The sequence below is a fragment of the Muntiacus reevesi genome, chromosome 17 (genome assembly GCF_963930625.1).
Source record: "Muntiacus reevesi chromosome 17, mMunRee1.1, whole genome shotgun sequence".
Classification (NCBI taxonomy): Eukaryota; Metazoa; Chordata; class Mammalia; order Artiodactyla; family Cervidae; genus Muntiacus; species Muntiacus reevesi.
The window spans coordinates 12,875,994-12,948,082 of NC_089265.1; the positions used below are offsets into that span (position 1 = coordinate 12,875,994).

A 72,089-nucleotide genomic window follows, 5' to 3' on the forward strand; every position below is an offset into this window, starting at 1 on the left:
AACAATTGCTCAGTATGCAATCTCTGCTTCTAATTTGACTTTAGACATATAGGAGTTAGGTCCTCTTTGTGAGGATGAATGATTTCAAAGGGGAATGAACAAATGAGAGGAAGATAACTTCATGAAGCAGTTTCACCCCTTGCTCCCTTTGACTCCATGATGTGTTTCTAAGATTCATATTCAGTTGACATGTCACATCCTCTTTCTTCTGTTGTCTCTCCTCATAGAATAGAGTTTCTGCAAATTAGAATCCTAATCTACCAAGGGACCACATTGGTTTTCTAGGGAGACCATGAAATATTCTTTTCTAGTAGTGTATAAAATTAAGGGTACTATATTTAATGACTTACCTCACAGGATGTCAGTTGACTAAGCAGAAATGTTTTCCTAGTCTCAGCCACAGTAACCAAACTGAAGTATAAGAAGGTGCTTTGAAACTGAACAAATAGCTCATCAACTCAATTATATGCAATCTTTTAAATAAAATATCATTTTTGCCACACTATTATATTAACCTTTGCATTTCTGGAGAAACAACAGTATTAGTGTGGTCTCATTAAATATCTGGAGCTATTTGTCATATTATCTTTTGGGAAATTTGAAGATTTACTCTATCCTTGGCATTTTGGCAACATTACAAATATGTTCTCTTTTATACATCTCAAGCCATATTTCACTTTTATTGATCAACTGGAATATGATTTTAGGTTAATACAAACATTCAAATAATAATAGTTGAATACAAATTTTAAGGATTAAAAATGTATCACACTTCTTATTTTTCCCTTAATAATCTATATTAAATCACCATACAGCAGAATATTGAGTGGTCAGTATTAATTCTATTATATAATTTAATTATATAATTATATAATTATATATAATTATAATTATATATAATTATATAATTATAAAATAATTATAATTATATAATTAATTCTATTATATATTATATAATTTATCCCCACTTGGAGAAGGAAGTAGCAAACCATTCCAGTATCCTTGCCTGGAAAATCCAATGGACAGAGGAGCCTGGTGGGCTGCTGTCCATGAGGTTGCAAAGAGTGGGGCACAGCTGAACACTAACACACAGCCCCACTCAGCATTCTTTTCTCTTTATAGTTATTTTATAGTTTTATTTCCTTGAATGTGTGTATTTTGGCAACAGACTTAACATCTGGCATAAAATCTACCTGAGTATTTTTGTAGGTAAGGAAAGCCTAAAGTGTTTGCTATTAAACTATGTTTTGGTATGATTGTGATTCCCAGCATAGCATTCATAGTTGTTCAATGTTTGAAAGAGAGCAGTATATGTTATTAGTAAATCAATTAATTTAAGAAGATTATTTGCAAATTCACTTATGTTCTTGCTATAGAGAATCAAAAATACATCAGGGACTGGAGATTCCTTTTGTATCTATGCAGAGCTTGCATTTTTCATCTAATGTGCACTTGTGAGAATTTTCAACAGGTACAAATACTGGGGCTTGGAAATTAGTACAGTTGGCTCAATTATTCAATTAACTATGCTTCTGAAGCTTTCTAATGCACTGTTCTGGAGATTTGAGACCTTCGGTCTGAAAAAGTAACCACCTGTTTTAACTAGAATTCAGCAGAGGAGACAGAAAAGAATGCATACTAAAACAGATTTAAAAAATAGTCATAGAGAGAATGGAATATAGTTTCAGTTGTAAATGACACAAAGCTTAAGAATTATAGAAAATGAAACACAAATATGTGTAGTCCTAATTTGACCTGCTGTCACAGAAAAGACATTGAACATGTTTAAAGTAGTTACCATTTATGAAAAATGACTTTAGCGAAGTATTCTTACCCTACAAAGATAAAAATATCTATTAACGTAGTAAGTAAAAAGAAATACAAGGCAAAAAATCATTTGGAATGAAAGATTAATGAAAATTGAGGTGTATACTGTGTATTAAATAAATCAACAGTTGAAAGGTTTATATTCCAAATTTAATACTAGAGCCTGAATTGGAAATGTTGGTGAATGAATATGTAAATCATTAAATATGATAGGAAGTTTTAATTTCAGTTTTAATTGCACAAGCAATTGAAAAGCCTAAGTAGTATGCAGAAATTCAAGGTGATATGGTGAAGTCCAATAGTAGCATATTGTATTACAGTAACTAAATGCAAACAAATTAATAAAAGCCTAACAAATCTTAAACAACAGAAAGCAAGAAAGAGGCATAATCTTAAACAACAGTTTCCTAAAATTAGCAGAGAAGGAAAGCAGTTCAATATGAAAATAATAAAGATACAAAGAGTAGATTTATCTAACAATTATCATAGAATTGATTCTTCAAGTTAATGCTATTTAGATCAATAGTAAGTACAAGAGAAACTTGCAGACTATCCCCAACAATAAAGAAACCTAAGCAACATGAACCATTGGAAGAACAAAAAAGAAAATTGGAGACTGTCTTAGAAGGAAGTAGAAATTTAGGGTCATTCAAATTCCCTTTCCCCCAGGTGCCTCTCCTCTAATGGTAAACAAAGTCAAAGACCCACTTATTACTTTCATGTTCTTGTTTTGAGTTTGAGTGAAGAATAAACGCTGATGTAAAAAAGGCACTTAAAATTCAGGGAAAAGTAGCCAAAAATGACTTGTTCCCAGGCTTTAAAGTCTAATGGGCTTCCCTAAAATTAGAATAAAAAGTAATTTTATTAGGTCTAATATATCCTAAATGGCCCATTTAATAAAATCAGAGCCTAAAGAATACATAGCAGGTCTACCAACCAAAACTGATCATTGCTTTAGCTGATCTTTCCTTTCCCTCAGACTACATTACAATAAACACAGTATGCAGTCTTCAACCTTTTAACTATAATTCTATGGAGAAGCTAACACAGTTCTCACAAAATAGTGGGACAGTTAACCAAAATGAGGTAATTTTTGACATACTTCCCTTCCTTAACAAAATGGAGGGAAAAAAGAAAAAGGGAATACAACAACGTTGAAAGATAAATTCTTCTTGAAAAGGAAATGAGGCAAGAAAAGAGAGGAAGTCATCAGTACAAATAGTGAGAATCAAATGTTGAATTAAATCATCACAGAAAGTAGAAAATTTATATTTGGCTGTCCCCATGCTAAAGTTGAAAATAATGAGAACATGAATTCATTCAGTTTGTGTATATAATCAGCATATCAATCAGTGTTTCCTACCAGTCATACACACAGACATATGCAGTGGCAAGAAATGGTAATCATGTATATATCAGCTGTCTTCAGATCACTTGCAGTGGCTTTGCTGATATAAATTGACATTGGCTAGGTAATTCAGGGTTTGGTACTGGTTGGCTCCCAGTGTCTCCTCTACCCTCTCTGAACTAACAAGCTGGCTAGAGTGAACTCATTTCATGGCAAAGCCTGACACAAAAGAGAGCAAACCCAAATGTGCATGCAAATCTCTAGCCCATTCTTGGCATTGCCTACTAATATGCTGTTTGAAGAATCAAGTCACATGACCAAATATATATATATCAAGTGGTTCAGAGTATACTGTATGTCTATGAAACATACTGCAAGTTATAAAAGGCAAAGGGCTTGGAAAGGAGTAAAGAAACAGGGATAATGTTTCAACCTACATATAATATCAAAAATAAAATGTTAAATCTAGATTATGAGAGTTTAAGTACTTGGCATAAGAAAAAAGAACATTGCTATACAACTAAAAAGTCCTTCTGGAGTTACAAATCAAGTGGAAGACTTTAAATTGTAGATATAAGAGTAACTTAAGATACAGTGAAATGTAAGTAAAAGGACAAATAGGTTAGACTATATGGAAGACAAAGGTTATCCAATATAGCAATAAGTGATGTTCATAAAGAAGTAAAGTTACCATGTGGTATTTAAAATGTAAACAAAGTTTATATTAGAAGGAAAAATCCATTTAATAAGTTAGCAACAACGTTTGTTTCTGACTAGGATCAAATAGTTAGTATCAGATTAACCCCTGTGATGAAAACAAAAATATAATGTGAATAAGGCTTCCATTTCTGGGTCAGTTGTAGAAAGATATAAGGGACAATCATTCCTCAACTAACAGTGCCAAGTGGATAATCCACTAAAAAATAATTTTAAAAAGTGTGCCCAGCAGAGAACTGAAGATACAAAGAAACTTAAGTCAATAAATTTCTGGAATGGGGAAGCCAAGATGACAGGGAACTAGTCACAAAGAAACGGAGCTAGATCAGGTCATTGAAGCTCTGTGACATGTACTATTTTCCTCTGTTAACTGAAAGACTGGGCTTTATTAGGTCTCCAAAATTTCTGAAATATATTATCAAGTCATCCTATATGTATGCGCTCATGTATTTTTTTCTTTATAGCTAAAATACAAAAATACTTATGATAAAAATACACAACCTCAAGTTCTGCCAGATGTTTGTTTTGTTGCTTGCATTTTAAAAATATAATTTTTCAGAACAGGAAATGATAGAACGAGGGCTTTGCAGAAACAACCAAGCAAGATGGAAAATTTCCACTTCAGTACATTAGACAGAAACTTAAGAAAGTAAAGGAAGCTTAACAAAATTTCAATAAAGTCTAATTCTTGTTGAAGCATTGACTCTCTTGTTGAGTGAAATAGTATTAATTCAGTGAATTGTGTCTTTCAGTAACTGATACTAAATTAATATATTAAGGTTGTTTAAGGTAGTAATTTGCTGTCTTTTATCTCATAAGAGAAAATAACATATTATCCTACTATATTCCATAAAATTAGGAAAACATTAAGTACTTAATGAAATAGCTACTACCTTTGTCAAGTTTGAAGATCATTAACTTTTGGGTGAAGTAACAATTTTAATGACATAGAATTAGCTCATCTATCTTACCCTTCACATTTCAACATGTTCATTACACACAAATATCATTATCTGTAAAATAGCAGTTTTTTGAAGGCTTAGTCACTATGTTCCAGTAAAAATTCTATTTTTAATTTTAAATAGCTTTGATATACATAAAATTTGCTTATTTCTAGTTGGCCTTCCCATCCAATTGTTGTTTTCCAATTATCTTCACTATAAATATATATTTTTCTTTACATTTAGTAATTTAAAGAGATTTATTGATGCATGTTTATCAATTAATTCCTTCATTCATACTGTTGAAAACAAATATAGAATGATCTCAGAAACCTTGTTTATAAAAGAATATGAATTAACAAATGTTAATTTAATTATTCTACCTCATATGTTTTAATTACAACATTATAAAGGCAAGCATGAATAGTTTAATTTTCTGACTGATAAATATATTTTACACTTTATTTTTACTATTTGTGACCTTAAGCTATATGAAATAGCCATCTTTATCACTCAAAAGTGCTGAATATCAACATTTTCTTATGGTTCAGCTTGATGTCTTTTACTATGCCAATTCCAATATTATAAAACATAAACAGTATATACAATGTGAATAAAAATAGGTAGGTAATAGAAAAGAATATTAGCAATGGCTGTATCATACTGTGAAATGAAGGAGAATTTTTTAAATTACTTTGTGTAATACTTTTATAATCAGAGTATCATCACTTTTTATTTATAAAACATACTTTTGAATATGAAGTAAATAATACAAAATGTCATGTATGGATTCTCTCTTCAGCTACTGTGACTCAACTCATAATTATTCTAGAACTTAATATAAGTTTGAATATGCATAGTTTAGAATTTTGTGTGGCTGGGAAGTCCCACATTGTGTTTTCAAGCTTTGCTTAGCAGTCTGTGAGCTGCTCATCTTCACCATTGTGGCAGGGACTACTTTTCATCAAGAAACAATATCTCTTCTCCTTCCTGAGCTTGGACATAGGCTTCAGTTCCCACACTTGAGAAAACCATAATAGATACTAAAATATGTAAATTATCAGGCTAAATAGATGCAGCACATACTTTTAAAGTCGAATCATCTACAAGAAGAAAGAAAGAGGGAAAAACTATTTAAATGAAATATAAACCTAGTAGGATAAAGCTGAATATGAGAGGAATCCTATTAGTGTAAATGAAGTAAAAATTCAAAGACAAAGATTTGCAGACATCTTTAAAAAAGCTTAACTATAAATTCATTACTAGAGGCACATGTTAAATATAAGAACACAGAAATAAGCCAAAGGAAATGAGTAGCTGTGTTAAAATCAGACACCTAGACATTTCCTAATGAGAATTACCTATGCATATTCACTAGTAAGCTTCCCTAGTGGCTCAGCAGTAAAGAATTTGCCTGCAATGCAAGAGCCACAGGAGACATAGATTCTGTCCCCGGGTCAGCCATATCCCCTGGAGGAGAACATGGTAACCCATGCCAGGATTCTTGCCTGGAGAATCTCATGGACAGAGGAGTCTGACAGGCTAAGTCCACGGGGTCCAAAGAGTCGGACACGACTAAAGCAACTTAGCGCAGCACAGCAGATTCACTAATAATGTTCACAGTAGCACTATTCATTATGGCCAAAAATTGGAAACCCGGAAACAGTCATATGAATAGCATTGTATTTAAATGATAGAATATTATAAATTATTAATAATGAACAAACTATTTCTAAATCAGCAATCAAGATGAATCCCACAAATGTACAGCTGGACCAAAGAAGCTTGACACCATAAGGAACATCCTGTATGATTCCATTTATGTGGAATTATATTCATCTTTGAAAATAGGTGAAAGGCAAGAGAGTAATTACCTTCCACAGAGGTGTAGTGAAAGACAAAAGTTATCAAGGGGATTTCAGGGTACTGGTAAAATCTATGTCATTACCTTATTGCTGGTTACATAAGTATGTTTACTTTGTGAAAATTATTTGAGTTTTATATTTATGAATTATGCTCTCATCTATGTGTAAAGGATATACTATTATTATTGGTATATTAATAAAGATCCATTTTAGAGAAGTTTATTAATAATAACACATATGTTTATACTTATATTGCATGAATATTATAAAAGCAGAGTTCAAAGTATGCACATACCTTTTCCATGTAGGTTAAATTTATTTTAATTGTTATCTAATTCTTTCCATTTCTTCTCTTCTCACCTTTATAATGAACTAGTTGTAAAATATTTATAATAAATCATTTCTGTTGCTTAAATCTACTCTATTTATCTGACCTCTAATGGGTTAATGTGGGGAAAGCATGAGTAGGATTTTCTTAAATACTGTGTCCATTCACACAAGTGCACACACCCACACACAAGTATTCTGGGCTACTTATGTTAGCTACATTTAACAGAACTGCTGTCAGATAATTCTTCAACAAAGTAAAATTATAAAAATTATTCCCAGATTAAAATTAATATATATATATATATAAAACTTTCTTCTTAGGCCTTTTTTAGATTCTCATTTTGTGACTTTTCATAGTGTTACCATGATGATTGGAAGCTTCATGTTGTATATTTTATATCTATAGGTGAGAATCACTGCCCAATCTAATTTATATTTCTTTTTAGCACTTTAGAGGAATAGTGGTTCCTGTACTTTTGTACAAAGACTATAGAATGGCCAAATGAGAATGACTTACTAAAATGATTAAAGGATCCTATTTTCTTCAATAAAGAAAAATAAGAATTGGAGTCCTCACATGAACCTCAAATTGAACTGTCACAGGGCATTGAGAATAAGAAAATAATGCTGAAATGATTTTGGCTGTCAATTTTATCCTGGAAACCAATGTGGAAATGTGCCGTATTGCCATATATCCCTGCATATTCTGAAAGAGAAGATAACCTATTAAAATTAAAGCCACTTTAAGATATAAGAACTACTTATATGCCATATATTATCTGTTATCACAAACAATAATATTTCAAGCTTATAATGTAGAATTTATTGGCCCCTCCTTTTGTTAAAAAAAGAAACTGAGGCACCATGTTGTCAAAGTTCAAAAAAAATGACACAGTGCTCAAGTTGTCATGGATCTCAGACTTACCAAATTTAAGTCGGTCAAACTCCAGGCTCATGTCCTTTCTAAGATGCTAAATATCCAAGAAGATGATGTATTATCTCCCTCACATCAAAAGGCCAGTGAAGCTCTGACCTAATGTGATTCTTTGGTGAAAACACAAAGAAATACAAAGATGTTTGTCGCAAGTATATATTAGCTTCCTCGGATTGCCATAACAAATTCCCACAACTTAGTTTTTAAAAATACAGAAATGCATTCTCCCACAGTTCTGGGAGTCAGAAGTTCAAAACGGAGGTGTCAGCAAGGCCATGCTTCCGCTACATTTTCTTAGAAAGATACCACTTTCCTCCTTCCTGGCTTGTGGTAGTTGTTGGCATTCTTCCCCTTGTAAGTGCAGCTCTCCAGTTTCTGTCTGCCTTCAAATAGCTGTCATCCTGCATGTGTGTCTCTGTATCTCCTATAAGGACACCAGTCCTTGCATTTGGAGCCCACTATAATCCAGTATGACATCTTAGCTAGATTGCATCAGTGAAGACCCCATTTCTACATATGATCTCATCTTTCTCACAGGCCTTAGAAGTTATGACTTCAACATATCCCTTGGGGAGACACAATTAAGTGTCTATAGTAAGTGACACTTACTATAAGTGTCACTTATAGTGACACTATAGTAAGTCATCTTTGATCTTTGGTATTTCTAAGGAAAAAAGATAATAGCCAATAGACATATTTTATGGAGGTCTCTTAATATTAGCCTTGTGTTGAACTGTGGAATCTATGACACAGAAAAGATGATTTCCAGGACACTCCTAGCTTTGGAATGGGTTTCCAAACCTCCTATTAATGTTATTAGTGTCACAGCCTCAGTTTTTTTGTAGAGCCAAGCTGATATGTGTATGAGGATAAAGTGGTACAATAGATGACTAAGTGCTAATACCAAAATATAAACATTTACCGGAAGGAAAAAAAAAATAGACTGAGTCACTAGCAAGTACTGTATTACCTAGTAAGATGGGTTAATTACATTAAAAAATACTTTTTAACTAAAGTTGAACATCAGAGTTTGGTCATCAGAACAATACTTTGGCCACCTGATGTGAAGAACTGACTCATTGGAAAAGACCCTGATGCTGAGAAAGATTGAAGGCAGGTGGAGAACAGGACTACAGAGGATAAGGTAGTTAGATGGCATCAGCACTCAATGGAAATGATTTTGAGTAAGCTCCGGGAGTTGATGATGGATAGGGAGGTCTGGCGTGCTGCAGTCCATGGGGTCGCAAAGAGTCAAACACGACTGAGCGACTGAACTGAACATTAGAATTACATGTTCTATCAGTTCAGTTCATACGCTCAGTCATGTCCGACTCTGCGACCCCATGAACTGCAGCACGCCAGGCCTCCCTGTCCATCACCAACTCCCTGAGTCCACCCAAACCCATGTCCATTGAGTCAGTGATGCCATCCAACCATCTCATCCTCTGTCGTCCCCTTCTCCTCCTGCACTCAATCTTTCCCAGCATCAGGGTCTTTTCAAATAAGTCAGCTCTTTGCATCAAGTGGTCAAAGTATTGGAGTTTCAGCTTCCACATCAGTCCTTCCAGTGAATATTTAGGACTGATTTCTTTTAGGATGGACTGGTTGGATCTCCTTGCAGTCCAAGGGACTCTCAAGAGTCTTCTCCAAAGCCACAGTTCAAAAGCATCAATTATTCGGTACTCAGCTGTGTTTATAGTCCAACTCTCACATCCATACATGACCCATGGAAAAACCATACCCTTGACTAGACAGACTTTTGTTGACAAAGTAATGTCTATAGTTCTAATTATTTTAAAGGTTTGCATTGTAAACCCTATAAACCCTGAGAATCCATTTGGTACTTTATCCTTTGATATCTTTAGATATTTAGACAAGTATCCTTTATTTGAATTATTGTTAGTCAATTATTGTTTTCTTTCCCACCCCATACATTAATCCTAAAAAGATCTATATTGGATACATTTGATGTATTTAGTCAGCAAACATTTCTTTAAAACAAAGTTCACTTGTAAACAATAACTTTCTTTTTAGATTTGTGTTTCCCCTATTTTTAGGAATCCTGAATTCTATGTTTCCATATACCTTTTCCTGTTATAACTTCCATTAATCATACTTTTTTTTCAAAATTTTAATTAGCAATTTGATATATCCAGAAGGATTCATGCTTTTATATTTCAAAATTATCCATAATGCATGTAGTTTCCAAGTTACATTATTCATTTGTATTGGTGCTTAAATTTCAGTATAAGAAAAATTTCCAGTTTTTTATATATGCATAATTAAAACTGAATTTTTTTTTAAACTGAATTTAAAAAATGTTTAGAATCAGTGCTTAATATATTTTTTCTATTTATTTTGTTATGTATATAATTAAACCTTAAACTTTAAATTGTTTAGTATTATTGCTTAATATTATTCTCTTTTGGAACTTTCAAAAGTAAGTGTGTGTTTGTGCAAGCATGTTTACTTCCCACTTTAGCAGTTTAAAATCTTTACCATTAATCTCTCTTTGGCGTACTCTTTCCCTGTAGCTGAATGTTACTTGTAATTATGCATTACATTGACTCTCTTAATCAATTTTATTCCTAGAAGTAGAAAAAAGTATTATAAGTTAGTATATTTCCATTTCATACCCCTTTTCCCATTATGGATAGCCTTGGATGTCAATAAATTATTTTCTCTAAATTTATGGTTTTAGTAGTAGTCACATCCTCATGTTTATGCACTAAAAAGTATAGTATTAACAATTTAAATATCTAGGGTATGTTATTCTATGTAACTGCTATGTGAGATATTCCAAGAATGAAATTGGCATATATCTGTTTTGAGCGCCCTGGCAGCTTATACATGGTAAGAGGCATTGATGGTGAGCAGACAAATATTTAGGGAAGGCCATTTTCCTAGCTTGGCTGTTCCACAGCAATAGGAAAGGGGAAGGCAAGGATTAAATACAAATAAGCAATTAAGTTTGCATTAGGAAATCCAAACTGATTGGACAGAAAGAGACTGCAGTTAGCCCTAGGACATACTAAGTGAAAACACATATAAACAAATTATAGTCACAATATGAAGACTCAAAGCAGTGAAGGGGGTTTAGGACACAAAGAGTGAGAATGATAGAATGAAGTGTGCTATTACAGAGCAGTCCCTACCAATCCAAAAAAAAAAAAAAAAATGATTATGCCTATAATCATAATATTCAAGGGACCTGCTTCTGTATTACTCTTACACCCTTCCTGTTAGGACAGTCTTAAATTGTACTTGGAGGAAAGATTTAGCATGCAGTTTAGTAGATGATGAGAAATATTACTATGCAGAGCAGTAGAGCTGATTTCAGGGCTTACCAAAGCCTCACCGTGACTTACATGGAAACTGAAGACTCTTCCAAGCCTGAGGAATTCTGTTCCACTTGGTTCATATATTTTAGATTTGTCATTCAAGCAGTATTAATCATTGTTTTCTGAGATTCTTTTAATCTATTCCAAGGTACCGTTCTCCTGCAAACCAGGTGTCCCTCAAATTTAAAATGAGGTTAGCATTCTTTTACCATTGGGTCTCGCGTGCTTCAAGCTCATGAAGCATGCTTCAATGTAAAAAGCCCCATTTTTCACACTTTATCTCCTTTCTCACATTCATTTTGTTTTTCCTATTTCTTTCCAAGTAACTACCCCACTGTGAGAAATTTAGGTCAGCCTCCTGCTCCTCTGATGCCCTTACTTGCTAGGACTTTGACCCTCTCATCACTACAGCAATTTACTCTGATGGCTCACCAAGTCTTCCTCCTTAGGAATTAGGTCCCATTTGAAGTATTAAGACAAAATGTAATTCATGAAGGGAGGTAGGCTAAGCCTTTGACTCTGCAACCAGAATGCTTCAGTTTAACTCTTTGTATTCTGTTTATTTCAGAATTTTAATCTGGAAAATGGAAATATTATGTATCTTGAAAGATTAAGGAGTGACAATGTTAATACATCCAAAGTTCCTGGTCGGACGTGTGCTTCATGGTGTGTGTGTACTAAGTCGCTTCAGTTGTATCTGACTCTTTGTGACTCCCCTGAACCGTAGCCTGCCTGGCTCCTCTGACCATGGGATTCTCTAGGCAAGAATACTGGATAGGGTTGCCATGCCCTCTGCCAGTGCTTCACAGTAAATACCCAGTAATTCACTACTTTTTCTTTCCACTTCATTCTCACATTTTTCCTTCCACTGTCTCAGTCCATCATAGCATTTTTCTGTGTGCTTTAGATTTTAATGTTTTTGTGAGTCACAATTGCTCTCCTATTATCTGCAAGCTTTCATTACAAGCATTCTACACATTTGCCCTTAATCTGTAACAAATATGCTCATGTTTTCTCAGCTTAATCTGTTCTTTGTGGATCTTGATTCCTCTTCTGTTGGTCATCATAAGCACCTTTCTTTCTTTCTTTCCCAGAGGTTATCTGGGTTATGCCTCATCCCATTTCTGAAACTGCCAGTGTCTTCTCCTTTCACTGTATATATTATTTTCTCACCCCGACATCTTTTGCTGGGCTTTCACTTCCAATTGAGGGCACCAGCATACCTTTAATAAGGGTTTGTCCTCCTGGGCTATTGGAACCCTCTTTGCCTTCAAACACAAAAGGCCGGAGTTGTTGAAGATTTGCATATCTGGGTAGCTCTTGACCAAAGGCTGATGGATATAATTACTCCAGCTCCATAACCCCTTGGTTGTTATGTAAATGTCAACCTGGTCCATTTATTTGAGTTATGGAAATCTTGTATATTCTTACTAACTTTTTGGGTGATCTTACGATCAATTTTGAGAGTTTTAAAATCTCCTGTAATTGCGCATATGCTTACATATACTTCCTGTGTTGAGTTTTCATTTATTTTTGAAGCTCTGTTATTGGATATATGCATTTTTAGCATTGTTATATCTTGTTGATGACTTACAAACTCTTTCATTAAAGAATTTGCCAATTTCTCTTTGATCATTCTGATAGTAATATAGCCATTGCAGCTGTCTCATGTTTGGTTTGCATGGTATATAATTTTCATATTTTGCTTTTTGCGCTTATTTTTATAATTTAATTGTTTATTTTTATAAGCAGTTTACTATTAATTTGCTACGTTTTAAAAAATAGTTTACTACTTTAATGAATAAAATAAATAAAAATAGTTTACTGTTTTAATTAACTTCAAATTTTTAAAATAATTTTTAAGCATATTTTGTAGCAGACATTTGAAATTGAAAATTTCAGACACTGAAAATGAAAACAATATGTTGATGTGTGTCTGGAGTTTTTTCTCTTCCTTTTACAGTACTTGACTTTATTCTGGAGGACAGTTTAGTCATTGCATCATTTATAAGGTTTTATTTTTTCTAATAGGTGGATTTATAGTAGTCTTACTGTAGAGCTTGTTTGTCCCTACTGCCAACGCATGACTTTCCTTGGGTTTCTGCTCTATGCCCCAAATATGCAACAAGGTCTCTCCATTGTGGTGGTTTGTACTCAACATTTGTGGCTTGCATGAATTTCATAAATTGTTTAGATTTACAGGCATCCAGAAACTTTTTCTGCTTTATTATTATTATTATTTTTTTTTGGCACAGTTTAGTGGAATTAAATCCTACATGTCTGCTGCCTGAGATTCCTCCAAACATTCAAGGGATCCTTTGCATATTTCTAAAGTATTATTTATGTAACTTTTTCTTTTAGTACGTTACTCCTAAATTCCACCTACTTTGACCTCCTCAGACTTCAACATCTGTCTCCTCAATTCAACAAGACTGGAGTGCTTTGGTTTCTCCTGCCTGTGACATGATCTGAAAAGGCAGATCTTGTCTGTCTAGGCAGAAAGCTAGGGCAATTGTATTTTCATTTTTATTATTTCTTCTCTCCAGGATTATAGTACTATGATGTCTGTTGTGAAATATCTGAAAAACAGTTATTTTATATGTTTTATCAAGTTTCTAGTTGTAAAAGGCCAAGTTAAATACCAGATACTGTCATGTGTGAAGTTTTCTACAATCATTTTTTTTTTTTTCAACTGAAAATCCATTAGCCTTAGGATGCATTTCTGAATTAGCATGAAATAGAGTATACATAGATCATTACATTTTTTCTGGGAGATAGTCTGCAGTTTTCAAAATTCTCAGGGATCCCAGTATATAGGAGTATGCCTATTTGTTTTGTGATCCCTAATCTATTCTATTATGGTGAACATACAAAATGTTCAAAAGGGAGTTAATTGACTGAGACTATCATTCAAATGAGTTCATAATCTGAGCCACAGTCAGCTCCTGGTCTTGTTTTCTCTGACTGTATAGAGCTTCTCCATCTTTGGCTGCAAATAATATATTCAATCTGATTTATTGACTATGCCAAAGCCTTTGACTGTGTGGATCACAACAAACTGTGGAAAATTCTTCATGAGATGGGAATACCAGACCACTTGACCTGCCTTCTGAGAAATCTGTATGCAGGTCAAGAAGCAACAGCTAGAACTGGACATGGAGCAACAGACTGGTTCCAATTAGGCAAAGGAACACATCAAGGCTGTATATTGTCACCCTGCTTATTTAGCTTATATACAGAGTACATCATGAGAAATGCCTGTCTGGATGAAGCACAAGCCAGAATCAAAATTTCTGGGAGAAATATCAATAACCTCATTTATGCAGATGATACCACCCTTATGGCAGAAAGTGACAAACAACTAAAAAACCTCTTGATGAAAGTGAAAGAGGAGAGTGAAAAAGTTGGCTTAAACTCAACATTCAGAAAACTAAGATGATGGAATCTGATCCCATCACTTCATGGCAAATAGATGGAGAAATAGCGGAAACAGTGACAGACTTTACTTTTTGGAGTTCCAAAATCACTCCAGATGGTGACTGCAGCCATGAAATTGAAAGATGCTTACTCCTTGGGCTTCCCTGGTGGCTCAGAGGTTAAAGCGTCTGCCTGCAATGCGGAAGACATGGGTTCCATCCCTGGGTCAGGAAGATCCCCTAGAGAAGGAAATGGCAACCCACTCTAGTATTCTTGCCTGGAGAATTCTACGAACAGAGGAGCCTGGTGGTCTACAGTCTACGGGGTCACAAAGAGTTGGACAAGACTTCACTTTCACTTTCACTTTACTCCTTGGAAGAAAAGTTATGACCAACCTAGACAGCATATTAAAAAGCAGAGGCATTACTTTGTCAACAAAGGTCTGTGTAGTCAAGGCTATGGTTTTTCCAGTAGTCATGTATGTATGTGAGAGTTGTTCTATAAAGAAAGCTGAGTGCCAAAGAATTGATGCTTTTGAACTGTGGTGTTGAAGAAGACTCTTGAGAGTCCCTTGGACTGCAAGGAGATCCAACCAATCCACCCTAAAGGAAATCAGTCCTGAATATTCATTGGAAGAGCTGATGTTGAAACTCCAATACTTTGACCACCTGATGTGCAGAACTGACTCATTTGAAAAAACCCTGTTGCTGAGAAAGATTGAAGGGGGGAGGAGAAGGGGATGACACAGAATGAGATGGTTAGATGGCATCACTGACTGTATGGATATGAGTTTGAGTAAACTCCAGGACTTGATGATGGACAGGGAAGCCTGGAGTGCGACAGTTCATGGCGTTGCAAAGAGTCAGACACAACTGAGCGACTGAACTGAATGAACTGTTCAAATGATGGTGAATATATGCTCCAGTGGCACTTACAAAATTAATTTTAAAACTTTATAGTGTTAGGATGTAAATTAATAGAGTGTAGTGCTGCATATAAGAAATAATAGACTAACTTGTTCATAGTTCTAGAAAGATAGAAAATCTTCAGTAAATAATAAATGTATATTAAACTTTCACTATATGGAAGATACTTGGAGAGGTAGTGGGAAAAAATACAGATGAAGATAATTGGTGCCAAATCCTCTCCAGTGATCATTACATTTGAATGACTGATGTTGCTTGCTCTGTTTTAATCATCTGTGGATATATGTGTAAATATCATTTTGACATATAATGTACTCTTCTACATGTTCTACTTTAATTGCTATATATTTGTTCTAGAAATATTTATCTTAAATATAATTGTTAGTGTTATAATGAAAATAATATTAGTTGAGTCATAATAGGGACACCTCTCTCATAAGACAAGGTTAAAATTATGACTTAAGATTTTACTATTTATATATTTACTGATAAATGAAAAAAGAATAGAGGATATATTTTAGTATTAGGAAATTAAAACCAAATTTTATAAGTATTTAGTAATAAAAATTCTTATTATAAGTTCTGAGTTTGAAAAAGTAGATTTGTGTGTCAACTTTACTACAAATAACAGAAATATTTAGAGATTAAATATAGTTTATGCTTGTTTGATTTAAATATTTAATAGTTTGAGCATTGATAAATCTATGAATATATCCACTGTGACACTGTTACTTTTCAACATCACAAATCTTGAAGCTATGTTCATTAGGAATGTAATTTAACAATATTTGCAGGTCAATAGTCAAAAATGAATTTCTACCACTCGAACCTGTCAGTTGCTGAGAATTTGAAACATTGTGCACATTCCTTGTAGGTTACTCAAGAGCAAAATGTAAAGGAGTCTATATATTTTATTTCTTGGTTTATTCTAAGCTGAAGATAAAAGTTTCCCTTGGAAATGCAAGGAAACAAACCTACTTACTGCAAAATTTTACTATGTTCAGAATGAAGAAATTTAAGAGAAAGTTTCAGACTCCCTAATTTTTAAATGTAAAAGGTTATAGTTTCAACTTTCAGTTCAGTTCAGTTGCTCAATTGTGTCCGACTCTTTGCGACCTCATGAACCTCAGCACGCCAGGCCTCCCTGTCCATCACCAACTCCTGGAGTCCACCCAAACCCATGTCCATTGAGTCAGTGATGCCATCCAACCATCTCATCCTCTGTTGTCCCCTTATCCTTCTGCACTCAATCTTTCCCAGCATCAGGGTCTTTTCGAATGAGTCAGCTCTTCACATCAGGTGGCCAAAGTATTGGAGTTTCAGCTTGAACATCAGTCCTTCCAATGAACACCCAGGACTGATCTCCTTTAGGATGGACTGGTTGTATCTCCTTGCAGTCCAAGGGACTCTCAAGAATCTTCTCTAACACCACAGTTCAAAAGCATCAATTTTTTGGCGCTCAACTTTCTTTATAGTCCAACTCTCACATCCATACATGACCACTGGAAAAACCATAGCCTTGACTAGATGGACCTTTGTTGACAAAGTAATGTCTCTGCTTTTTAATATGCTGTCTAGGTTGGTCATAACTTTTCTCTCAAGGAGTAGTGTCTTTTATTTTCATGGCTGCAATCAACCATCTGTAGTGATTTTGGAGCCCCCAGAAATAAAGTCAGCCACTGTTTCCACTATTTCCCCATCTATCTGCCATGAAGTGATGGGACCAGATGCCATGATCTTAGTTTTCTGAATGTTGAGCTTTAAGCAAACTTTTTCACTCTCCTCTTTCACCTTCATCAAGAGGCTATTTATTCTTCTTCACTTTCTGCCATATGGATAGTTTCATCTGCATATCTAAGGTTATTGATATTTCTCCCAGCAATCTTGATTCCAGCTTGTGCTTCCTCCAGCCCAGCGTTTCTCATGATGTACGCTGCATAGAAGTTAAATAAGCACTTCTCAAATAAAATGTTAGTATACTTCAGCTTCTATCTACCTTGTCCACCCTATTTTCATGCTGTCTGTATGAAAACCTACTTTCTCAATATTTAAATTGAGACATTCAATAAATGCCTCTTTGGCAAGAGGCATTAGCCTTTGTAGGCATGTATATCACTTCCAGTATCTTACTACTTTTAGGGGCTGAGCACCATAGAAATTCCATTTATTTTAAGATATATAGCATTATCAATAAAAGTTGCCCATGAAGGATATTGAAATCACAGATTTCATAGCTGCTTTACAACAAGGACTGACTTTACTCATTCACATATCTCTGTTAGCTCTGCTGAAACAGCAGGATTTGAAACTGGCTGTGAAATTAGATTTTTTCTAACATGAGCAATGAGAGCTGTCATAATTCTGATCTCTAAAGGAAAAAGAAAACCTCTGTTATCATGCTATATTTCTCTCTCCTATGAATATTTTCTCTAATGATAATATGCTAATGGTGGTGTACATATTGAAGTTGACTTTTGGGTATGTAGGGATTTTTAGTAAGATTTGAGTTCTAAAATTGTTCTCCCCTGACAACATCTTATGATATATGTTCCTAATAAAAAATAAGCAGATGATTCTTAGATAATAATTCTGAAAAATAATCTATGTTATCAAAACAATTTACATTTTCCCCAAAGAATTTTTCATGTTATTGGTAGAAATGACTATTTTGGAACTTTCTAGGCTATTTGCATTTTCTGATTAACCAAAGCAATATACAAGCACTCTCCTTACTGTGTGTCTTTTCTTATGTTAGTGTTCAGTATGGATACAAACTCATCACTTACATGTGTAAATTAGAGTCCAACTCTTGAATTTAGGCAAAAATTGAGGTTTAGATTCGACTCTGTGTCTCCTAGTTTCTTACTAGGTAGATTACATAAAGTCCCAAAGCCACAGCTTTCTCATCATTAAACCAGAAATAATTATAATTCTTTTACTGTTAGGATTGTTGTGAAGATTAAATAAAATAATTTACCATTCTCTTTAGAAGAGTACCAGGTATTTGCTCTATGATCTTTAATCATTTCTACGTTCATTTTTATCCCACTTGACAGACCAAAACAGCGTACCTGTGATACAGCTGTTCAAAAGACGCCAGGGGGAGACATTCTGACATGCATCTGGCCCTGGTTCACTCTAAATAAATAATCCTGCAGGGTCTCAAGAGGGACAACAACCTCAGAGTAGAACTAGTATCTCAGAAATAACCCCCAAACCAAATTGTTTAAGAACTCCTAGGATAGATTTATCATGAAACAATTGACAGACTTTCTCAACTTCTCAGTAAAATAAAGACATACATAAAAGAGGGTAAAGTCAGAGGCAACTATAGGAATACTAATAGAAATTCCAAAATCTAGACAAAATGTTCTCTATCTATAAAATTGATAGAATGACTTCAGAATAGCAAACATTGTACAGATATTTCCAGGACAGAGTGGGACAGTCTACAGAGAAGCACAAGAAAGTCACTCAGTTGCCCACCCCAATATCCTCTCTCTCTCTCTCTCTCTCTTTAGAAAATGTAAGCTCAGAATCAATCCATCCGGAGTGGGACCTGTGGATGTTCTCACTATGTGGTTGTTTTGTTTGGTGGAGGAGCTGACCATCACTTCCTATCCTGTTAGTACCTTCCCATCTAGATCTACTCTGACAGTAAGACTACCAGGAGACAATTAAGGGAAACAATTCAGTATGCAGATTTAATATGCACGACATATTCATGAAAAAATAAATCAAAAGTAGCCCACACTTCATTAGAATCCAGACTCTAGAGACATATTTTTAATTTAAAGTATAAAGAAGTTTCCCTGCTTCCAGACTGGGATGGGATGGCGAGCGGAGAGAAAGAAAGGATGAGAGGGGTTAATGACTAAAGAAAGCAAAATAAGGTTTATCCTAAACATCCATGCAATACTAAATACTGGAAGAAATAGAGAAAGGTACATTTAGTTTTGAAGATTATAACTCGGTAATTTGGCAATGAGTCTAATAATTGTTTTACATGCTTGAAAACAATGGATATATTTTCTACTTTAAATTGGATATAATTAACTTTATTATAATAATACTTTCAGGGGGCTACAGTCTCTATATTTTGTAAATTTATACACAATATTAAATCATAGTTTCCATATAAATTTAGTCTCTTTGTTTTGTTATAACTAATATGTTTCTTCTAGACCTTCTTGGGACAAAGTCTATAATATGATTTTGTTGTTCAGTTGTTAAGTCGTATCTGACTCTTTATAAGCCCATGGACTGTAGCATGCCTTATTTTGCAGTTATATCTGCAGAATTAATCATAAACTCTGAAAAAAGCAAGAATTTATAGGTCACATAAGCATGAGTTCACCTTAAACCACCATGCCTGGATATTTTTTCCTTGTGATATCGTTTCTTATCTGTATCAATAGGGCAGTGGGATTTTGTTTAGAGTTGTTAGTTCTGAAGTCACATTACCTAGGTTTAGGTTCAATATTTATGTGTACAAATTGTAGAACATTTAAAAATATATATATTTTTTCTGAGCTTTGTTTTCATTTTCTGAATGAGAGAAAAACAGTACTGACACCATTGAAATAATATTTAAGATGCTAGGATTAATATCAGCACATAGTGAAGAGTCAATTATATATTGTGTGTGTATAAATGTAATATGTTTGAATAGAATTAACTATTAACATAATGCTCAGAAGAGAGTAAATGTTCAGTGAATGACAGTGTCTATCTTTACTGTTACCATTACTGCTTTGTATGCATGCATGCGCACTCATTTCAGTTGTGTCCAACTCTTTGCAACCTATGGACTGTAGTTCACCACTTTATATTCGTACAACACAACTACTTTTACTAGAAAATACCTAAAGATTTCTTTACAACTTTCAGAAGTATTCAGCAAATATTACTTAAGCCCCTACTATGAGCCAAGTATAGGAGACGTACAAGGGTCACTCTTCCCTTTCCCTTCCTGGTGTTGTGGGATTTTGCTTTACTATGTGTAAGAAGCAGACAGATGGCAGTGTGGAGGGGAATGGCATGATAAAGGCTCCTCTGTCCATGGGATTCACCCAGCAAGAATACTGGAGTGGGTTGCCATGCCCTCCTCCAGGTGATCTTCCCTACCTAGGCATCAAACCTGTATCTCCTGTGTCTCACACTTATTAAACTCTCATAAATTAATACTGTGTTGACATCACCAACTCTTATTGTGAGGTTAATAGCATGTTCTTAATCATCGTGGGACTGAAAACTGAAATGCCTACCGTACTATTTCCCCAGCTACTTTGTGTACAAAGAATCACATAAGATGCTTATTAAAATTTAGAGTCTACCATTATTCTCAATATATTGGACCAGAATCTCCAGAGGATGAGCTGGGGATATGTATTTTTAGTCCAGAGTCTTGATGGTTTTCTGATCTGGCAGTTTGAGCAAAACCCTAACCAACAGAAACTAAGTAGATGATGTAAGTGGGTAGAACATGGTGAATAAGGCATGTGAGGAAATGAGGGAATACCTTGGTTGTAGGATCTAGGACCAGCTGCCTTCAAGTTTTCCAGATAAGCTAGAAATATGGATTGTTATATAAAATATTCTAATTTTTTACATATTGGCAAATTAGTCAATGTCTTTCTGTTATTACCATTCAGGACAAACCAAATTTTTAACCTATTTCTGCTGTTAAAAATAAATAAATTATCTATCTATATATATATATATATACATACATACATACATATATATATACGCATAGTAAAGCAAAATCCTGCAACACCAGGAAGGGAAAGGGAAGACTGACTCTTGTATGTCTCCTATCCTTGGCTCATAGTAGGGGCTTAAGTAATATTTGCTGAATACTTCTGAAAGTTGTAAAGAAATCTTAAGGTATTTTCTAATAAGGTTTTGTTGTATGAAGATAAAGTGATTATATTGTTTAAATGTAAAAAGTGACTTGGGTGTAAATTGAATTTTGTTGTTGCTGTTTAGTTGCTAAGCCATGTCCTACTTTTTTGTGACCCCATGGCCTGTGCCTGCCATGTTCCTCTGTCCATGGGATTTCCCAGACAAGAATACTAGAGTGGGTTGCCATTTCCTTCTCCAGAAGGTCTTCTCAACGCAGGGATTAACCTGTGTCTCTTGCTTTGGAACCAGGGAAGCCTTGTAAATTTAATTGTCTAGGTGTAAAAGGGAGGACTACATGGCGGGGGGAGTGGGGGAGCAGTTAAGATAATGACTTCTTGGTAGTAGAAGAAAGTTTCAATATATATATGTATGTAACTTATTTGTTTTTTCCTCACTTTCCTCCTCTAAAATGCATTATAATAACCAAATGCAAAAATTACGTGCACTTGCATAAGCAGAAGGTAGTTTATAAGCCTCAAGAGGCAGAAATCATGTCAATCTTTGTTTTCATCATATTCCTCAGTTCAGTTCAGACGATCAGTCGTGTCTGACTCTCTGCAACTCCATGAATCGCAGCACGCCAGGCCTCCCTGTCCATCAACAACTCTCGGAGTCTACTCAAACTCATGCCCATCGAGTCAGTGATGCCATCCACCCATCTCATCCTCTATTGTTCCCTTCTCCTGCCCCCAGTCCCTCTCAGCATCAGGGTCTTTTCCAGTGAGTCAACTCCAATGAGTCAACCATGAGGTGGCCAAAGTATTGGAGTTTCAGCTTCAGAATCAGTCCTTCTAATGAACACCCAGGACTGATCTCTTCTAGGATGGACTGGTTGGATCTCCTTGCAGTCCAAGGGACTCTCAACATTCTCCAGCACCACAGTTCAAAAGCATCAATTTTTTGGTGCTCAGCTTTCTTCACAGTCCAACTCTCACATCCATACATGATCACTGGAAAAACCATAGCCTTGACTACACGGACCTTTGTTGGCAAAGTAATGTCTCTGCTTTTTAATATGATATCATCATATCCCTAGTGTCTAACAAAGCAAGATTACCTTCTTGAATATTTAAGTAGGATAAGGAATGAATGAATAAATGCATTAACTGGGTAAAGCACCTTTCATATATATTCATATTAATCATGGTACAATCATGTCAATTTGATTAAACATATATAGAACCCTTTCTCTGACAGTTAACCAGTATGCTCTATACTGATAGTTTGACCATATGCTAGGCTTATTACAGACATATGCAAATTCATATTATATCTCTTCTTATAAAAACACATTCACAAACACATTTCTATTGAAGTGGAACTCATCCTTTAAATCTTGGTTAGCACAGCTTCTATGAGGTTCAAACATTTGGCTCATAAGATGCAACTGCTCTGTTGGGAAAAGAAAAAAGTACTGATTCTGTATAATCTAAGGAAAGAGATAGAATAAGTATTGTTCCAGTAAATTCAGAGCAGTTTAAGGAATATATATTATATGAGAACATAGTAGAGGGGGCCCTGTTTAAATAGGTTCAACGATGCCTTCTGGGTGAAAATACCAGTCCTGCTTCTTGGTAAGATACTGAGAGTGAAAGGTTAAAATGACCTTATATTTTCAGTGCTTTTACTCAGCAACCTGGTTTTACTATTAATACTGTGTTTCCACCTTTTTAAATCTAATATATATATATATATATATATATATTTATATCTTTAAATCTAATATATATATCATTGATATATATAGTATATATATTTATATCTTTAAATCTTTAAATATATATATCTTTAAATCTAATATATATATACATATATATACATATATATATATATATATATATATATATATATATATATATATCTTTGAAACTTTCAGTCTAGTTCCCCAAATGGTCATTCATTATTATAATAGACTATTATTTTCAGGTATAGATTTGTTTCCATTTTTCCTTTATAGATATAAATTCACTATTACAAGAGCTTTTCATGGTTCTGAAGTATTTCTAGAGCCATCATATTTGATAAATGACTTGTTTCATCCTACAAGACATGGGGCAGAAAATATTAACCTTGCCAAACTGGAGACTAATTTAATATTTTAGGCTATTTCCACATGATCTCCTTTCAGTACTATTATGTATATAAAACTGCTTTGTAAGTATTCTGATATTTTCATTGGTTCCTACTATGTCACTATAATAATGATGACACTGTCTAAATCATAGATATTAAATGTCTTGAGAGCTTTTACTCTCAAGGAAGTAACAGAAGGCCATGCATTTGAACTGCAAAATTGAAGAACACAATATAAAGTGAATATATTAGATTTGCTAAACATTAAAAGGCAATAGCTATAAAGTGAGAAACATGGCCATTTCCTTCTGCTGAAACCAACGAATAAACAGATGATTTTCAAATAAAACTATAAATAGTAGTATAAATTTCCATAGAACCCTCAAACATGTACACATATCAAAATAAGTTTAAGGAGCAGCATTAATGTGGGAAAGAAAGGAAAGCAGAGACAGAGGAAATATAGTTTGTGAAACACAGCCAGTTCAGGATTGCAGAAATAGATTCAGACCATCATTTGGGGTTTTATCTGTCTCCCTACTCACTGTTCTCACATTCTTTTACATCTTGGATCCATATGATTCATAGAAACAACTGAGCACCTTGGAAATTTCCCAGGCTTAGTAGAATACTATCTTAGTGCCTCTAAAATTACTCATTGAATATCATATTAGCTTAAACTGAAACTGTAGAATTTTCTATATTTCAACAAATACTTAAAATAGCAAAACAGCAAAGCTGCTATTTTTTTTTAATTTTGGAAATATGATTTCACTTTGTTTTTGTAAATGTGTAGTAATGAAAATTAGAGACATATTCTGATCAGTTTTTTTTTTTTTTTCATCTTTGTACTTTGTGGTTTGGCTTTTCTTCTCACTCTATTGCTCAGTGCAGTACAGCTAAGATGATGGGACTGAATGCTATATGGACTTCATATCCTGCCACTTACCATTGACTTAGTCACTTAAATTTTCTGAGGCTCCATTTCCTCAGATTTAAAAGGAGATTAATAATGTATTTCTGATAAGACTGGTATAAAAATCAAAGTTGTTCCCAGTGAATCAAAGACTTACAAGACCTGAAACCATAAAACTCTTAGAAGAAAACATAGGGAAAAACTCCTTGAAATTAGTTCTTAACACTGATTTTTCTGGGTATGATATCACAAGCACAACAGCAAGAGCAAATATTAATAAATGAGACTTTTCCAGGCAAGGATAGTGGAGTGGATTGCCATTTCCTTCTCCAGGGGATCTTCCCAACCCAGGGGTTGAACCCAGGTCTCCCGCATTGCAGGCAGACGCTTTACCTTCTGAGCCACCAGGGAAGCCCAATAAATGAGACTACATGAAATTAAAGATCTTCTACACAACCACAGAAACAATCAACAAAATGAAAAGGTAACCTAAGGAAGGGATAAGACATTTTCAAATCATATATCTAATGCGTTAGTATCCAAATATATATTAAAAAAAAAAAAATCCAACACAATGGAAGAAAAAAAATCTATTTCAAAAATGGACAGAGGAACTGAACATTTTTTTTTTTTTTCCAAAAAATACAAGCAAACGACCAATAGCACTTGAAAAGCTACCACCTTTATGGAAAATTGTATGGAGTGTCCTCAAAAAAAGATTAAAAATAGATTTAGCATGTGATCCAAAAATCCTACTTCAGGCCATATATCTAAAGGAAATTAAATCACTATCTTAGAAAGATATATGCACTCCCATGCTCATTGTATTATTATTAACAATAGTCAAGATATAGAAACAACCTAAGTATTTACCAAGGATAAGTATATAAACAAGAGGTAGAATTGGTGTACAAATGGATTATTCAGGCATGATAAAGAAGGAAATCTTGTCATTTGGACAAGATAGATGGACCTTGAGGGCATTATGACAAATGAAATAAGTTACAGAAAGACAAATACTAATTGATCTCACTCATATGTGGAATACAAAAAACCAAAGACTGCTATATATGTGGTAGTTATTTTTTCATTAAATGAAATATTTCATTATGGCATATTTTTTTTTCCTTTCGTATTAGTATGACCCCAGATCATAAAGAAAATACATTCGCCAGTATTACCTTGTTTTCTTTTATAAGAATTTTGTGCCATGCATTTGAATGTATGGCCATCTCATTTAAAAGTAGATTAATAATTATGGCAGTTAAGAAAAATAATGTTCCCCTTTTAATACCAAAATATATTGTTAAAAATGCAGATCTTCTCTACCTTTTAGTTACTGTAATCTTTTAAGTGAGGAAAAACATATTGTTAAAGATATATTATATACTACTTTTCCATACAGCTGGTTATTTTATCCTGTCAGATATATGAAAGCATTGGCTGTGATATTAATGAGTTTCAGAGTGGAAGGAATTCTTTTTTTTTTTAATGAAGCATAGAATTTATTAATGTTTTATGTAATTTGTAATCTGTAAGCAGTGGTCTCATAAATATATGACTACACCTTTACATGTGTTAAGCGACAGATAACTGTCTTCCCCACCAAGACAGCTCGGTCAAATAAAAAATGGACAGCATTTACCACACTTTCTGGGCTTCTTATTTTCTCTTTGGAAAACATGGCTGGTCAGTTTAAACTGAATCTGCAATTCAACATGTTCCAGGCAGCCTCTCTACCACCACCACCTTGATCATCAGAGCTTACTTTAAAAGGTGCCAGTGACGTGCCTGGGGATACCCATGTGACAGGGTCCTGGGCTGCTGCGCCCAACTGGAGAGATGGTGTCAGAGATGGTGTGGGTGGGTGCCTCTCCACCAGCCTCAGGAACAACCGACGTCACCTTCAGACAATCCTAACTGCCATCCCTCCAGGGTGGTAACTGCTTGCATTCTAAATGCTATCACTCCCTCTAACAGTGGCAATGGGCAATGGGCAACCAAGGGAAGGAATGTATCCACAAGGACTTTTTTTTTTTTCTTTTTCTCAAGAACCATGAAAGTGCTAACTTTTCCTTAACAAATGTGACATAGAATCATGACTACAAAGCTACTCAATGATCTCATCCTACCATCCACAAAACCGTACGTTCCTTCTCAGCAACATCAGGAGCCAACGATGCGGTCCCTGTGTACACAGAGATCCTTAACAGGACGGAAGTCCACAGACTGACGTATTACTGCTGCAGTCTCTGAAGAGGAGATGGAACCAGTCAATTCCTGTGAATCCCTCTATTGCCCAAAAAAGGTCCAAGACTGGCAGGCGACCCCTTGCAGCGGGGCCCAGCCCTCTCGCGACCTGTCAGGACCACCTACTTCATGTGGGAGCCCGGGGGCTGAGGCTCAGTCAGCAGCAGCTCCACTTAGGCTCCAAAGGCTCTCTGCAGAGTTTGAAGCCATGTCCGCCAGAAGGCGGGCTGGCATCACGGGATGGAATTCATTGACTAACTTACATAAAGAGTTCGTTTATGTTTATCTTGTTCATCGCGCTAGTCCATACAAGGGCTGCATGGATGTTGTCGGCTAGTCCTTGGCATCTCTCTCCATGACCTCTCTTACATTGATAAGATCACACATATTTCCTGCAATGACAACTACAATGTTGGGTGGGCCGTGCTGCCAAAGCTCTTCTACCCAGTTCTTTAATGTTGAAAATGTTTCGTGATGTCGTAAATAATATAGCTGCAGCCGAGCCTTGGTAGTACATTGGTGCTAAGGCAGGAAATCGTTCTCCTTCATCCCAGATGAAAGATTTATGTAGCTCATTTTGGTGCTGGACAGTCTTGGTCATAAAAGATGGTCCTATTGTTGGGTTGACGTTTGGATCAAAACTGTATTCCACGAGCCACGAACCGCCACACAATACCTGACTTACCTACACCTGTATCCTCTAGCAGACACACTTGGAGCTACCCCAGCGCCGTGGCCTGGGAGCCAGGGGCGCGGGCCCACTGCCATCCTGAATTGAGAGAGAGGCTGGGCCCAGCAGAGCATTCCCCGGCAGGCCTAACCCCGGCCGCGGGGCGCGCAGAGGCCGCTGCCCCCTGTTTCCCGGCCCTTGGCCCTGCCCGGCGGTTGCCAGCCACCTGGAGCCCGTCTCAGAGACCGGACCATGCCTCAGGTTCCCGGGCACCACTGCTGCCGCCATCTTGGGGCGGCAGACGATCAGCTGCAGAGTGAAAGGAATTCTTAGGAGACATTTAGTCCATTTTGTCAGGTGGTCTGGTATTCCCATCTCTTTCAGAATTTTCCACAGTTTATTGTGATCCGCACAGTCGAAAGTTTTGGCATAGTCAATAAAGCAGAAATAGATGTTTTTCTGGAACTCTCTTTTTCAATAATCCAGCGGATGTTGGCAATTTGATCTCTGGCTCCCCTGCCTTTCCTAAATCCAGCTTGAACATCTGGAAGTTCATGGTTCACATATTGCTGAAGCCTGGCTTCGAGAATTTTGAGCATTACTTTGCTAGCATGTGAGATGAGTGTAATTGTGTGGTAGTTTGAGCATTCTTTGGCATTGCCTTTCTTTGGGATTGGAATGAAAACTGACCTTTTACCTGGGGCCAAACTACGGTGTAGGTAATGAAGATAATGGCATCCTCCTTCAAAAGATACCATGGGCACACCGCTACACCCACTGCCCCCCAACCCAGCAGCAGGCTACCACCAACCCACAACTCTGCCGGAGACTCCTTGACACTCCCCAGCAAGTCTGGCTTAGTGTCTTGTGGGGTCACTTTTTTTCCTGGGTCCTCATGTGCCCTGTTTGTGCCCTCCAAGAGTCTATTTCCCACTCCTGTGTGAGTTCTGGCAGCTCGTTGGTGGGTTTAATGGTGACCTCCTCCAGGAGGGCTTATGCCATACCCAAGTCTGCTGCACCCAGACCCTGTCCCTGCCGCAGTCCCCTGCTGACCCGGACCTCCCCAGGAGATTCTCAGACAAAATTCTGTCTCGGTCTCTGTGGGGTCCCTGGGTCCTGGTGTGCCCAAGGTGTGTTTGAGCCCTCTGAGCATCTCTGGAGGGAATGGGGTTTGATTCTAAATGTCAATTTGCCCCTCCTACCATCTTTCTGGGGCTTCTCTTTTTCCCAAGAGGAATCTTTTATTCTAGTGAAACATAATCCAGAGCCTCAGAACTTAAAACAGATAAACCAGAGCAACTGTAGGAAATTGAGGAGACAGGGCCCAAGGCTGTACTCACAGAGGCCTCTTTCTTCCCCTCACTGAGATGTTTTCTCAAACCTGGTTTGAGAATGGAGAAGACTCTTGAGAGTTCCTTGGACTGCAAGGTGATCCAACCAGTCCAATCTAAAGGAAATCAGTCCTGAATATTCATTGGAAGGACTGTTGCTGAAACTGAAGCTGCAATACTTTGGCTACATGATGTGAAGAACTGACTCATTGGAAAAGACCCTGATGCTGGGAAAGATTGATGGCAGGAGGAGAAGGGGACAACAGAGGATGAGATGGTTGGATGGCATCACCGACTCAATGGGCATGAGTTTGAGTAAGCTCCAGGAGTAGGTGATGAACAGGGAGGCCTGGTGTGCTGCAGTCCATGGGGCGACAGAGTCAGACACAACTGATTGCCTGAACTAAACTGAACCTGTCATTATAAAAACAGTTTTCCTATTGTCCAGTAGTCTATATTCTTTTGTATTATTTTATTTTTTTTCTTTTGTATTATTTTAAAAGCACTGGACATGGATGGGTAAAGAAAGGTAATTGGCTAGGTATCTCATCAAAAGTCCAGCTCTCTCCATCAAGAATGTTGCTTATTACCTCCTCCTAATTCTGTAACATTGAAAACAACAACTGCATATACAATAAAAATGAATTATGATATTTTTGCATCTAAGAGAAAAGTATGGCTAATCAGTCCATTGGCTGTAATGTTGTTATGTCAGTAACATAGAAGTATCAGGAATACTAACTTACTATTTATGAGATATTTGTTCATTAATTTTGATTGTTCTACATGTTTGCTGACTTTCTCCTCTCATAGTCTATTTTTCACATAATGCCCATGTGAACATCTAATATACTCAACCACTATTCTCTTCCGTTCTATTCCATTTTGTAACATCATATCATATAATATTACCACTGCATTTAAAATTTCTTTTCTGAAACATTCTTATGGAATCCTGAAACTATCACTTGCTATAAAAAGGAAGAAAATTAGAATATACTTAACCACTGTCAGACTGTAATCTATTGTTTTCTTCATCTGAAGTACATTAGATTTTCTTGGGAAGAAAAAGTCTAGTGGCTAACAGTGACAAAAGTCCTGCTCAACATGGGAGCACAGGAGAGGAATTCAGTGGCCACTTTTCTGTATTTCCTATTTTTAGTAGATATACTAATATCTACTTACCATGTCCATATGCAATATGCAAGTTCCCAGACCTGAACAGCCCTCCTGGTATGTCTTCCTCCTCAGAGCACCTCAGTTGCCCGAGTCATTTTTTTGTTTAAACATTCTAGAGATAAAATACAATAGGAAAATGTATTTAGAATAACTTAAATTAAATATTTAACATTTATTTGTTATATGACTGTAATTGAAAGAAACCCACCAAAAATAAAAATCTGTGTTATTTATAGGAAATATATATATATATATATATACATATATATATATATAGTTTTTTTTTTTCTCTTTATTGGAAGCTGAACTAAATCTTTTCAAGGCCTATAATATGAGAGAAATTTTTTTAACTCATTTTTCCAGTGGGCTCTAAAGGAACTCTATGCCATTTCTTCAGTGGTAGTCTCAACTTGAAATAGTATGGCTATTTAAAACAATTATGTCTCCAAGTCTCTAATGGACACAGAACAAAGCTTAGTGTCAGTCTTTCAAATAATAGTTTACTAGCATTGCAAGTCTCCCCGCCAGAAGAAAGCAAACCAAATTAACAAAACAATTGGCCAAGATTACTATTACCAAATAAACAAGGTGCCAAATGAATAAACACAATCATAGATATTATTCCATTTCCATAAAATTTTCTAATACTACATTTAATAAAATACTTCAATTTTCTGGAGAAAAAATTTGAAATATTTGAGTTCATTAAAGTTACAAGAAATCCAAAAGAATGAACCCAAAAACATAAACAGTCTCCTTATAGCTATTTCTAATATCCTTTCCATCTTACTTACCTGTTACATTGGACTCTTTTTGTAGTAAGATAAGAAAAATCCTCAGCGTAGAAAAGGAGGAGACTGACTTCAGAGTGTTTAAGAAATTAGCACTCTTTATCTAACTGAATCATTGCATTATTTAATATGATTGCACATTCTTTTACTTCAAATTATAGATTTAGTGGGGTTTGATTCAGAAAATCCATACTCTAAGTAAGGTGGCTCCTCCGCTAGAACACTTCCTAATACCATACACAAAAATAAACTCAAAATGGGCTAAAGGGTGGCCTAAATGTAAGGCCAGAAACTATTAAGCTCTTAGAGGAAGACATAGGCAGTATATTCTTTACATAAATCACAACAAGATTCTCTTTGACCCACCTTCTAGAGCAATGGAAATAAAAACAAAAATAAATGGGACTTAAATGTTCTTCTGCACATCAAAAGAAACAATAAGCAAAACACAACCATCAGAATGGAAGAAACTAATTGCAAATGACACAACTGACAGGATTAATCTCCAGAATATATAAGCAGCTCGTACAGCTCAACATCAAAAAAATAAACAGCCCAATCAAAAAAATGGGTGGAAGACCTAAACAGAATTTTTTCCATAAAGAAGACGCAGAGATGGCAAATAGACACATGAAAAGATGGTCAACATTGCTCATTATTCAGTTCAGTACAGTCACTCAGTCGTGTCTGACTCTTTGAGACCCCATGGACTACAGCACTCCAGGCCTCCCTGTCCATCACCAACTCCCAGAGTTACTCATACTCATACCCATTGAGTCAGTGATGCCACCCAACCATTTCACCCTCTGTTGTCCCCTTCTCCTGCCTTCAATCTTTCCCAGCATCAGGGTCTTTTCCAATGAGTCAGTTCTTTAAATCAGGTGGCCAAAGTATTGGAGCTTCAACATCAGTCCTTCCAATGAATATTCAGGGCTGATTTCCTTTAGGATGGACTGGTTGGATCACCTTGCAGTCTAAAGGACTTGCAAGAGTCTTCTCCAACACCACAGTTCAAAAGCATCAAGTCTTTGGTGCTCAGTTTTCTTTATAGTCCAACTCTCAAATCCATACGTGACTATAGAAAAAGCTGTAGCTTTGACTATATGGACCTTTGTTGGCAAAGTTATGTCTCTGCTTTTTAATACGCTGTCTAGGTTAGTCATAGCTTTTCTTCAAAAGCAAGAGTCTTTTGATTTCATGGCTATAGTCACCATCTGCAGTGATTTTGGAACTCTAAAAATAAAGTATGTCACTGTTTTCACTGTTTCTTCATCTTTTTGTCATGGAATGATGGGATCAGATGCCACGATCTTAGTTTTCTGAATGTTGAGTTTTAAGCCAACTTTTTCATTCTCCTCTTTCACTTTCATCAAGAGGCTTTTTAGTTGTTTGTCACTTTCTGCCATAAGGGTGGTGTCATCTGCATATCTGAGGTTATTGATATTTCTCCCAGAAATTTTGATTCTGGCTTGTGCTTCATCCAGCGTGGAATTTCTCATGATGTACTCTGTATATAAGCTAAATAAGCAGGGTGACAATATACAGACTTGATGTGCTCCTTTGCCTAATTGGAACCAGTCTGTTGCTCCATGTCCAGTTCTAGCTGTTGCTTCTTGACCTGCATTCAGATTTCTCAGGAGGCAGGTCAAGTGGTCTGGTATTCCCATCTCGTGAAGAATTTTCCACAGTTTGTTGTGATCCACACAGTCAAAGGCTTTGGCATAGTCAATAAAGCAGAAATAGATGTTTTTCTGGAACTCTGTTTGCTTTTTTGATGATCCAGTGGATGTTGGCAATTTGATCTCTGATTCCTGTGTCTTTTCTAAGTCCATCTTGAACATCTGGAAGTTCATGGTTCATGTACTATTGAAGCCTGGTTTCAAGAATTTTGAGCCTTACTTTACTAGCGTGTGAGATGAGTGCAATTGTGCAGTGGTCTGAGCATTCTTTGGCATTGTCTTTCTTTGGGATTGGAATGAAAACTTACCTGCTCATTATTAGAGAAATGCAAGTCAAAACTACAATAAAGGCATTACCTCACAGCAGCCAGAATGGCCATCATTAAAAAAAACTACAAACAATAAGTGCTGGAGGGGATGTGGAGGAAGGGTAAGACCTTTGCACTGTTGGTGAGAATGTAAGTTGATAGGACCCCTATGGAAGACAGTATGGGGATTCCTTTAAAAACTAGGAATGGTTTTTAAAGCTAGGTAGTTTTAAAACCACTCTGTATGTGTCCCAGCTTCAGAAAACTGCCCTTCCCACTTTATCTGCCCCATATCTTTATAGCCTTCAGCTTTCCTATTTGTTTAAATCCATAGGGACTGATCCTATCAGGCCCTCAGTGATTCCCATCAAAATGTCCTCATATCTCTACTCCCCTGAATACATTTGTCTCTGTTTGTAGCGCCCATATTTATAGTACCATCTTATCCTCCTGTTCTTTTATATATTCACACCATTCAGGCTGCTATTATTGAGGTCACAATACTAATTACAATGGTTAATTATCTGTATCCATCTTATATGACCTGCCAACAGAATTGACCCTTGCTTCTTGCACATAACATTTAAAGTGACTTGCAGGTCACTGGGTACTCTTCATTATTTGGCATATCTCATGCCCTATCCATCCCCTCCTTTTGCTAACCTCTCGCTATTGGTCAGGCTTCCCAGATGGTGCAGCGGTAAAGAATCTGCCTGCCAATTCAGGAGACACAGGTTCAGTGCCTGGGTGGGGAAGACCTCCTGAAGAAAGAAACGATGACCCACTCCAGTATTCTCGCCTGGATAATCTCATGGACAGAGGAGCCTGGCAGGCTACAGTTCATGGGGTTGCAAAGAATCAGACACAACTTTCAGTTGTGACTGACACTTTCAGTTTCACTATTGGTTATTTGGGGTTTACTCCTTGGCCCTCTTTATCAAAATTTACTCACTTGATCTCCTCCTATCTTATGGCTGTATCCTAATGGTAAATCCTGTCTTTAGTCCAAGCCATCCTCCTCAATTCAAATAGTATGTTCCTTTGGACAGATTTCTATCTGTTTGGTGAATAAAAATCTCAAACATGGCCGCATAACAGCGAACTTGTAATTCCCTCACTCACCTGACTGAATCTACCTAAAGCCTCCTGGAAGATGATTATAACTTCTTGGTGCTCATTCCAAAAATCATGAAATAATCCTCAATCCCTGCCCTTCCCCAGTATCTAAATTTTACTTCACCACAAAATGCTATCAGTTTTCTCTTCAAGATTTTTAGAAAATATGGCCACTTCTTAACACCTCAATTATTATCACTTCATGTTTGTTTTTATTTAAAAACTTCCATAATTAAAATTGACAGAATATCTTTATTGACCATCTATGAGCCAAGAAAAATTTAAAAATCAAGCAGTATTATCTGTGGCACTTACAATGTGAAGATCAGTTTTGACAGTTATTGATAATTTGTGGAACATAACTAATATTGTTTCTAATAACAGTTAAGTTATTCATTATTTTGTATTAACTTTATAATACAAATGGAAATAGTTATTCATTCTTTTTGCAAACCAGTATAATATGTATATATAAGTTAGTCTAACTTTTTTTTCAAAAAATTGATCAATATAATGGTAGTTATTTTGTCACACATTCCTGTCTGAGTCTTTGCAACCCCATGGACTGTAGCCCGCCAAGCTCCTCTGTCCATGTGATTTTTGAAGCAAGAATGGTGAAGTAGGTTGCCATTTCCTTCTCCAGGGGATCTTCCTGGCCCAGGGATCAAATCCATGTCTATTACTAGTATATTGCTTTTTTCCATTTGTTACTGTAAAATGTATTATTTTATTAAAAATATTTAATGGCATCATTATACATAATGTGGGATTCCCAATAGGCTCAGTGGTAAAAATTTGCCTGCCAATGTGGGAGACATGAGTTGAAAAAAGAAATAAGCATGCCCTAGGTTTTATGCTATGTGATACTATGCAACCTTGTAACCACAAGCAGAGACTATCGTTATGAAGTTTAGACACCATAGAAAAAACAGTCATTAAACATAAATTTAAAATAAACATATAAATTGAATGTTTTCAGAAATACTATATTAGAATGATTCATAGTTCTAGGGTTACATTGAGCTCCTGACCGATCTGTGATGAGAGAAGATGTAGGGATTGGATACCTTCATGTTGAAAATATGATCTAAAAAATATGAATGGATTTATGTGTGCGTGTGAATAGGGGCCACTGAAGAGAGTATTCCCAACAGAGATAATAACAAAGTTGATATAGAAGGAAAGATTAGTAAGCAGGATTAGCTAAGGCATCCAATCAAAGCTGGAGTGTCTGAGAGGGCAGGTCGTGTAAAGTGAGACTGGAGAGTTAGTAGCTACATCATGAGGAGCTAAGTAGGACAGAATAGTTACTTTTGCTTGCTTGCTTCTTTTGCCTAACAGCAATGGTAGCTGTTGAAGAGTTCCTGTACTGTAGAAGTTGAGGGTAACAGAATGAATTTGTATCTTGAAAAGAACAATATGTTTTTTTCAGCTTACATTTTTATGTTGTATGTTTATTACAGTAACTTTAAATATTACTAATTAGCAATGCCTTCAAAATTAAAATTTGTCATAAGGACTGGCTCTACAATTTATGGGGCTAGTACTAAATGGAAAAAGCAGAGGTCCTTGTTGAGATATTGTTAAGAACGTAAGATGGTGACAGCAGAGAGTAGTGGGAGTCCTTTCTCCAATGATCTTCTGTGCAACTATTTAGAATGTTTGTCTGCAAATACAGCCTTCATTTCTCCCCTAGCCCCAGATAAAATTAAAATGGAAACCATGCAGTTGACCTCTATAGGTAGATGTTTTCCAGGCATGGGACAATAAATGTATCTGTAAATAGACCTTAAATTTCCCCTTTAATATAGAGTTCTGTTGTGTGTTTTGTTGTTAGTTGATTGATTGGTTGGTTGTTTCTTCCTCTTTTGGTTGACAGTATTATCATTTTTTTTCTTTACAGAGCTAAGATCCTGAATAGCATCTCCAGTTTTACCCTCATGCCCTTAATCCAAATAATTGAGAAGTCCTGCCAATTAAGATTTGAAATATATCTGCCACCTTCTTAATTTACACACAGACCTTTATCTCTTATCACAGTTACCTTCCTACTCTTTATTTTCCTACTCTAGTCTCAATTATCTCTTGTCTTCCTTCAAAAGACTATCAATATTTCCCCTCTAAGTCATTTGACATTATTTAATTCTTGCCCAATTTAAAGATCTTTGATGGGTCTTTACTGCTTCTTTAGAAAGAGCAAATTATTTAGCAGAATATTCAGTTGTCTTCATAACCTGGCCTTAACTCATATTTTGTTCAAATTAATACCCCTTGAATTTCCCTCTGCATCTGCTCCTCCCTCAATATTAAGAATACTGGAGTGGGTTGCCATTTCATTCTCCAGATCTTCCCAACCCAGGGATTGAACCCAGGTCTCCCGCATTGTAGGGAGATGCTTTACTATCTGAGCCACCAGGGAAGGAATATCATCCTTCACCAAAGATACTGTTGATATTTCCATCACCATGCTTTTGGCTTTAATCTCTTCACCCATGATATCCTTATCTCTTATTCTCTAGCTACTTAAATATCAAGAGCCAGCTCAACAGTTAACATATCTATGATACATTAATTCCTCCTGGTGTCTAGTCAGAAAGAGTAATTTCCTTTCCTTTATTCTAATTCTGTTGGAAGACAGTTCTCCCTTGGTTCCTCACTTTCCTGCATATCTTTTTTTTTTTTTTCCCCCAGTGGGTTTTGTCATACATTGATATGAATCAGCCATAGAGTTACATGTATTCCCCATCCCGGTCCCCCATCCCACCTCCCTCTCCACCTGATTCCTCTGGGTCTTCCCAGCCCACCAGGCCTAAGCACTTGACTCATGCATCCCACCTGGGCTGGTGGTCTGTTTCACCACAGATAATATACATGCTGTTCTTTTGAAACATCCCACCCTCCCCTTCTCCCACAGAGTTCAAAAGTCTGTTCTGTACTTCTGCGTCTCTTCTTCTGCCCTGCATATAGGGCCATCGTTACCATCTTTCTAAATTCCGTATATATGTGTTAGTATACTGTAATGTTCTTTATCTTTCTGGCTTACTTCACTCTGTATAATGGGCTCCAGTTTCATCCATCTCATTAGAACTGATTCAAATGAATTCTTTTTAATGGCTGAGTAATATTCCATGGTGTATATGTACCACAGCTTCCTTATCCATTCATCTGCTGACGGGCATCTAGGCTGCTTCCATGTCCTGGCTATTATAAACAGTGCTGCGATGAACATTGGGGTGCATGTGTCTCTTTCAGATCTGGATTCCTCAGTGTGTATGCCCAGAAGTGGTATTGCTGGGTCATATGGTAGTTCTATTTCCAGTTTTTTAAGAAATCTCCACACTGTTTTCCATAGTGGCTGTACTAGTTTGCATTCCCACCAACAGTGTAAGAGGGTTCCCTTTTCTCCACACCCTCTCCAGCATTTATTGCTTGTAGACTTTTGGATAGCAGCCATCCTGACTGGCGTGTAATGGTATCTCATTGTGGTTTTGATTTGCATTTCTCTGATAATGAGTGATGTTGAGCATCTTTTCATGTGTTTGTTAGCCATCTGAATGTCTTCTTTGGAGAAATGTCTGTTTAGTTCTTTGGCCCATTTTTTGATTGGGTCATTTATTTTTCTGGAATTGAGCTTCAGGAGTTGCTTATATATTTTTGAGATTAATCCTTTGTCTGTTTTCTCATTTACTATTATTTTCTCCCAATCTGAGGGCTGTCTTTTCACCTTACTTATAGTTTCCTTTGTTGTGCAAAAACTTTTAAGTTTCATTAGGTCCCATTTGTTTATTTTTGCTTTTATTTCCAATATTCTAGGAGGTGGGTCATAGAAGATCTTGCTGTGATTTATGTAGGAGAGTGTTTTGCCTATATTCTCCTCTAGGAGTTTTATAGTTTCTGGTCTTACATTTAGATCTTTAATCCATTTTAAGTTTGTTTTTGTGTGTGGTGTTAGAAAGTGTTCTAGTTTCATTCTTTTACAAGTGGTTGACCAGTTTTCCCAGCACCACTTGTTAAAGAGATTGTCTTTTTTCCATTGTATATCCTTGCCTCCTTTGGCAAAGATAAGGTGTCCATAGGTGTGTGGGTTTATCTCTGGGCTTTCTATTCTGTTCCATTGATCTATATTTCTGTCTTTGTGCCAGTACCATACTGTCTTGATGACTGTGGCTTTGTAGTAGAGTCTGAAGTCAGGTAGGGTGATTTCTCCAGTTCCATTCTTCTTTCTCAAGATTGCTTTGGCTATTCGAGGCTTTTGTATTTCCATACAAATTGTGAAATTATTTGTTCTAGTTCTGTGAAAAATACTGTTGGTAACTTGATAGGGATTGCATTGAATCTATAGATTGCTTTGGGTAGAATAGCCATTTTGACAATATTGATTCTTCCAATCCATGAACACGGTATGTTTCTCCATCTGTTTGACACACTGGCTGTCTGTTTTGGATTGTTTTTAATGATGTTTGTATAACACTAGCCCTGATAGATCAAGATAGTATTTTATCTTTGAAACAAAGGGTAGGTATGAATAGCACACATTGTAAAAGTTTCATGTTCCTTAAGCTCAGATTTCCTCTCCTCTAACACAACCTATCATGTGTACTTGACTGGTGTCACTCTGGGGCAATAATGGCTAAGGGAATTAGTGCAAGTTGGGTATTCTCACTCATGTTATTACTATGAGTGATGAACTGTACTGTATATTTGACCCAGAATTTTTCTTTATTTTTCCAGGACTTAGAAAATTGCAGCAGGCTGTACCATATTATCTCAGAATTGGGATACAATGTCAAATATTCACTTTTCTAAAAAACTAGCAGTCAGTATATTTATCCATTATCAGCTCTATATGTTATTGCCTTCTCATGTTTTCCCTATAGGGAACCCATTAATTTCAATTTTATTCAGCTTTTTAGTATATTTTACTATATTTGGGAGACTACTGAGCAGACTCCAAAACTCAATACATTTGTTGTGTAAATGAGTAAATAGCTTAACAGCAGTATGATTATAATTCTCAAAGCAAACTCACTCAGTTCTTACATATGTATGGCTTTAAGCATCTTTAGTGCACTGTTTGGAGAAGGCAATGGCACCCCACTCCACTACTCTCGCCTGGGAAATCTCATGGACGGAGGAGCCTGGTGGGCTGCAGTCCATGGGGTCACTAAGAGTCGGACACGACTGATGTGACTTAGGAGCAGCAGCAGCAGTGGTGCACTGTTTAGTGGAAAGAAATGTATTTGTAGTAACCAATAGATATAATGAACTTTCTTAGATTTCTTTAATAAAATTAGACATTTCTTGTCTACATAGTTTGCTCATAGTTTTCCTTCTATTTCATTTGCCTTCCCTACCTTTAAAATTTTCACCCATCTTTCATAACCTATCCTTAGTAAATTATTCCCAAATTATTCAATCACAGACAGTCTCTGACCTTCCTTTGTTTACCTTACTCTTTGTGGCTCAGTTACACCGCTTTTTAGAGGTGACCTTGTTTTATATACTTTTCTTATCTCTCAGTAAATTGAGTTCTGACAACACAACAGTTACATCCAGTTGATCTTTGGATTGTCTATGTTGCCAAGCACAGTAAGTAATAGGAAATCAAAAATAACAATTTAATTAAATGGAGTAAAGTATTACATACTGTCTCACTAACTGGCTTTCATTTCTTTTGCCACTTTATTCCTAATCTCCTCCCATTTACTTGTTTTCAATTCAGTTTCTGAGGTGAGTTAAAGCCAACTGAATTCGTTTCAGAAAATGATTTCTTACAGGCATCTAGACATCTGGTGTGCCACATTTATTGTATTTACAAACGACAAAAAAGAAAGTATAACTTAGTAACATTTTAATATCTGTGAGAACGATGACATCCAACAGCTTTCAACCAGTTTGTATATAATATGCATATGATTGAAAGGATGAAAGTCAGAACTCAGTTTCCACAGATGAAAACACTACCCTTGGAAAACTATGAGAAGTAGACAGTTAAATATCTTTAGGGAAGTGGGAAAGAAAATGAAAATAGAAACCTTTATCAATTGAAATTGCTTCAGACAGTCATGCAGCATGTGAACACATATGATAAAATATGATTATTTAAGTGACAAGAATAATTGGTAACATTTTTAGTACTACCAAAGGCATGCCAGATAAGTCCTTACTAACAATGAAATATTTTGACATGGAAATCCCACTTACGTGTCCTTTTTTGTTCAATAAATATGTTGATTAGCCTGAATTTTCTTGTTTTCTTATAACTGAGAGGCTGGCGTTTCAATATTTTGACTGATTAGAATGGCAGCTGTCAAATCAAGTGCAATTTTAGATTACATTTTTAGAAAGCAGTTACTGAAGGCTTGTTTAGCATAAAGTACACATGATTTACAAATTAGTAATCATCATTTCTTCTCATTTCTATTTATAAAATCAACTAAACGTTCCTAAACAACTCTAAGGAAACTTTTTGCCTACTTGGCATCCAATAATTAAGGAAGACTAGGCAAACACAAAACAAAGCAAAAACTGGGAATGATTGTTTCCAAGAAAAAAAAAATATATATCCATACCTAACCCTCTGGGTCTGCCATCGAGAAAAGCTCTTAATTTATAGTCTCAGTAAATCTACTGTGTTTTAGCTGAGCATCATTGCACATAATACTGTCATATTATGCACTTCTAGATATGCTGAGTGCCACTCTCTTTTATAAGGAAAGTTAGGAAACAGCTTTCTCTACATTTGTGAACTCATAAATGAGAAAAAAAAAATATCAAAAATTTGGGTAATTTTAAATAAACTGTAAATTGTCATAAAATTGCCTGTTAAATCTAAAATGAATAAAAATAATGGCAACCCATTCCAGTATTCTTTCTGGGAAATCCCATGGATAGAGGAGCCAGGAGGGCTATAGTCTATGGGGTTGCAAAAATTCAGACATGACTTAGCAACTAAAATACCATTAGTTGTAAAGTAATTATTAATATTATGAATAGAACTGTCTCATTCCTGAAAATCTTAAATGTGCTAAAAAATGTGCAGGTCATTTGTACAGGTGATACTTTGCATTATTTTTCATCCTTTAATGAACTCAATTTTTAGGTTTATAGCAAAGTAGGTGGAAATAATGGAGACTTCCTGCATACCTCCCCACCCCTATCTCAGCCAGTTTCCACTATTATTAGCATCTTGGTTCACTGTTCGTACATTTGTTGTAAGATATGACATGCTTTGATTTTTAACTAGAAGAATTTGGAAAGGTACTAGTATTTTATCCAATAGTGGGAATATACTCAAATAATGTTATTGCAAAATACTGTAACCAAATAGGATCATTATTAACATTGTCTGGAAAATAATTCCCATGCTTTTTTGTTTCTTTAATTTTTTTGTTTGGTTTTTAATCATAAAGGAGGACCTATTACTATTTTGAATTCCATTTTAGGTCCTCTTTTAGACTTCAGGCTGATATTATAAACCTAGATCTCCATTCTCTCTGTCCTCATACCTTGCTGATATATTGGTAGCAAAATACAGGAAAAAATCAGAAATTAACAATTTCAAAGAAAAAACATATCAGGTTGAATATTGACAAGACAAAACTTTTGTGAACAAAAAGTGGCAGGAATTGTAAGAAAAGGCCTAGGAATACCACCACCATTTTATGTTATGTATAGTTTGAGTAAACACATATTACAAAAAGTTTCTACAATTAGTTTTATAAAGACGTTCATAGAAGAAAGGCAACCTGTTGCATCATACAGGTGAGGAAATGAATGTGCAAAACAAATCCTAATTCACTCCTAGCTGAAGGCTATATACTGTGTCTATATAAAATGAGAAACTGTGGACGCTTATATATTGTGATAAGCTTATACCCTCCTGTGACTAATAGATTTATTTGTACATTTGTGCATGCCAATTGTATAGCAAGCACATACAGCTATTTTTCTATAATGTTTATTTGATCATTCTCAATGAATCCTTCGAATCATCTTCATAAATTTCTGAAATAACCATTGTGCTGTGCTTAGTTGCTCAGTTGTGTCTGACTGTGACTGTAGCCCACCAGGCTCCTGTGTCCATGGGGCTTCTCCAGGCAAGAGTACTGGAGTGGGTGGCCATTCCCTCCTCTAGGCGATCTTCCCAACCCAGGGATTGAAACCAGGCCTCCCACACTGCAGGCAAATTCTTTACCATCTGAGCCACTGTAGGCAGTTATAGCTGCAAACATATGTCTAAGGCAGGTAAGAGTCCTATTGAATCTGCAGATCTGTTTCTGTTTCCTTGGGTGGCAGGCAGTGTGAAAGTTTGCTTTCAAAACCTTATGCTAATTTGGATATAGTACAAATTACCATGTGTACCATGAGCTCACATTTTCCTTCTTTGAATTTTCTAGTCTGATAATTGAAGAGCACTATAATGGTCTAAACAAATAATTTCTCAACAAACAGTTAATTCTCATGGCTCCCAGTATCCTAATATTGGTATAAGCTAAGGGCTTACTTGATTTGTAAATGTTATGGTTAGGAGTATTGAATTCAGATTGTCTTATAGATTGTAATGACTTTTTCTTCACTGAACCCAATTTATATCAAATTTATCCTTCCAAAAATCCCATTTTCAGAGTTTATACAATATTATCAGTGCAAGTAATTAACTAAAGGCATTATTCAGCATGTAAATATGGTTTGTAATTGGATGTTTTTATTGTAATGTGTATTCTAAGAATTACAATTACCCCATACTCATATAGTTTTCTTCCTTATCTTAACAATATCTATTAGACCTAAAATTGAACTTAAAAGTTCAATTAATTTAGAAACTGTTGTGACAGGAGATTTTGATGACAGAATTTACTTTTTAAGTATTCACTATTCAATTTACTTAATCTTATATTGATGTACATAATTATGGACAAATGAATTTCACCTATGTCATCTCCCTAGCTTATCTTTATTTATGTCTGTGGTAAACTACTATCAAAGCCTTTTTTAATTATGTTCAAGTTCAGATTCCTGAGATATTTTGCATAAAGTTATTTTTAAAAACTGTGATGAACATTTTCCAACAGACTGTGAACTATCAGTATCAGTTGGGAGGACTCAAGACTCAGGAACTCCTTCTCTAACCCATTAGCAAGTGACTCATTTCCCATAAGGAAGAAAAGAACATTGTCAAGTCAGATCCCAATCCAATAAATTAATCCACAAACTTCTGACTCTGGTTACTGGTACATTAGTAATATGCATCATTAGAAATGAAACAGGTTGAAACTAGATAATGCATTACTATCTGCATTAGGATTCTTCTGCTACTGCTTGTCATATGTGTGATCATAATCATCTGTTTATGTTTGTATGCCCTCATCTGTTTAAAAAAAGAGAGAGAGAGAGAAGAACAAAAATAATATAGATGTGTGCTTCCTTGACCTGGGTTACAGGGAGAAAAATATGATTTGCTTGAGAAATCTAAAACACTATGGAGCATAAAATGATCATTAACTTGTCTTTCAATTGATTAAATTGTTTGCAAATTAGTGCAATTGGCAGAAATGACTGATTATGTCAGATATACTGATTATACAGATTATACTGATTAACTGTCAGATAACACTTGTTAGTAGGGCATAATTTATGAGAGCTGGTGTTAATCATTCTACAGGCACCTATTTTTCAAACTTCTCATCAGTGAGAGACCGTAGTAGAGAACTACTAAGTCTAGCAACCTAACAATATGGAGGCAGAGACAGCACATTTTTCTTGTTTGCTGGCGGTGATTTCCTTCCTGCTCTTCCGTTTGGACATAGTCTACTCTAGGCAAACAAGGAGGACATCTGTGGATCTAGGGAGCAATTCTTTTTGCTCATGAACACTGATGTCTTCATGACAAACAGATGATGTCTGCAGACGGTCAGTCCCCTCCAACCTCCTTGGCTGCTCAGCTCTCACAGATTTCTATACAAATATACTCCACTTTACAACAAATTTCTCATACTTACAGAAAAAGCTCACTTAAAACTATTTTTTTCTCCATTTCTTCAAAAAGTCTTTGGCATTTAAATGTTTATCTTAATAGAGTTGAAATAAAGATGGGAAGTGTGTGTGTTTGTGTATATGTGTGTATGTAATATTTGCTAAATATACTAACATGGTTAATGCATTTCAACCCTATTTTCCTTCAAAGTTTACATTATATATTCATACCCTTTTTGCTTTTCTCAGTATAAATATGATAAAAAAAATTTATATGACAGTATTTTGTACATTTCACAAAATTCTTTGGGATACTCAAGAATAGTTCACAAATATGTGTAGAAGTGAATCAGGTAATCATATGTTTTTTATCTTTCAATTTGTTAATGTGGTGTATTACGTTGATCGATTTGCGGATATTAAAGAATCCTTGCATTCCTGGGATAAAGCCCACTTGGTCATGGTGTATGATTTTTTTAATATGTTGTTGGATTCTGTTTGCTAGAATTTTGTTAAGGATTTTTGCATCTATGTTCATCAGTGATATTGGCCTGTAGTTTTCTTTTTTTGTGGCATCTTTGTCTGGTTTTGGAATTAGGGTGATGGTGGCCTCATAGAATGAGTTTGGAAGTTTACCTTCTTCTGCAATTTTCTGGAAGAGTTTGAGTAAGATAGGTGTTAGCTCTTCTCTAAATTTTTGGTAGAATTCAGCTGTGAAGCCATCTGGTCCTGGGCTTTTGTTTGCTGGAAGATTTCTGATTACAGTTTCGATTTCCTTGCTTGTGATGGCTCTGTTAAGATCTTCTATTTCTTCCTGGTTCAGTTTTGGAAAGTTATACTTTTCTAAGAATTTGTCCATTTCATCCAAGTTGTCCATTTTATTGGCATAGAGCTGCTGGTAGTAGTCTCTTATGATCCTTTGTATTTCAGTGTTGTCTGTTGTGATCTCACCCTTTTCATTTCTTATTTTGTTAATTTGGTTCTTCTCTCTTTGTTTCTTAATGAGTCTTGCTAATGGTTTGTCAATTTTGTTTATTTTTTCAAAAAACCAGCTTTTAGCTTTGTTGATTTTTGCTATGGTCTCTTTAGTTTCTTTTGCATTTATTTCTGCCCTAATTTTTAAGATTTCTTTCCTTCTGCTAACCCTGGGGTTCTTCATTTCTTCCTTCTCTAATTGTTTTAGGTGTAGAGTTAGGTTATTTATTTGGCTTTTTTCTTGTTTCTTGATGTGTGCCTGTAATGCTATGAACCTTCCCCTTAGCACTGCTTTTACAGTGTCCCATAGGTTTTGGGTTGTTGTGTTTTCATTTTCATTTATTTCTATACATACTTTGATTTCTTTTTTGATTTCTTCTATGATTTGTTGGTTATTCAGAAGCGTGTTATTTAGCCTCCATATGTTGGAATTTTTAACAATTTTTTTCCTGTAATTGAGATCTAATCTTACTGCACTGTGGTCAGAAAAGATGACTGGAATGATTTCAATTTTTTTGAATTTTCCAAGACCAGATTTATGGCCCAGGATGTGATCTATTCTGGAGAAGGTTCCGTGTGCACTTGAGAAAAAGGTGAAGTTGATTGTTTTGGGGTGAAATGTCCTATAGATATCAATTAGGTCTAGCTGGTCCATTGTATCATTTAAGGTTTGTGTTTCCTTGTTGATTTTCTGTTTAGTTGATCTATCCATGGTTGTGAGTGGGGTATTAAAGTCTCCCACTATTATTGTGTTACTATTAATTTCCTCTTTCATACTCGTTAGTGTTTGCCGTACATATTGCGGTGCTCCTATGTTGGGTGCATATATATTTATAATTGTTATATCTTCTTCTTGGATTGATCCTTTGATCATTATGTAGTGACCTTCTTTGTCTCTTTTCACATCCTTTATTTGAAAGTCTATTTTATCTGATATGAGTATTGCGACTCCTGCTTTCTTTTGGTCTCCGTTTGCGTGAAATATTTTTTTCCAGCCCTTCACTTTGAGTCTGTATGTGTCCCTTGTTTTGAGGTGGGTCTCTTGTAGACAGCATATATAGGGGTCTTGTTTTTGTATCCATTCAGCCAATCTTTGTCTTTTGGTTGGGGCATTCAACCCATTTACATTTAAGGTAATTATTGATAGGTGTGGTCCCGTTGTCATTTACTTTGTTGTTTTGGGTTCACGTTTATACAACCTGTCTGCATTTCCTGTCTAAATTGAAAGATAAAAAACATATGATTATCTCAATAGATGCAGAGAAAGCCTTTGACAAAATTCAACACTCATTTATGATTAAAACTCTCCAGAAAGCAGGAATAGAAGGAACATACCTCAACATAATAAAAGCTATATATGACAAACCCACAGCAAGCATCACCCTCAATGGTGAAAAATTGAAAGCATTTCCTCTGAAATCAGGAACAAGACAAGGATGCCCACTCTCACCACTACTATTCAACATAGTGTTGGAAGCTTTGGCCACAGCAATCAGAGCAGAAAAAGACATAAAAGGAATCCAGATAGGAAAAGAAGAAGTGAAACTCTCGCTGTTTGCAGATGACATGATCCTCTACATAGAAAATCCTAAAGACTCTACCAGAAAATTACTAGAGCTAATTAATGAATATAGTAAAGTTGCAGGATATAAAATTAACACACAGAAATCCCTTGCATTCCTATACACTAACAATGAAAAAACAGAAAGAGAAATTAAGGAAACAATACCATTCACCATTGCAACAAAAAGAATAAAATACTTAGGAGTATATCTACCTAAAGAAACAAAAGACCTATACATAGAAAACTATAAAACACTGTTGAAAGAAATCAAAGAGGACACAAACAGTTGGAGAAACATACCGTGTTCATGGATTGGAAGAATCAATATTGTCAAAATGGCTATTCTACCCAAAGCAATCTATAGATTCAATGCAATCCCTATCAAGCTACCAACGGTATTTTTCACAGAACTAGAACAAATAATTTCACAATTTGTATGGAAATACAAAAAACCTCGAATAGCCAAAGTAATCTTGAGAAAGAAGAATGGAACTGGAGGAATCAACCTGCCTGACTTCAGACTCTACTACAAAGCCACAGTCATCAAGACAGTATGGTACTGGCACAAAGACAGAAATATAGATCAATGGAACAGAATAGAAAGCCCAGAGATAAATCCACGAACCTATGGACAGCTTATCTTTGACAAAGGAGGCAAGGATATACAATGGAAAAAAGACAATCTCTTTAACAAGTGGTGCTGGGAAAACTGGTTAACCACGTGTAAAAGAATGAAACTAGAACACTTCCTAACACCATACACAAAAATAAACTCAAAATGGATTAAAGATCTAAATGTAAGACCAGAAACTATAAAACTCCTAGAGGAGAACATAGGCAAAACACTCTCCGACTTAAATCACAGCAAGATCTTCTATGACCCACCTCCCAGAATATTGGAAATAAAAGCAAAAATAAACAAATGGGACCTAATGAAAATTAAAAGCTTTTGCACAACAAAGGAAACTATAAGTAAGGTGAAAAGACAGCCCTCAGATTGGGAGAAAATAATAACAAATGAGGAAACAGACAAAGAATTAATCTCAAAAATATACAAGCAACTCCTGAAGCTCAATTCCAGAAAAATAAACGACCCAATCAAAAAATGGGCCAAAGAACTAAACAGACATTTCTCCAAAGAAGACATACAGATGGCTAACAAACACATGAAAAGATGCTCAACATCACTCATCATCAGAGAAATGCAAATCAAAACCACAATGAGGTACCATTACACGCCAGTCAGGATGGCTGCTATCCAAAAGTCTACAAGCAATAAATGCTGGAGAGGGTGTGGAGAAAAGGGAACCCTCTTACACTGTTGGTGGGAATGCAAACTAGTACAGCCACTATGGAAAACAGTGTGGAGATTTCTTAAAAAACTGGAAATAGAACTGCCATATGACCCAGCAATACCACTTCTGGGCATACACACTGAGGAATCCAGATCTGAAAGAGACACGTGCACCCCAATGTTCATCGCAGCACTGTTTATAATAGCCAGGACATGGAAGCAACCTAGATGCCCATCAGCAGATGAATGGATAAGGAAGCTGTGGTACATATACACCATGGAATATTACTCAGCCGTTAAAAAGAATTCATTTGAATCAGTTCTAATGAGATGGATGAAACTGGAGCCCATTATACAGAGTGAAGTAAGCCAGAAAGATAAAGAACATTACAGTATACTAACACATATATACGGAATTTAGATAGATGGTGGCGATAACCCTATATGCAAAACAGAAAAAGAGACACAGAAATACAGAACAGACTTTTGAACTCTGGGGGAAAACGTGAGGGTGGGATGTTTTGAAAGAACAGCATGTATATTATCTATGGTGAAACGGACCACCAGCCCAGGTGGGATACATGAGTCAAGTGCTCGGGCCTGGTGCACTGGGAGGACCCTGAGGAGTCGGGTGGGGAGGGAGGTGGGAGGGGGGATCGGGATGGGGAATACATGTAATTATATGGCTGATTCATGTCAATGTATGACAAAACCCACTGAAATGTTGTAAAGTGATTGGCCTCCAACTAATAAAATAATATTAAAAAAAAAAAAAAAAAAAAGAAGTGAATCAGGGATTCTGATAAATTGCTTCATTTAAAAAGGGGGAAATCCTTTTTTGAATTTCAGTTTTTATTTTCACTGAAACCTGTTGTGTAATGCCTGTCCATTTCATACTGGCAAATATTCATTTCAAATGTTTTAGAAATCACATTCTTTTTGTTTGTTTCTTATATTAAAAATCAATAAATAATAGCCAGTAAACTGACATTTTCAGTGTTAACTGAAAAACAAGGCATTCACTTTTTTTTAAACTTTTAAGCTGCTTTAAAGTACAATATTCACTTCTTGTCAAGCTGAATATGGCTAATACATGTGCTATATCACTGCTGTTGAAACATAGTACCTTGGATCTCTCTGAAACAAAATGTTATGTTGTCAATTGTTCATTTCTCCTGTCTGACATAAGGCAAAATCAGATTTGCTAATAACAGATGCACAATTCCTTGGCTGGCAGTGAGGGGATCAGTAAAGATGAAAGGCAAAAGTAGCTCAGTGAGATAAAGTGCAATTAAGTGAGTTGCCCTTGCAATATCTGGTACCCTGATTACTGACATGAACCACATAATGATTCTTGTCATTAATAGAAATGTAGTGGTTGGCCAACATTCTGCAGTGGTCAGCTATGTTGATGAAAAGAATCATTCATTGTTGAAGAGACACATTGAAAATTAACCTTAGACTTTGTAAGGATAAAGCAAAGAGAAAACACTATGAATTCTCCTTTTTTCTTAGACAATTTTATTCCTCAGTTAAAAAATGTTTACTTTCATCTTGGTTAAGCTTCATTATACTTTCAGCACACAGGCTTGCTTACTGTTGAAGAAAACTAATATAGTCTACTGTTTGTCATTGGATATATACACTTAAAATTTTTCTGTCATATTTCTTTTTGCTTCTAATAGATTAGGATGAATCTAGTCTTTCAAATATTTAGTTTCTGCAGTGCTCCCAACTGAGGAAGCAGAAGCTTCAATATAAAAAAGATAGCTGGCTAGATAGGTAGATAAGCTAGTGTCATTCCCTCTTTATTCCTTCTCTATTTCTATATTTCTCTTTTTCGGGCTTTTTGCAGAATTGTTCTTCAGTCATGATAATTTATTCAAGAGTTTATTTTCTGTCTCACTCAACTGCAGTAGTCTCATTCTAGAATCTAAATTGAGCTAAAAATTCTGCTGCAGATCTAAGCAAATGATTCTTCTTTACTTTAAGCATAAGATTTATTGTCAAGCCTAAGCAACTAAAATTTTCTTTGTCTTGAACTTCAACTTATGGTAAACTGTATTCATGAGGCAATAATCAGAAAATCATGTTTACTATATTCTAACTAAAAATAATATTGGAAAAAGAAAAGTGAACAAAAACACTGATGGGCTCCAGTGGGTACTCAACTTAATTCTTTAGAGTACAGTTTAATTCATTTCAATTATGGTAGATCCAGCCATCAGAAAAAAATAAGCTATCTTTTTAAAGCTCATGCAAAGTGTTACATGGGTATTTGTGTGTGTGTGTGTGTATTTCTGACATTTAGGTTAGAAGTTTGAGCTGAAAATATAAATTGAGTAGTTTCCATTTTATATGAGGCAATTTAAAGCCAGGCAATTAGAGGATGTAACCAAAGTTTGAGTAAACTCCAGAAGTTGGTGATGGACAGGGAGCCTGGCATGCTGCAGTCCATGGGACTGCAAAATGTCAGACACGACTGAGCAACTTAACTGAACTGAACCAAAGAGTGAGCATAGACTGAAAAGGTGTCTGAGACCCAGTCTTCAGAATTCCTGATGAATCAACATTTATTATGGCCTTATCAGTAAATGAATAATTGGTCAATTGCCTTATCATTTTGTATCAGGTATTAAATACTAAAAAATAAGTTTACTGAGAAAATTAGTCTACAATATAATTTTTAGTGTTTATTATTTGATACAAGGAGAGAATAAAAAGGTGGTTGCAACTGTGAGAATAAAACTCGTGTGGAATAGGTAAATGGACTTCATTTATATGACTCCTTTTGTTAGTACCATCAGTCATTTCTAAATTTGTATTTAACACTTCAAACGACTGTCAGTCCCTCTAAGTCAATGTATTTTCTTTATTTGATGTCCAAGGTACCAATATCTTATGGTTATACTGCTACTAAATTACCCTTTTCCTTTCCTTTCTTACACTTTTCTTCAAACTCTTAACCTTGTGGAATTAAAACAATCCTTTGGATCTCTACTAATACTTATTTTTCTGCAAGAAAATTCCCTGGGCTCTATCCCCGCTGAATAAAGCCTGAATCTGGATACGTCTCATCACCTTCACTGCTATAAGCCTAGTTCAATTGCAAATATTTCCAACATGGTTTCAGAACTCCTTTCCCAACTAGACTCAGATTCCAAACTCTTTTGGTCACCCTACTTCCTCTAAGAAAAGGTAATATATCCTCAACACATCAGGTAGAGCAGTCCTTTTAAAATGTAACTAACTTCTCTACACATTACCTCATTGATGAAGTTGTTTATCAAGAAAATTCAAAGAGTGCCCCCCTCCAAGATTTTCATTGTCTTTATCCCATCTAGTTTTTCTGTAGTACTTATGCTCTAATATATTATTGACCTATATATTGTGCATACTATTTAATTTTATATATATATATATAATTTACCCCTCAGCTTCCTGGGAAGCCCTCAGTATCTCTTGGGAAGTCATTTATCTGCTTACTGCTAGTCTACCATTTTACCAAACTGATCTACTCTGGCCAACTTCATGAAAGGATGCTCTTTATGAATTCAACAGTAAGTTCACTTCAGTATAGTTCAGTCGCTCAGTCCTGTCCAACTCTTTGCGACTCCATGAATTGCAGCTCACCAGGCCTCCTTGTCCACCACCAACTCCTAGAATTTACCCAAACTCATGTCCATCGAGTCGGTGATGCCAACAAGCCATCTCATCCTCTGTCGTCCCCTTCTCCTCTTGCCCCCAATCCTTCACAGCATCAGGGTCTTTTCCAATGAGTCAACTCTTGGCATGAGGTAGCCAAAGTATTGGAGTTTCAGCTCAGCATCAGTCCTTCCAATGAACACCCAGGACTGATTTCCTCTAGGATGGACTGGTTGGATCTCCTTGCAGTCCAAGGGACTCTCAAGAGTCTTCTCCAACACCACAGTTCAAAGGCATCAATTCTTCAGTGCTCAGCTTTCTTCACAGTCCAACTCTCACATCCCTACATGGCCACTGGAAAGACCATAGCCTTGACTAGACAGACCTTTGTTGGCAAAGTAATGTCTCTGCTTTTTAATATGCTATCTAGGTTGGTCATAACTTTCATTCCAAGGAGTAAGCGTCTTTTACTTTCATGGCAGCAATCACCATCTGTAGTGATTTTGAAGCCCAAAAGAATAAAGTCTGACACTGTTTCCACTGTTTCCCCATCTATTTCCTATGAGGTGATGGAACCAGATGCCATGATCTTAGTTTGCTGAATGTTGAGCTTTAAGACAACTTTTTCACTCTCCTCTTTCACTTTCATCAAGAGGCTTTACAGTTTCTCTTCACTTTCTGCCATAAGGGTGGTGTCATCTGCATATCTGAGGTTATTGATATTTCTCCTGTCAATCTTGATTCCAGCTTGTGCTTCTTCCAGCCCAGCTTTTCTCATACTGTACTCTGCATATAAGTTAAATAAGCAGGGTGACAATATACAGCCTTGATGTACTCCTTTTCCTATTTGGAACCAGTCTGTTGTTCCGTGTCCAGTTCTAACTGTCGCTTCCTGACCTGCATACAGGTTTCTCAAGAGGCAGGTCAGGTGGTCTGGTATGACCATCTCTTTCAGAATTTTCCACAGTTTAGTGTGATCCACACAGTCAAATATTTTGGCATAGTCAATGAACCAGAAAAAGATGTTCTTCTGGAACTCTCTTGCTTTTTTGATGATCCAGCAGATGTTGGCAATTTGATCTCTGGTTCCTCTACCTTTTCTAAAACCAACTTGAACATCTGGAAGCCTGGCTTGGAGAACTTTGAGTGTTACTTTACTTGCGTGTTAGATGAGTGCAATTGTGTGGTAGTTTGAGCATTTTGGGGATTGACTTTCTTTGGGACTGGAATGAAAATTGACATTTTCCAGTCCTGTAGCCACTACTGAGTTTTCCAAATTTGCTGGCATATTGAGTGCAGCACTTTCATAGCATCATCTTTCAGGATTTGAAATAGCTCAACTGGAATTCCATCACATCCACTAGCTTTGTTCATAGTGATGCTTTCTAAGGCCCACTTGACTTCACATTCCATGATGTCTGACTCTAGGTGAGTGATCACACCATCATGATTATCTGGGTCATGAAGATCTTTTTTGTACAATTCTTCTATGTATTCTTATCACCTCTTCTTAATTTCTTCTGTTTCTGTTAGGTCCATACCACTTCTGTCCTTTAGCAAGTCCATCTTTACATGAAACGTTCCCTTGGTATCTCTAATTTTCTTGAAGAGATCTCTAGTCTTTCCCATTCTGTTGTTTTCCTCTATTTCTTTGCATTGATCGCTGAGGAAGGCTTTCTTATCTCTCCTTTCTATTCTTTGGAACTCTGCATTCAGATGGGAATATCTTTCCTTTTCTCTTTTGCTTTTCACTTCTCTTCTTTTCAAAGCTGTTTGTAAGGCCTCCTCAGACAGCCATTTTGCTTTCTTGCATTTCTTTTCCATGGGGATGGTCTTGATCCCTATCCCCTGTACAATGCCACGGACCTCTGTCCTTAGTTCATCAGGCACTCTGTCTATCACATCTAGTCCCTTAAATCTATTTGTCACTTCTACTATATAATCATAAGGGGTTTGATTTAGGTCATAACTGAATGGTCTACTGGTTTTCCCTACTTTCTTCAATTTAAGTCTGAATTTGGCAATAAGGAATTCATGATCTGAGCCACAGTCAGCTCCCAGTTTTGTTTTTGCTGACTGTATAGAGCTTCTCCATCGTTGGCTGCAAAGAATATAATCAATCTGATTTTGGTGTTGACCATCTGGTGATGTCCATGTGTAGAGTTTTCTCTTATGTTGTTGGAAGAGGGTGTTTGCTAAGACCTGTGCATCCTCTTGCCAATACTCTTATTAGCCTTTGCTCTGCTTCATTCCATACTCCAAGGCCAAATTTGCCTGTTATTCCAGGTGTTTCTTGACTTCCTTCATTTGCATTCCAGTCCCCTATAATGAAAAGGACATTTTTGGGGGGTATTAGTTCTCAAAGGTCTTGTAGGTCTTCATAGAACCATTCAGCTTCAGCTTCTTCAGTGTTACTGGTTGGGGCATAGGCTTGGATAACTGTGATATTGAATGGTTTGCCTTGGAAACGAACAGAGATCATTCTGTCGTTTTTGAGATTTCATCCAAGTACTGCATTTTGGACTCTTGTTGACCATGATGGCTATTCCATTTCTTCTAAAGGATTCCTGCCCACTGTAGTAGATATAATGGTCATCTGAGTTAAATTCACCCATTCCAGTCCATTTTAGTTCGCTGATTCCTAGAATGTCGACGTTCACTCTTGCCATCTCCTGGTTGACCACTTCCAATTTGCCTTGATTCATGGACCTAACATTCCAGGTTCCTATGCAATATTGCTCTTTACAGCATCGGACCTTGCTTCTGTCACCAGTCCCATCCACAGCTGGGTACTGTTTTCGCTTTGGCTCCAACCCTTAATTCTTTCTGGAGTTATTTCTCTACTGATCTGCAGTAGCATATTGGGCATCTACTGACCCGGGGAGTTCCTCTTTCAGTATCCTATCATTTTTCCTTCTCATACTGTTCATGGGGTTCTCAAGGCAAGAATACTGAAGTGGTTTGCCATTCCCTTCTCCGGTGGACCACATTCTGTCAGACCTCTCCACCATGACCAGGCTGTCTTGGGTGGCCCCACACGGGATGTCTTCGTTTCACTGAGTTAGACAAGACTGTGGTCCTGTGATCAGATTGGTTAGTTTTCTGTGATTATGGTTTCAGTCTCTCTGCCCTCTGATGCCCTCTCACAACACCTACTGTCTTACTTGGGTTTCTCTTAACTTGGACATGGGGTATCTCTTCATGGCTGCTCCAGAAAGGGCAGCCACCACTCCTTACGTTGGACGAGGTCACACCTTCTCACCTTGAACGTGGAGTAGCTCCCTCCCAAGCTCACGCAGCCGCCGCTCATTCGACATAGGGTTGCTCCTCTCCACTGCTGCCCCTGACTTCAGACTTGCGGTTGCTCCTCTCTGCTGCAGCCCCTGACCTCCGACGTGGGGTAGCTCCTCTCTGCCGCTGCTGCGCCGTCACAGCCTGGCACTCTGGGTTGCCGCCCCTGACCTTGGGCATGGGGTAACGCCTCTTGGGCTCGTTTTGGTGCGGTCTGTCGTGCTTCTATAAGGTTGGGTGTTAATATAAAAGTGGTGGTCAAACTAGTTCTTAGGAAATTGTAACAGGGTTTCAAGAAGGGCTTACTTGGATCATAGCAGATTGCAGAAAATGATAGGAGAAGTGATTGAAATTAGATCAATATATAAACTTTCAAAGTCATAATCAGGCAGACATTTTTCCAAATGTATGGAATGGCTGCCTTAAATGAACTAGGTGTTACAGTAAGTGCACTGCATGCTGTCCAGTAGCAACGTAATAGGGCAATCTTAACAAGTCTCATGTAGTTCTATGCAGTAATATAATCAATCAATAGTATTTGTTCTTAAATTATTTTTAATGTATCCATAACTTAACGTTGTCACTAAAATAATTAGGAAAAATGAACTTGTGTAGTAGTATTGATTCATTCAGTTAAGAAACTTGCAGAATTTTATACATGCAAAATGGTTATTGAGTGCATTTTGCAAAAATGGTAAAGTTTTATGAAATATCAATTATTTGAAGTTTCATATTACAGCATAGAGCTTTATCATAAAACCCAAATCATGTATAAAATATTTTCATTAATCCTAAGGTATTCATTGGGCTTGCCTAGTAGCTCAGCTGGTAAAGAATCTGCCTGCAATGCTGGAGACCCTGATTTGGTTCCTGTGTTGGGAGGATCCCCTGGAGAAGGGATAAGCTACCTCTCCAGTATTCTTGGGCTTCCCTGGTGACTCAGAAGGTAAAGAACCCTCCTGCAATGCGAGAAATCTGGGTTTGATCCCTGGGTCAGAAAGATCCCCTGGAAGAGGGCGTGGCAACCCACTCCAGGATTCTTGCCTGGAGAATCCCATGGACAGAGGAGCCTGGTGGGCTCAGTCTGTGGGGTTTCAAGGGGTTGGATACGACTGAGCAACTAAGCATGGCACAAGGTATTCATTATGGAAAGACTCCTAAGAAATGGGCTAATTAATATTACTACTTCATGTTTATACCATCATTTTCTGATAACGGTGAATCAGTATTCCCAAAAAGATTGAAGAAGTATTCATGGATACATTTTTATTCAACTTTACTTATTATGGCTATTAAAATGAAATTTTATTTTAATACTTAAAATTCATATATGTCTTCTTTCTTTAAGTTTTGTGATTATACTTAAACCACACACAGATGATCCAAGGCAATCTTTCCATATCATGATCCTTAACTTGGTCACATCTGCAAACTCCCTATTGCCATGTAAGGTAATATTAACAAACTCCAGAATATGGATTTCTTTGAAGGCAATTATTGAGCATATCCCAAAAGGAAAATTCAATAACTTCAAAATAACATATCTGTATTTGTGTTCTTATTGAGTCTTGGATATAGCAGAGATGATGATTATTTCACTTGATATGTTATTTTTATTTGGTGTATATTTTCATTATCTTGTATCCTTTGTGAAATTACCTCAACTAAAATCTATAATTTTATGCTAACTTTGCCTCAAATGGAACATAAAACTCTGTAAGGTTTATTTCAAAATATTTTTTCATTTCAAAAAGTATGATTTATTATGTTGTGTGAATGCTAAAAAAAAAACAAACCAGGCTGAGCATAAATCAGTACATGGTGGATCATACTAATGTAATTTATTATGAAACTTAGTTTGGTCAATCTCTTCCTGAATTTAAATAATAATTATTTCTTTTTTTACTTTCAAGTACAAAAGTTGAATATTTCATGAACACATATTTTTAGCCCATATCGTCATCTTTTTGAAAGTATGGTTTGCTGTGGGAGAAAAAAATTATCCAATTATGAAACCATCTGGTATTTGATTTTTTGTAGTAAATTTAAGATTTTAATTCCTTACCTCTGCATGAAGTTAAACAAATGAAAGAAAGCACAGGTTTTTGATTGAGCTACAGCCTTTTTATTGTTCTTTTCAATTAAAAAAAGAAAGAAAGAAGAAAAAGCAACCATCTGTTAGTGCCAGCTGCTAGAATGAAAAGAAAATAATGGAATTCCTGTATATGATAGCATTTTGTTTTTCTAGTAGAAGTTGTGACATTCTGAACAGTTCTCTTCAGGATACATCTGCTTCTCTAAGAGAATTGAAGCCAGTAGACGATAAAAAGGGTTGTCATCCTTGTATTAGCACAGGTCTTTGAAAGCCTCCCATGGAGATATGTAGAGTTTTAATTTAAAATCTTTACAGTGTTTTATAATTTACACTTTAAATACTATATAAAAATAGAAAATAAAAGATTCGTATTTTGATGCTGTTGTTATTATAAGTCATGCTTGTTTAGCAAGCAGACATTTGTAAACACATTTACAGAACACTTTCTTCTTTCCATAATTTTAGAGGGATGATCTGAGAACCCTGAGGAATTGTATCCAAAATGTGTTGAAGTTTTGCAGACTTTTTTACTTCTCTTTCGATTTTTTTGGATGGAAATAATCATTCTGAAATTAGTAAACCCGTAAGATGAAGTATCATTTTAATGCATGCAAACTATGATTAAATACTTTTGAACAGTGACTGGTAAAGGAATGACAGCTATAAATCAAATGTGTGAGCATTTTTTCTTCTTTTAGCAAAGAAGTTGCCCATTATTTCACATTATAGTCATGAAAAGAAAATCACCTTGAGGCAAAACTTCCTTCTTCTTTAAAAATTTCTTTCAAAGAGTTTTCTTCATTGTTTTGTAAATTTTTAATATGTTTAAAAGATATTACTTTTTCTTAGATGGAACTTTTTATTATAAGGAAGACAGGAAAATGGAAGTTCTTGGCTCTTGTGGTTTAGGGCCCTTTTCAAGGTGGTTTATTTTTAGAAGTGTCTCCAAACATGAGAAATGACAACTAGTTCTGGAGAATCAAGAATATTAGGACATAAAACCCTCTGAATTGAACTAGCCATGAAGATAGGGCTTTCACTTAAGTAATGTTGCTAAATGTCTCTTCCTTATTAAATTTAGGGAATTATTTACTTTTTGTAAGTGACTTCCCATGTTCCTTTTATTTCAGAAAATTATAGAACATACGAGAAAAGCACAGCAATGCTTTGCCCCAGATAGGTAGAATATACAGAGATCCAGCATGAAGGAAATCTCTGTAAAATGAAGAAAGAGATAAAAATCAGCAAAACTATCAAACATATGTAAATAGAAAGCAACACCACCAAAGAATAAGGGGGAATTATTACCTTTTCTGAAACATATGTATTGAAGAAAAAGAAAAAAAAAATGATTCTACTTAAAATTCCAGATTCATATTTCCAAATTAAGAGTACTTTAGGGAAAAAAGAAAGAGTACATTAGGTTTATGGGGAACTTGAGACTTGATGGCAAATGTCAAAACAATTGATTGTAAGTACCAACGAGCATCTTTTCTCCCAGCACAGGAGAGAGATTAAAATAAAACAATTATTAGCAGGAATCTAGTTAAATTTATTCAGATGAACAAATGAAAGTCTAGAGAAATGATGTTATGCTTCTTGCTCCTGGAGAAATTGACCCATGTGCTTAGTCACCCAGACTTTCTTTCCTCCTCTATGAACTAGGGCTGATATTAATGCCATACACTTATGGAAGCTGTGAGGGTTACTTTGGTGGCATAATTAAAGTATCAAGAACACTGTGTGATACACATTAGTGCCCAAAAATGCATGTGTATTGTCTTCTCCTCTTCCAGCCTCACAGTTGTCAGTGTGAGATGTTGGATGGGAAGGTGCTAGTTTCTCCAGTGATCAAGATACTACATCTTCATGGGGAGATTACAACCACTGAATCACAAATGAAAATTTTAAGAAAGGAAATAACAAGAAAGATTATATTTCATTGTATTTGCCATAGTTTTTTGCAAAAATAATATGGCAGTTATATAGCGTTTGGTTAATCATCAAGGCAAAGCCTTTATCCGAAGCAGGTGTGAAGATGGTTACTTTCGTTCAAAACATGAGAACTCAGTCTGGTTTCTGGACTAGAGCTCACCCTGTCGTGTTTTATCTTAGCAATTGATACTTGTATATTTTTAGAGTATTTTGAGAAATGCCAGAAAGCCAGAAATGCCATAGTATGAAATGGAATCAAAATTGGAAGATACACTGTAGTATAAATCCATGTCAGGTCAGTGGATAAAATGGGAAATAGTCCCACAAACTTGAGAGAAATAATCTAGAATTAGGTGGAATCCTGAGAGATTTAACTAGATCCTTATGGACTTCAGCTACCCAAAAGCAGAAGACTGACGTTTTATTTTTGAGTTTCACACTGTCATGACTTTCTTTGCTGACACAAGCTTTTATTGGATCTTGTAAGAGGGTGGGCATTAGCTGCTGACTAACTCACTGCTTTCTATTGATTGTTTCAATCTGTGATTCTTTCCTGTGTTGAGCCAACAAGGAATGTAGCATTAAGGTCCTATGTTTACCAAGATTGCTTCTCTGCAGTTTAAGACACTGGTTTGAAAAAGTCTGATTAGAAAACTGGCCTTCTTCAGTTTAGCACTATCTAAAGGCAATTCTTTAACAAGAAGGAAGAATATAATTAATTTTTATGTTAAAGAAAAGAATCTGTGTTTTCTTAAATCCAACATATTGCACATTGATGATACAGCAAGTTTTGGTTCTGCTAGTTCTAACTTCATAGAAAAAAAATAAAGGTGAATTCCTTCTAAAACAAATTATACTGTGTCCTTTGAATGTATCATTAAAAAGTTTATATTGTTTCAATTTAGTACAGTGAAGCTCCAGATTCAATAGTACTACCACAGGGGAAAAGTATGAAAGAACAGCTTGTTGAATTAAAACACTTGGTCCACAGCCTCACAGATCTCAGGAAGTATTATGGACCTATTTGACATTGTTTGGCATACAGAGGAATAATCATAATACGTGCATTTGATTTTCATATTTGCCGTCTAGATAAGATGGGTCTTTTTATTTTTCTCAGGTTCTAGTTTCTTCATCTGTAAAACTGAGGTAGCATCATCTACTTCATAGTTTTGGCTTAAGGATTGAATATGAATGAATATTTGAGTAAGCATTCAATATCTGAATCATAACCCACTGATGAGCTTTTTGTGGCTATTTTTTAGTATTTGATATTAAGCAGATTCATAAATCTATATGTTATGATCCTTTTATTGTATGTTCAGTAAAACTGTAATAGTTGCACATTGATAATCACGTGTGTTTAATTATGGCATGCTGACAACTTGAGCTCCAAGCATATTCTCTTATATTCCATATAGTATTTCTGAGCTTATGAGATTGCTTATTAGGTAATAATTTGTAATTATATAAAATATTAGTTAATTAAATGAAAGCTCTGAGATTTAGGAGAATGTATATTATTATAGTATCCTTTCAGTAAATTGGAAATAACACTTAATGTAGTATCTTTAAAAGTCTGTTGATGGGATAAAACATTATGTTGTATCAAAGAAATTGTGAATTATAAAGGAATACACAAATATTTGGGCTATTATTTTAATGTGGAAGTTAAAAAATCTGTCTCAACAGTTTTTTTTTAGATTTTGTTAGATGATAATTTGTGGCATTGGTTTGTACTATGTAAAATTCTTAGTGAAGTCTTCCAACAGTGTGTCTTGAAAAAATAAAATTTGACATTTAAAATGGTCCAAGGAAAGTGCTAGTCATTGAGTTTGCACCAGAACATGTGAGGGAAATAAAAAATTCAGCTTCTATGAGAATGGTATTAGTAAGACAGAAACAGATCACACTGGCCAACAAGGTGAATGATTTTGAGGAATTGCATGTGTTTCTTTGCAGGAGAGTATCACAGATATATGCTAACATGAAAAATAATTATGGCAGTTCAGGGAAATAAATGATTAAAATTTTCACTGGATTATAAAGCAACAGAGGAGTAGCCCCCAAATTAGGCTGGGGCAAGAAAAAGACAAATAGGGTCACTGATGGGAAAGAGAAAAGAAGATGGTAGTTAAAATGTTTTGTCAAATCAGATAATAATCATGAATTGAATTGGCCCTTGAACCATGCAAGTTTGAACTGTGTGGGTTCACTCATATATGGATATTTTTCAGTAGTGTACTACAGTCCTACAAGGTCCATGGTTGGTTGAATCCTTGGTTATTTCCAACCCTATGGCAATGAATAGAAGGCTTAGACTGAAGAAAGAACTGTGAATTTCATGCGGAAATTTACTTTTCCCAATTAAACTCAAATGTATGCATTCTCACTGTGGATCCATAGCAAAATCAAGTTTTGGGGGTTTTTTTATGTTTAGAAAAAAGTAATTCAATAATAGAGTAATTCTGAACACATACATCCACTTTTTTTTAAATTGGCGCATAATTGCTTTAAAACGTTGTATTAGTTTCCGCTGTACAACAGTGAATCAGGTGTAGGTATACATACATCCCCTCCCTCTCGAGCCTCCCTTTAGCTCCGCCGTACCGCCCCCACCGCCGCATCTCACCTCTCTAGGACATCAGAGAGAACTGAGCTGAGCTCCATATATTATGCAGCAGCTTCCCACTGGCTGTTTAAGGATGGCACTAGAGTCTGTCATACAGAGTAAAGTGAGTCGGAAATAAGAAAGCAAATATCACATATGTAGGATATTCCACATGTCTGTTCTCTATCCCTACCCTACATATATGTTTGGAAAACACTTATATGTCTATATATGGAATCTAGAAAAATGGTGAACCGATTTGCAGGGAAGGAATCGAGAATGGACATGTGGACATGGGGTGGCGGGGGAAGCGATGTGTAGGACAAATTGGGAGAATAGCATTGACTTATCTACACATCTTTTTTTTCTTTGGCCTTCTGAAACACCAGTGTAGTAATGGGAAGGAATTTTTAAGGCGTTATCAATTATAATTGTTATTATTATTTTAATGGAGTATATCTTTATCTAGCTGAAGGGAAAAGAAAACAAAAAAGAAGGAGCTTAATTTGTAACTCAGAATTCTCATAAATAATAAGGACCTGGCATCCGGAATCAGGGGTAGGCAGTAAAGAGCTAGGGGGGAAAAAGAGGTCATTTAATTCTTGTTTACAATAAATTAAACCTATAATGGGTCAGGCTCCCTAGTAAAAGAACCTGAGGGAAAAAATCAGGTGCTTTTAGTTTGTTTTAAGAATTACAGCAGAATAGTGAAAGGAAAAGGGAATAAAATTGTATTCTCATGTAAAATTTAGCATAAATGGCTTCACAGAGTTACCTTCTATTGAGGCAAGGGTGCCCATTTCTTTTAGCTCTGTAAACAATACATTTAGTGGCTCAGACAGTAAAGAACCCACCTGAAATGCAGGAGACCTGGGTTCAATCCCTGGGTAGGGAACATCCCCTGGAGAAGAGAATGGCAACCCACTCCTGTATTCTTGCCTGGAGAATCCCATGGACAAAGAAGCCTAGCAGGCTGCAGTCCATGGGATCGCAAAGGGTCAGACAATACTGAGAGACTAAAACTTTCACTTTCTCTTAAACAATACCTTAGACATATCTAAAATTAATCAAAAGGAAACTTCACTCTTAATAAAATTCCAGTAGTTATCGGGCAGACAAGAGCAGAGAAATGTTCCAGAAAGAAATAAAAATGTGCAAAAGAACAAAAGTAAAAATGCCCATAGTGAATTTGGGACTGTAGAAATTACCTCAGAAATGTAATAATGTAATATTTACATATAAATTGTAGTTCTAGTTGGATAATGTTTGCTTTTAATTGCTTTGATAATTGTTACATACTTAATGTTTAAATGTAAAATTACAGAAACTTATGTAACAATTCCACCTTGCAAATGTTTTTCATTTAAGTCTTATTTTCAAACAGTTGTAGAACTCTCCTGAATGAAAAAGATACCTTTTGTCTATTCTGCAATATTAAATAGTAATTCTTAACTTGAAAAGAGCAGAAAACTATATTTAAAAAAGATATGTAGAGGTTATCTGAAGGTCACTCGGATATAGAATGTTCGTATTCTGCCATTTCTGACTCTGTATGTTGGATTATAATATCCTGGGGAGATATTTTCCTATTTTATTGCTGATTTTTGTAGAAATCATGTGAACTTTAGCAACATCACTACATACCAGTTCCTGTTTTTAACTCATCTGAGTTTTTAACTCAGCTGACCATCACATTATTGGTCTTATTTGTCAAATAAAAATTCTTCAGTATAAACACATCTGTATGTCTTTGTGCTGTCTTTGAATAAAATATAAAAGGGATTTCCATGCGTGATGTACTCAAACTTTTATTGTTTGTGATTAACATTCAATTCAAAAAATTAACTGTAGAACAGTAAGTTAAAAGCATGTTTCAGAAGTTGTTTCCCCCTTTTTGTTTTCTGTATTTGTTTCTTTCATGTGTACATTTGATAATTTATTAGCCTATTCTCTGGAAGTTCAAGTATTTTTAGTAATGGAGAACTGAAGTCAGTTTAAAAGTAGATTGATTTAAAATATAAACACTACTCAGCATCTTGTGCACAATTATATACACAGTAGGGTCCATATTGGGTTTGCTTGGTGGCTCAGCTGTAAAGAATGTGCCTGCCAATGCAGGAGACATGGGTTCGATCCCTAGGTCAGGAAGATCCCCTGGAGAAGGAAATGGCAATCCACTCCAGTATTCTTGCCTGGGAAGTCTCATGGACAGAGGAGTCTGGCGGGCTACAGTGCATGGAGTTGAAAAGAGTAAGACATGACTGAGTAACTAAGCAATAACAAAACAGGGACCATATTGGTATTTACACCGCATTTGATCTATTGGTAAACTGACCATAGTTTATCAATAGCTTGTATACCCTGACGTAATAATTCCTATTAAAATGAAAATGGGCCTCCCTTGTGGCTCAGCTGGTAAAGAATCCACCTGCAATGTGAGAGACCTGGGTTCAGTCCCTGGGTTGGGAAGATCCCCTGGAGAAGGAAAAGGCTACTCACTCCAGTATTCTGGCCTGGAGAATTCCATGACTGTATAGTCCATGGGATCGCAGAGTTGGACACAACTGAGTGACTTTCACTTTCACTTTCTTTCTTGATCTATTGATAAATTGACTATAGTTTATCAATAGTCTGTATACCCTGGTATATTAATTCCTATGAAAATATGAATTGAAAATTATTGATAATTTATGTAGTGGGTATCAAATTGTTTTCTGTAGAACCCTGGAGTACTTTAGAATTATGGCAAACAAAATTGAAAGCTGAAATGAAAAAGCACTTAAAGTATTTTTCAAAGAAAATGATCCTATGAGGCATAAGGAAAGAGCTGGAAAAGTCTATCAAGCCATGTGCCACAAATTCTGTAATAACCATTGCTAGAGACATAACTCTGCCACCCCCAAATTCCTATTCTTGAAGGCCTTACTTTACTGTGATGGTATTTGGAGGAAGGGATCTTTGAGAGGTAATTAGATTGAAATGTGGTCATAGGGTGGGGTCTTCATGGTGAGATTAGTAGTCTTTTAAGTGAAGATGCAGTCTCATAAATGACAGAATGATCTCTGTTCATTTCCAAGGCAAACCATTCAATATCATGGTAATCCAAACATATGCTCCAACCAGTAACGCTGAAGAAACTGAAGCTAAACGGTTCTATGAAGACCTACAAGGCCTTTTAGAACTAACACCCAAAAAAGATGTCCTTTTCATTATAGGGGACTGGAACGCAGAAGTAGGAAGTCAACAAACACCTGGAGTAACAGGCACATTTGGCCTTGGAGTACGGAATGAAGCAGGGCAAAGGCTAATGGAGTTTTGCAAGAGAACACACTGGTCATAGCAATCACCCTCTTCCAACAACACAAGAGAAGACTCTACACATGGACATCACCAGATGGCCAACACCAAAACCAGATTGATTATATTCTTTGCAGCCAAAGATGGAGAGGCTCTATATAGTCAGCAAAAACAAGACTGGGAGCTGACTGTGGCTCAGATCATGAACTCCTTATTGCAAAATTCAGGCTTAAATTGAAGAAAGTAGGGAAAACCAGTAGACCATTCAGTTATGACCTAAATCAAATACCTTATGATTATATAGTAGAAGTGACAAATAGATTTAAGGGACTAGATGTGATAGACAGAGTGCCTGATGAACTATGGACGGAGGTTCGTGATATTGTACAGGAGACAGGGATCAAGACAATCCCCATGGAAAAGAAATGCAAAAAGGCAAAATGGCTGTCTGAGGAGGCCTTACAAATAGCTGTGAAAAGAAGAGAAGTGAAAAGCAAAAGAGAAAAGGAAAGATATCCCCATTTGAATGCAAAGTTCCAAAGAATAGAAAAGAGAGATAAGAAAGCCTTCCTCAGCGATCAATGCAAAGAAATAGAGGAAAACAACAGAATGGGAAAGACTAGAGATCTCTTCAAGAAAATTAGAGATACCAAGGGAACATTTCATGCAAAAATGGGTTCAATAAAGGACAGGAATTGCATGGACCTAACAGAAGCAGAAGATATTAAGAAGAGGTGGCAAGGATACATAGAAGAACTGTACCAAAAAGATCTTCAGGACCCAGATAATCACAATGGTGCGATCACTCACCTAGAGTCAGACATCATGGAATATGAAGTCAAGTGGGCCTTCGGAAGCATTACTACGAACAAAGCTAGTGGATATGATGGAATTCCAGTTGAGCTATTTCAAATCCTGAAAGATGATGCTGTGAAAGTGTTGCACTCAATATGCCAGCAAATTTGGAACACTCAGCTGTGGCCACAGGCCTGGAAAAGGTCAGTTTTCATTCCAATCCCAAAGAAAGGTAATCCCAAAGAATGCTCAAACTACCACACAATTGCACTCATCTCACACGCTAGTAAAGTAACACTCAAACTTCTCCAAGTCAAGCTTCAGCAATACGTGAACTGAGAACTTCCAGATTTGGTTTTAGAAAAGGCAGAGGAACCAGAGATCAAATTTCCAACATCTGCTGGATCATCGAGAGATCAAGAGAGTTCCAGAAAAACATCTATGTCTGCTTTAATGAATACTCCAAAGCCTTCGACTGTGTGGATCACAATAAACTGTGGAAAATTCTGAAGGAGATGGGAATACCAGACCACCTGACCTGTCTCTTGAGAAACCTGTATGCAGGTCAGGAAGCAACAGTTAGAACTGGACATGGAACAACAGACTGGTTCCAAATAGGAAAAGGAGTACATCAAGCCTGTATATTGTCACCCTGCTTATTTAACTTATATGCAGAGTACATCTTGAGAAACACTGGGCTGGAAGAAGCACAAGCTGGAATCAAGATTGACAGGAGAAATATCAATAACCTCCAATATGCAGATGACACCACCCTTATGGCAGAAAGTGAAGAGAAACTATAAAGCCTCTTGATGAAAGTCAAAGAGGAGAGTGAAAAAGTTGTCTTAAAACTCAACATTCAGCAAACTAAGATCATGGCATCTGGTTCCATCACCTCATGGGAAATAGATGGGGAGACAGTGGAAGCAGTGTCAGACTTTATTTTTGGGGGCTCCAAAATCACTACAGATGGTGATTGCAGCCATGAAATTAAAAGACACTTACTCCTTGGAAGGAAAGTTATGACCAACCTAGATAGCATATTAAAAAGCAGAGACATTACTTTGCCAACAAAGGTCCATCTGGTCAAGGCTATGGTTTTTCCAGTGGTCATGTATGGATGTGAGAGTTGGAATGTGAAGAAAGCTGAGTGCCAAAAAATTGATGCTTTTGAACTGTGGTATTGGAGAAGACTCTTGAGAGTCCCTTGGAGTGCAAGGAGATTCAACCAGTCCATCCTGAAGGAGATAAGTCCTGGGTGTTCATTGGAAGGACTGATGCTGAAGCTGAAACTCCAATGCTTTGGCCACCTCATGTGAAGAGTTGACTCATTGGAAAAGACCCTGATGCTAGGAGGAATTGGGGGCAGGAGGAGAAGGGGACGACAGAGGATGAGATGGCTGGAATGACATCACCGACTTGATGGGCATAAGTTTGAGTAAACTCCGGGAGTTTGTGATGGACAGGGAGGCCTGGCATGCTGTGATTCACGGGGTCACAAAGAGTTGGACACGACTGAGCCACTGAACTGAGCTGAACTGAAGACATCAAAAGATTTGTCTTTCTCTCTTTCACCAAAACATGAGGATGGAGTGCAAAGATAGCCATCTATAACCCACAATGAAAACCTTCATGAGAAACCAGCCATGCTGGGACCTTTTTCCTGAACTTCTGGTTTAATGAAGTGGGAGAAAATGCATTTATGTTATTTAAGCCACAGAGTCAATGTTATTTTGCTATGGCAGCCTGAGCAAACTAAGACAGCCATATTTATTTATTTTTTTGGGGGGGGGGGTTGTCATACATTGACATGAATCAGCCATGGATTTACATGTATTCCCCGTCTCGATCCCCCTCCCACCTCCCTCTCCACCCGATTCCTCTGCGTCTTCCCAGTGCACCAGGCCAAAGCACTTGTTTCATGCATCCAACCTGGGCTGGTGATCTGTTTTACTATAGATAATATACATGCTGTGCTCTCAAAACATCCCACCCTCGCCTTCTCCCACAGAGTCCAAAAGTCTGTTCTGTACTTCTATGTCTCTTTTTCTGTTTTGCATATAGGATTATCATTACCATCTTTCTAAATTCTATATATATGTGTTAGTATGCTGTAATGTTTTTTATCTTTCTGACTTACTTCACTCTGTATAATGGGCTCCAGTTTCATCCATCTCATTAGAACTGATTCAAATGAATTCTTTTTAATGGCTGAGTAATATTCCATGGTGTATATGTACCACAGCTTCCTTATCCATTCATCTGCTGATGGGCATCTAGGTTGCTTCCATGTCCTGGCTATAATAAACAGTGCTGCGATGAACATTGGGGTGCATGTGTCTCTTTCAGATCTGGTTTCCTCAGTGTGTATGCCCAGGAGTGGGATTGCTGGGTCATATGGCAGTTCTATTTCCAGTTTTTTAAGAAATCTCCACACTGTTTTCCATAGCGGCTGTACTAGTTTGCATTCCCACCAACAGTGTAAGAGGGTTCCCTTTTCTCTACACCCTCTCCAGCATTTATTGCTTGTAGACTTTTGGATAGCAGCCATCCTGACTGGCGTGTAATGGTACCTCATTGTGGTTTTAATTTGCATTTCTCTGATGATGAGTGATGTTGAGCATCTTTTCATGTGTTTGTTAGCCATCTGTATGTCTTATTTGGAGAAATGTCTGTTTAGTTCTTTGGCCCATTTTTTGATTGGGTCATTTATTTTTCTGGAATTGAGCTGCAGGAGTTGCTTGTATATTTTTGAGATTAATCGTTTGTCTGTTGCTTCATTTGCTATTATTTTCTCCCAATCTGAGGGCTAAGACAGCCATATTTAAAAGTATCTTGCAGATAGATCCCAGAGTTCAATACCTGGGTTGGGAAGATCCCCTGGAGAAGATATTGGCAGCCCACTTCAGTGTTCTTGCCTGGAAAATCTCATGGATGGAGGAGCCTGGCAGGCTGCAGTCCATTGGGTGGCTGCCGGGCCAGCCAGAAGATTTCAGCGAGCAACACGACGCGTTCCTTTAGGCTAAGAAGTAAAGACACAGAACAGATGGGGTCGAGAGGATCGCTGCAGTCAGCAATGATTCTTTATTTCTCAGGGTTACATTTATACTAAACCAAGAAGAGAATCTTAAGAAGAGAAAGTATTTTTCCATAAACATCACTTTGAGATAACAATCACCAGAACTCTCTGATAACGCCAAAGTCATCCCGTTTATCTTAAGGGTGGTCGTGAAAGGCTTATCCATCTGCGTCATGTGTGCATTCAAGGCTTGCAAATGTTCTTTAAGATTAACTTAGATAATAAATTCCAGAGAGGGGTGGCGGGACAGAGAGCTATGTCAGCGAACAAACCCTTGAGGATCAAGGCAGCTCCCAGAGCCAGCCTTTTGGTTCAGGCCGCTCCCCGCAGGTGGCTAAGAGTCAGATACGACTGAGTGACTAACACACTGAAGATAGAATGTGAGCTGACAATATCGTTCAGGGAATTATCTAAAAATATTCATCAATGTTGAATTGGTTCAGCTATAAAGGTAACATATAATTTGTTTTGGATATTGCATATCTCTGTTACACTTAACTGCTTCCTAATTCTCCATGATATGGCTGTGCATACTCCCAGTAGTGACTGACTCTATTTGACTCCACTTTTCTGTTGCTATGAATACTGTACCATCAAGAGCCTCGTGTATTTTCATTTATAAAACAGTGTGAAAATTTCTATGCGCCATGTACTTGAGTATGGAATTGTTGGTTTGTAGTACATTAATTTACTTAAGGGCTTCTCTTGGTTCTCTGAAGTAGTTGCCATTGGTAGGAATGTGAGCATCTATATTGCACATAATCATCAACATTTAGTAGTATATATTTTTTAAGTTTATTAATCTAATGGGTGTAACATGATAGCAGATTTTTCTTTCAATTTGGATTTCTCTCATTAAGAATCTGATCAGCTCTTGATTAGCTTTTGAGATTCCATTTTAATACCATTTATTTATATATTATGTCAATTTATCTTTTAAGGTTAACTGTCAGATTTTTGTTGATCTGTAAAAGTTGCTTGCATATTATATATAGTAAAGAGTCCCTATTTACTTCATACACTATAAGTGTGTTCTCCCTTTCTGTAATCTGCTTAGTATTAGCCATGGTGTTCTTAATTATTAAAAAAAAAAATAGGAAAAGAATTATTTCTCATTCTTGGTCATTGATATAAGTTCCTTTATTATTTTCTAATAATCTTTTAATTTGACCTTTCACATATAGTGCATATTATATAGTACACATTAATATAAGTGATCCTGTTTTATATTATTTTTATGTATGAATCAATATCCCAATACTGTCTGCAAAGTAACTTATCTCTTTGCAACCCCATGGACTGTAGCCCTCCAGGCTCCTCTGTCAATGGAATTTTCCAGGTAAGAATACTGGAGTGGGTTGCTATTGCCTTCAGTAGACATGAAAAGTTCAACAGAAGATATGCACTATGAAGCATTAGTGGAATTTTGGCAAGTGGAGATAGACAAGAGATCATGTAGTAGTGGATACTGCTATTGTCTCCCCAGTATCTATTCAATACCAGGTGATTCGTCTAAGTCAATCATTATTTTCCATGTTTCAAAGATTAGTCACAGCCAGTTACAAGAGAAGGAAAATCTGGTGGTGGATGGTATAAAGCTGGTTTTGTGTGAGACTACTTTTTCCTGGTAAAAAAAAATCACAGGTAAAGATGGTTCATGTCTAAGTGTGATGCTCAGAGCTACTGAAGTTATTTCACTACCAGTCTAAAGTCCAGGCCGGTGCCAAGGTATTTGAGTGGAGAGGCAGGCATCACTGCCTAACCAAATCTTTGTTAATTTTTATTGGAGTATAGTTGATTTACAATGTTGTGTTAATTTCAGGTGTATAGCAAAATGAATCAGTTATACATATATAAGCTTTTTTTTTATCCTCTTTCAATATATAGTTCATTACAGAGTATTGAGAAGAGTTCCAATTTAAGCTATTCTGGAGATCAAGCCATCTCTGGAACTATCATATATGTACTTTATGAATTATCATACATGTATTTCATGAATTATCATGCATGCACTTTATTAAGAAAAATATGTGAGTCATTAAATTTAGATAATCAATGGAATGTCAGTTCTATTATAAGGTAGAGATAACTGTCACTTGAAAATACTGGGACCCAGAACGAAAGTCAGAAATAATACCACAAATTTAATTCCAACAGTTAAATAAAGGGATAAAAATATCTCCAAGTAGTATTTAAGGAGAAAATGCAATACAAAAAAGAACGAGTAATGCCTGTATTTATTAAATAGGAAACAAACAGAAAAGCATTCCCACAAAAGGAAATTTACAATTGATTAGAGGAGACCTGGAACTTTTCAGTATTGCAGAAACAAGGAAGAAAGTATTAACAGAGCTATAGAACTGCAAAAATTATCCAAAGGAGGAAATGAACAAAGTAGCAAAAATTTTTCCCAGAGGATATTAGGGATTTTTGAAATAACTTAGATTCTGAATCCAATATATCCTTATGGGGCAACACAAGGAAGAGAAGCACACTAGGAGACATATAAATCTGAATGCTAGGAATTTTTTTTTTAAGCCTTCTAAGGAAAGCATGACCATTTGAACTGTAAATAAGTAAAGAAGTCCTTCCAGTGTCACATTTTAAATAGTACCATAACATAGTACGTGTTTATTGTCAAGTCAGGAGGTTAGAGCAATGGCTGTTGAGCTGTTCAAAGGACTTTGCCTGTTTCTCACTGCAAACTTCTTTTGGAATTTAGATTTCCCTTCTGTTGTCAGAGGCATTAGGTAAAGACGTGCACTGCTGGGAGCAGCAGTGTGGTTTACCTTAACAGATGGTTGCTGTTGAGGCAGATTGAAATCAGCAATGTGCGCTTGTTTTAGCAGGTTATTTTCATTTTAATTGTACACCAGAAACCTAATAAACAAAAACTCCCTCAGGCTAGATTATCTTGTGCATGTGTATGTGTGTTTAAGATTTGCTGGTGCCAAAAACTCTGCAAACCCAAATACCAAACAATAATAATACACTGATATTAAGGTGGCTCAGGTGGTAAAGAATCTGCCTTCAATGCAGGAGACCCAGGTTTGATCCCTGGGTCGGAAAGATCCCCCGGAGAAGGGAATGATTACCCACCCCAATATTCTTGCTTGGAGATCCTATGGACAGAGGAGCCTGGCAGGCTACAGTCCGTGGCGTCCCCAAAAGTCAGAAGCTACTGAGCAACTGACACTTTCAGTTTCACTTTTCATGACCTGTATCTTAGGCCTCTCTGACACCACAAGTAACTTCTGGTTAAGAAAAAGTGAGAAACAGGGAAAAAACTTTCTTAAGAGTTTTCCAGCTTATTTTATAGGTAGGAAATCAGCCAAACACCTTCATGGGTGAAATATAAAGAAAAAGTAAATGAGGAAATGATGCATTTATGTCTCTAGCTGTTGAAGACATCATTTGTTGCCTAGCCTTCCAGGCGGTTATATGAATGGTTAGATTGTAGGTCGCATAGGATCCTTCAGTTAAAGGAGATTGTAGAGACAAACTTTGTTAAATCTCTATCAATTGCCCCATTTCTTTGTTCACTATGATGTAAAAATATGTTCAAGAATCTGAAGGGGAATATAAAAGAAATATATGTCCTTTTTTAGTCCAGTTGATCTACTCTTCTAGATCTGTACTTAAAGATATGAATAAATCAACCTGCTAA

The 72,089-nt window shown here is 36.3% G+C and overlaps 1 pseudogene; it reads right to left on the reverse strand.

The window, feature by feature from the left end:
* Positions 1-26,949: 26,949 nt before the first annotated feature.
* LOC136148750 (ras-related protein Rab-22A pseudogene) lies at positions 26,950-54,629 on the reverse strand (annotated as a pseudogene).
* Positions 54,630-72,089: the final 17,460 nt, after the last annotated feature.